This window comes from Grammomys surdaster, unplaced genomic scaffold (genome assembly GCF_004785775.1).
Source record: "Grammomys surdaster isolate TR1022 unplaced genomic scaffold, NIH_TR_1.0 187, whole genome shotgun sequence".
Lineage (NCBI taxonomy): Eukaryota > Metazoa > Chordata > Mammalia > Rodentia > Muridae > Grammomys > Grammomys surdaster.
Window position 1 is genome coordinate 8,441,071 of NW_021604632.1, and position 66,811 is coordinate 8,507,881.

General features: G+C 43.6%; 1 protein-coding gene and 1 pseudogene across 1 annotated transcript; one reads left to right on the forward strand and one right to left on the reverse strand.

Moving 5' to 3' along the window:
- Positions 1–25,700: 25,700 nt before the first annotated feature.
- LOC114622149 (cytochrome b5 type B) lies at positions 25,701–59,801 on the reverse strand. Its single transcript, XM_028768527.1, has 5 exons — positions 59,564–59,801; positions 42,796–42,924; positions 42,306–42,335; positions 34,074–34,102; positions 25,701–29,659 (listed from the first exon to the last, which is right to left on the reverse strand). The coding sequence occupies exons 1-5, from the start codon at positions 59,729–59,731 to the stop codon at positions 29,569–29,571; spliced, it is 447 nt and encodes a 148-aa protein (XP_028624360.1). The 5' UTR covers positions 59,732–59,801; the 3' UTR covers positions 25,701–29,568.
- Positions 54,313–54,973, forward strand: LOC114622150 (annotated as a pseudogene).
- Positions 59,802–66,811: the final 7,010 nt, after the last annotated feature.

Sequence of the window (66,811 nt, forward strand, 5' to 3'; positions counted from 1 at the left end):
GACATATGTCAACACTTTCTCAGATCCAGGCCAGTCCCACAGCCTTGGCTGCCTTGGAATTTGCTGTGTAGATCAGGCTGCCCTAGAACTCATAGAGATCCATTTGCTTCTGCCTCCTGAGTGGTGGAATTAAAGACCTGTTCCACCATTCTCAGTTATCTCTCTTTCTTAAATTTGTTTTGTGTGTGTGTGTGTGTGTGTGTGTGTGTGTGTTCCACGTACCCATGGAAACCAAAAGAGGGCAAAAGATCTCCTGGAGTCGGAGTCACAGGCAGTTTTGAGCCATCTGATATTGCTGCTGGGAACTGAACTCTGGTCCTCTGAAAGGCTATAAACACTGAGCCCTCTCTCCAGCCCCGCCCCTGGCACCTTAATGACGTCATCCTGCTTTGTAACTGACCCAGCTCTTGACACAATGGTGAACATATCCCATGTTGGGAAATAATTGTCTACAACATGCCAGTTGCGTATGATAGTTAACATCCTCAGAGCTAGACTCTGAGCAAATTCACAGCCTCCTTCTCCTCTTTTTTCTTCAGATAGAGCCGTGCTGCGGATGGCCCATACTGGCTTCCAACTCTATCATTTTGCCCCAGCCTTCACTAGGATAATTTCTTTTCTTCCTTCTCGTTTTAAATTTTATTTATTTTTCATGCGTGGGTGTTTTGCTTCGTGTGTGGCTACGAGAGCCCTGACTGTCTGGAAGAAGAGTTGTAGGCAGTTGTGAGTCACCATGTGGCTGCTGGGAATCAAACCCAGGTTCTTTGGAAGGGCAGCCGGTGCTCTTAACTGCTGAGCCATCTATCCGGTCCCCTAGGATAATTTCTATAAGTAGGTTAATTAGTAAGCACACCTACCAGGTTGGAGGAGGCATGGTCACAATGGCACGTATCCCTACCTTTCCTATGTCCCTCCACAACACGTGCGCATAGGAGAAAAGCCGGGCCATGTTCTTCTTTCCAGCAGGCACTAGCTGAGCGTGACTATGTAAAGTTAAAGTTAATTTCAAAGAAATACTTGATCCAGAGCCTCAGTTGCAACAGGTACATTGCAAGCTCGGTGAGCACACATCGCTAGTGCTTACAAGAACAGGTGGCAGAGAGAAGACTCCCGTTACCTCAGAAACGGGTCCAGAATGTTCACTTGATGTCAATCATCACGCGAAATTTGAGGTCGTTTCTGGATTCCTCCCTGAGCGTTTATGGGCTGTGGCTTAAAAACTGCTTGGAAAAGCTCAACTCTTATGCCTCCCGCCATCTGTGGACAAGCTTGACTGTGCGATTCCTTTAGCGCCTTTGCTGCGAGCCTTGCATCTGAATCCGATTTCCTTCCCAAAGATAGAGCTCAATGAATGTGTATTAAAAATATCTCTAAATAGGGCTGGAGAGGACTGGGGAGAAGACTTAGCAGCTAAGAGTGCTTGCTACGCAAGCATGGAAACCAGAGTTCAGACCCAGCACCAGTACAAAAAGCCAGATGTGGTCCTGCACCTGCAGGTAACCCTGGTACTGATGCAGGTAGAGAGTGGGTTGCTGGGCTTCTTGGCTGCCAGCCTAGGGGCTTAGGGAGAGACCCTGCCATAGGATCAAGGGGAGAGGATAATAAAGGAGGACACAGGGTATTTTCTTGCTTCTGCACATGAGCATGCTTGAACACCACACAGTGTCCCCACACACACACACCTCTATAAAAGCCTGGCATGGTGGTCTCTGATACACCTCTATAATACTCATGGAATTCACAATCCAGTACTTGGACCAAACCCAGAAACCCCAGTTCAGACCTTGGTTGATGATGGATGGTAGGTAGTTGTGTTCAGACACTTTGAGGCCCAGAGGTGGGTCTAGCCTCAGAGTCTCTCCTCTTGGATCAGTGTTTGTAAGGGTGTTTTGTCCTCACTGTGATACAATGCCTAAGAGAAACAAGGGATAAAGATATACGCTGGCTCACAGTTCAGGATCCAGGACATCATGGTGGCAAAGGCTCGGTGGGAGCTTGAGGGTGGCTGGTTACCATAGCAGTTGGGAAGCAAGATGCTGGGCCTAAATCGTATTGATCTATAACCCTCAAGCCCTACCTTTATAATCTTGGTCATCCAGTCAAGCTCCAGATCTAAGACTTCTCTGCCTCCCCAAACAGCGCCACCAACTGGAGGTCCAGTGTTCAAATACACAGGGTGGGACATTTTATATTCAGATCTAACACAGGGGTAGTAATGTGGGGGTGAATTTTTCGATGTGTACAGTTCTTTTTTTGGAGCAATGGTTGTCTGGGATTAGTTGGCTATTCTGACGGTAGACTGAAAACTACTGAGCCGTCTGCTTTTAAATAGTGTTTGGAATCTGGCCAGAGAGCTCAGCAGTGTGTATACTGCTCTTACAGAGGACCTGGGTTTTTACCCCATATCCTGACTCCGATGGAAGTAGATGCCAGAATCTCATCCTTGAAAGCCAGATCTGAATGCTTCCACTTCTTCATAACAGACTTTATAAGTCCTACCAAAATGCATTGTGGGAGGTGCTGGATTTGTCAGTCCACCTGAGTTCACTGACTCACACAGCCAAGATCACACTCTAAGAAGGAAAGGAGGATGGAAGTTAAGAGCCTGCTGGATAGCAGTAGGTAAACTCACTCTCCAGACAGCTCCCGGCACCACAGGGGGAGCACACAGGTATGCCACGTTCTTTGCAACCCTAAATGGAGCTGCCATTGCTTGGGCCTGAGGGCCAGGCTCTTCCTGTGAACAGTCACTGGGATTGCTGTTCTAGTCCTTTCCTGACACAGTCCTGGCCAGCCAGGTCAGGCCTACCTTGCAAATGCTACTTGGTTATAGAGTGCTCTCAAGGTCTGTGAAGCCTGAGAGATCCCTGAGTGGCACACGCAGTTCTGGCTGCTAAAATGATGGGCCAGCAGGCCTTGCTGCAATCATGGGTACCCCTGCCCCAATTCCTTTGTAGGGAGTAATTGTCACCAAGATGCAGGGCCAGGATTTCACTATTTCTTAGAATGTCTGGAGCTGGAGAAATGGCTCAGCAGTCAGGGGACACACTGTTCTTGTAAAGGACTCGAGTTCAGTTCCCAAAACCCATGTTGGGCAGCTTACAACCTGCTATAACTCCAAACCTAGGGCACCCAACACCTCTGGCCTCTGTGGACACTGCACTCATATGCACACACAAACAAGGCACACACAATTAAAAATAATGGAAATAAATCTTGTTTTGTTTTTGCTTTTCGAGACAGGGTTTCTCTGTGTATCTTTGGCTGTTCTGGAACTCACTCTGTAGACCAGGCTGGCCTCCAACTCAGAGATCCGCCTGCCTCTGTCTCCCAAGTGCTGGGATTAAAGGCGTGCGCCACTACCACCCTCCCATGGAATTAAATCTTAACAAAAATAATTTCTATGTCACCAGGATCTTGGTTCCTGGGTGCTCCTCCATGAAACACCCATAGCCACCATCAGTTTCTCATGTCAAGAGAGCCCAGACAGATGGCATCAGCTCTGCCCTCCAGTCCAAACTAATTGCTCTCACCCTAGTTTGCTTATTGCTACATAACGAGTCTATTTCTCTCAAGACCCACACTCCCTCTTTCTCCTTTAGATTCATGGGCATTGTTAAATGTTGTCTTACGGGGAAACATTACAGAGACACACTCGGCTCTGACTATGCTCAGAATACCTTCACAGTGTCAGCAAATCAGAAGACACCCTCCCAACCCCACCACCAAAGAAAACCATAGTAGCTAAAACCCAGGGAGCCTTGGTGTTCTTAGGGCCTCCCTGATGTGCAGAACTGGTCTCACCGGCCTCAGCTGAATGTTGCAAGAATCAGACAGATGTGAGTCCCAGCTCTGTCATTTGTTAGCTATGTGACTTTGGGCAATGCATCCACCCTTTCTGGCTGTCAACGCTCTTATCTAGAAACCAAAAACCAAACAAAAGATACAAACCGCAAGAAATGGATCCAAGGCTGGCGGTCGGAGTTTTGTGTGGTTTATTGTAGAATTAAAGGGGGGATCAAAGGTGTGCAGCTGGCACTTAATACACACACACACAGACACCACTGCTGCTACCTGCTATGGATATTGGCACTCTGCAGAGACAAGATCAGCCATGCATTTGCTCCTCCTGAGGATTCCTGTCGTTATTTCAATTTCCTGCAGAAGAGCAGGAGCACACAGCCTGGACAAGAGAGCCATAGGGTGGCCACAGAAGGCACAGTATGCAGGCTAGGGATGTAGCTCGGTTGGTAGACTGCTTCCTTGGTGTGCACAAAGCCCTTCAACCAATCCCCAGCATGCTATGACTAGATATGGGGACATGCATTAGCCGTCCCAGAATTCGGGAGGTAGAGGTAGGAGGATCTGAAGTTTAAGATTGTCTTTGGCTACATAGAGAGTTTGAGGCCATCCTGGGCTACATGAGACCCTGTCTCAAAAGAAATCATGTGTCAGATGTGGTGGTGTATGCCTATAATTCAGCAATTGGATGGCAAAGCAGATACATCTCTGTGAGTTCAAGGCCAGTGTGTTCTACATAAAGAGTTCAGGGATGCCAGGGTTGCAGAACGAGACCCTATTTTAAAGTTATGAAAGGAAGGAAGGAAGGGAGGGAGGGAGGGAGGGAGGGAGGGAGGGAGGAAGAAAGGGAGAGAGAAAGAGATTAAGAGAAAGTCTCAGCCGGGCGGTGGTGGCGCACGCCTTTAATCCCAGCACTTGGGAGACAGAGGCAGGCGGATTTCTGAGTTCGAGGCCAGCCTGGTCTACAGAGTGAGTTCCAGGACAGCCAGGGCTACACAGAGAAACTCTGTTTCCAAAAACCAAAAAACAAAAAAGTCTCTATGAAATTTTACTTTTGAGATAGGGTCTCTCTATGTAGTCCTGGTCGTACTGGGGTTTATTATGTAGACAAGGCTGGCCTCAAACATGCAGAGATCCTACAGCCTCTGCCTCCCAAGTGCTGGGATTAAAAGCATGTGCCACCATGCCCTGAACTTTACGGGTTTTAATCACCATGAGTTTGTAATAAATTAGGTACAGGAGGGAAGAGAAACTCTTTTGCACTATGTATGCCCACGTGAAAAAGTGTCCAACAGGCCTTTGCTTGTCTTGCTACCAAAAAGGAGCAAGCTACAATCACCCCTCTCACCTGGGCCATGCACCCACCCCCACTCTAATATATCCTCCTCTCTCTGAATGCACAAACAGCATCCTCCTGTCTACTGTCCCCTGTCGCGTTGTAATAAAAATCCAACTTCCGCTTCCTTGAGTTACAGGCGACGTGGCCCTAGCTTACATCCCATCTCCTGTCTCCCTTTCCTCACTTGCCCATCTCTAATGTTTCTCTGTTCTTTAAGCAAGTCGAACCATTCAAATCTCAGGGCCTTTGCAATAGCTGTCCCCTCACTCAGCCTGGAGTCCTCTGAGTGACGACTGTCGTTTGAATACCATAGTTCCGGCTCACCCATGGAGGATATGTTGCAGAGGAAGTCTAAAGTGTCAGATAGCACCAAATCCTGTGTGGTTTTCCTATCTGTCCATAAGGAATAATTTACAAAGAGACTGGTAATAACCACTAATGAGACCGAAGGATCGTCACACTGTACTATGATCAAAGCTGCAGAACTGTGTCCTCCCTCAGAGCATCTGCCAAGGGACCAGCAGGTAGGTAGCATATCCATACAGCATGGGCACACTGTGCAGAATCGTGGGTCATGAGCTGGGTGGACAGAGTGGCATTGCGTGACAGTTTATCATGTTCCTCAGAATAATATGCAATGTAAACATTATAAATCATCTATTTCTAGAATGTTCCGTTTCATTTCTTTCATGGCTGACCTTTAACTGGCTACAGAAAGTGAGACGGAGAGTGGGCAGATAAGTGAGCCTCTGTCCCAGTTGTGAATTCTCAGAGACTTTTCTCATCACGTCCCTCCGTGACGGCCCCGTCCCTCCACACTACATTGCTTTCATCTTTGTATTTTCTACTTCCTACAATTACCGGCACTTGCGTGTCTCATCACCACATGCCTCCAGGTGCCAAGAACACAGCCTGGTGCACAGCAGGTACACAACCCTGTCTGTCAATTGACCTACGCCTTCATCTTGCCGTGGGAGCAAAACCTGATGACGTCAAGGTCAAAGTCTCTCTTCATATTAGGGCTTCTAATATGTGAATGTCTAGACAGTCCTTTTTATTTTTGGCATTTTTGGCAAAGTGACTTTCTGCTGGAATTTAACAAAACCAGACAACGCCTGTCTCCCTAGAACCTCCTCCTCGGAAGCTGGGCCACCTCTCCTTGAATCTACAGAGACTCTGGTCACCCAGCTTCTGTGTAATAGAGACAGAGATAAGACAAAGGGTTTAAAAATCCCTCTGGAATATCCTGATGCTTCAAAGAGAGGCGTGGTGGTGGCCTGGAGCCTTTACCTAGAGGCAGCCTTAGCTAGAAGCCTAGACACACGACCTGATTCAGACAGGAGCCAAGCATGACGCTCTGCCCCAACCTGTGCTAAGAATCTTAAAAACCAGACTGAAGCAGGGCAGTGGTGGCGCATGCCTTTAATCCCAGCACTTGGGACACAGAGGCAGGCAGATTTCTGAGTTTGAGGCCAGCCTGGTCTATAGAGTGAGTTCCAGGACAGCCAGAGATATACAGAGAAACCCTGTCTAGAAAAACCAAAAAAGAAAAAACAAAACAAAACAAAACAAACAAAAAAACAACCGAGACTGAAGGAAATCTAGGGTAGAGTATAGAGCCTTTCCTCATTTTCCTTAACAGCTTCTCGTTTTTTGTCCCCAAATTGAGACAGAATTCAGGGCCCTGTGCCTGTTGAGCTACACACTCCTGGCCTATCACAAAGGGTCCTAACCCGCTAGAAGTTAAATGCTGTTTGAGGCATAGAGGGGGAGAGAAGAGAGGACCCCTCTTCTCAATCAAGGTTGTAATAACAACCCAAAAGGTTAAGAACGGTGGCTATGGAAGGCATATAATTAGGCTAGCCAGTCGCCATCCTAAACATGACCCAAAACTGCCACAATCACGAGAAAGGAAAAGTGTTTCATGCTCCAAAGAAAACAAAGCCACTTCCAACAGGAATTGGCTGTCATAGTCTCTGTACTCGGAAAAAAAAAAAGAAAGAAAGAAAGATCAACAGAGCATCCGCCCAGCCTGCCCAAGGCCCATCCCTTAAGCCCAGGTCTCCAGGGAAGGCTGTGTGCCTTTGTTTTCCAGTCTGTGGGCAACTGGCTGGGCATGGAGCCAGAAGTGAGGGACCTGTGTGGAAGGGAATCCTGCGGGGTGCTGAGCCTTGCAGGCTAGAAGCTGCTCATGGGTGGGCTCGGGCTTTGCCCGGACAGAGATACCCAGAGCCTACAGACAGGGGAACAATGCGCCTGCTGCAGAGGCAGCACCCTGGCCTGCTTTCTTCACGCATCTCCTGCCAGGGATCTGGGCAACTTTCCTGCCCCTGTGTTCCATCCAGCACCGCAGTCTTACTCATGGGCCTTGGTGCTTTTAGAAGTCGTTTGGGGACCTTTCAAAATTGGCACGGCCATGTTTTCTCCCTGGGGGCTCCCTCAGCTTTCAGAAGCTGCTTTGCTACATTGGTATACAGGGACACTCCCTTCCTCTGACCCTTCTGGCTTTGGAAGAGGAGGACCTAGGAGGTGGCAGATGTCCCAATAAATGCTGGAAGGAGCCCCATGAGTGCTCAGGCGGCCGAGCCAGAGAGCTGCGCCAGCACTCGGGGTAACCTCTGGGGAGGGCGCAGTCCACACATCCTGGCTGCTGAGAGCAGACCTTGGGTGTCTGCCCATTATCAGACTCTTCAGCTCAACCCTAGGCCTTGAGCCCCAGAGAGGTGTCCCTCAGCGTGGCGTTGTTCTTCTGTCTTCCATAAAGCTTCTTGTTAATACATCCCTAGGGATGCTTAGTCTCCAACTCCAAGCTTCCCCATGGTCATGAATGGCACCTTCATCACCAGGACTCTTTCTTGGAGCCCCAACTTACTGTGCACCGCTTAATTGGAAGGGCCTTTCTATCCAAAGTGCTTACATCCATTCCTTTCATTAAAGTCGGTCTCTTTCAGGATCATATTCTCTCTTCACAGTCAGTGTGAAGTCACGAGGGGCTGGGATGCTACATGGTCTCTTTCTTCTTCACAGGAGCTTGGCAGCCTTCTCTCCTCCACTGTGTGCCTCAGGGAGTGGATGAAAATGCCAATGGTCTCTGCAGAAGCCAGACTCACGCATGCGCAGTTTGCACTGACAGGCCCCATTGCCCAAGCTCCTGTCCCACTGGCTGATAGGTGGGTGCCCTGATGGGAGGCACACAGAGGAGAGGCAGAGCAGAGGACAGGATGCAGGAGGGAGCTTGATTCGACGTGGAAGCCCCTCTTGGGAGCACTCCCCCACAGTTCTTCCTGGAGATCACACCTTGTCCCAACACCCCTTTTCAGATCGGTATAGTATTGGCCGCCACCTGCCACCAACACTGAACTGCTTCCTTATGGCTTGAGACAAATTTTCTCTAGACACTTCCTACACTCTGCACTGGGCACCTTCATTAAACTGTCCATTGGGTGATCCAATTGTTACTTTCCAGGACCAATTCTGGGGCCGTGTCTGATTCAATGATCACTGTTAGCTCAACAACACACCTGGCTGGCCTGCCTTAGGTACTCAATCCACCTGCTTTGAATAGGTGACTTTATTTTTGTCTTAGTGCAGAATTGGGAGTTGAATCCAGGGTCCTGAGCATCCTAGGTAAGCTCATGTTGTCACTGAGCTGTATCCCAGTCTTGAATTATGAAGGAAAGGTAAGGAGGCTTGAGCCCGGAGAGGGCTTACTGTAACTCAGCACTCTCCTCCAGCCTCCTCGGGTATCCACACATGTGGGCACACCTGCACACAGACGACATACGCAAAAATTAGAATATCTTTGAAAAGAAAAATGCTAGCCCGGCATGGTGGCATACAACTTTAACCCCAGCACTCAGAAGACAGAGGCAATCGGAACTCTGTGAGTTCAAGGCCAGCCTGGTCTACAGAACAAGTTCCAGGATGGTCAGGGCTACATAGACAGACAAGGTCTAAGAATAGAGTGCTGTGTTTCTATTTATATTTTATAGACTACAAAATTCACCCTTTTAATAATACAATTTAGGGCTTTTGCTATACCTATAAACAGCCATGACCGTGGCCACTATCTGAAGACTTCACTACCCTATGTTCATCAACAGTCCCTAGCAGAGTGTCCCTTCCATCCTTGGCAAGCCCAATTTGCCCCAGTGTGTGTCTGAACTTGACTATTCTGGACATGTCATATAAGTCAGATCATATTGTTTGTGATTTTTTTTGTGTGTGTGTCTGTTTTTTTTCCTCTCACTTAATTTCATGCTTTCGAAGTTCATCCATATGTCAGTGTTTCCTTTATCTTTATTGCTGAATCATTTTCCATTATGTGCACACACACTATATTTCACCTCTGGATATTTGAAAGTGCTACTATGAATATTGTTGAATATTTTCTTTTTATTATTTTTATTCTATGTGTATGAGGTGGTTTTTTTTTCTGTATGTGTGTATGTGCATCATGATCAAGCCTGGTACCCACCAAGGTCAGAAGGGGTGTCTGATCCCCTGGAGCTGGAGTTCCATACAGTTGTGAGCCATCATGTAGGTGCTGGAAATTGAACCTGGGTTCTTTATACGAGCGACAAGTGCTTTAAAGTGCTGAAGCATCTCTCCGGCCTCCCACCCACCCTCCCCACACTGTTATATTGGCTGTGTAGTGGGAGCTGGCCTCTAACTCATGGTCCTCCTGAATCAGCCTCCTGAGCAATGAAGTTACAGGTATGTGCCACCAGGCCTTGCTGAACATGTGCTCAGTACTCATGGCATGTACAGAGGTGGGGAAATCACTGGGTCACATGATCACTCTTCGGTTGTTGTTTTCAGGGAGGACCCTGTGTTTTAGGTCTCTGTGTACCCCACAGCAAGCAGAGTGCTTTCTTTCCCAGGTGGCCACAGGCATTGACATCTGCATGGTGCAGTACCACACAGACCAGAGGAGGGAACGAAGAACATCTCGACCATCGCAGAGCTGCTTCTAGGTCCACATCAGCCGATCAGATTACACAAACGGAAGTGCTCACAGTACCGTTGCTGACTTAAAAAATGGAAACAATCCAATGTCCATTGAACATAGATTGCATAAATACCTTGTGGATTGTCCAGCAAAGAAAACTAAACAAACTATGGCTATTCGGAAGAGTCCAGGGGGACCTCACAGAGTGTTGAAAGATCCAAGTCCCAAAAGAATACGTAAGGGGTGATTTCCTTCATGTGAACTTCCAAAACAAAGGAAACAGAATCATGTGGCTTAAGGTTATATGTGTAGGTGGAAAAACTATTAAAATGAGTCTAACAAAAAAAAAAGATATCGGTTGTCCCTGGCAGCAAGAGGGAAACTCGTGTCAGGAAAAGGCACAGGAAACTTTCGCAGATCACAGCCGGTTCTCTCCAGATAATCACAGCTGGATAGCACTTGCCTATTTCTCTTCTATTTCGAAGTTTGATTTGATACTTTAAAGACTAGGCAGGCTGGGGCTGGGCAGTGGTGGCGCACGCCTTTAATCCCAGCTCTTGGGGGGCAGAGACAAGTGGATTTCTGAGTTCGAGGCCAGCCTGGTCTACAGAGTGAGTTCCAGGACAGCCAGGGCTATACAGAGAAACCCTGTCTCAAAAAACCAAAAAAAAAAAAAAAAAAAAAAGACTAGGCAGAACAGAGCCTAGGTCCAGGTGTCAGAGGCCTGGATTCCAAACCATGTTCACCACCCAAGAGCTATGTGATACCAGTCAAATGATTTAATCTCTGTCTAAGATTCCATATCTCTAAAACAAGGACAATAATGACAGTAGCCGCTAGCTCTCCCTAGGCTTCCTGTCTCTGGGTGCTATGCTATGGGGGTCTATTTGTGTTGTCAGTAGTCATTCTGTAGCTCCAAGGCTGACTGAAGCCACCTTCAGGAGAAAAACCAATGTTAGAAGCTAGAGTCTGCCTAAGGGAATGCACACACAGCTAGGAATGGACCCTTGGGACTCCACCTCTCAATGGGATCCTGCCAGTTCCAAAGGCAGCATCTCCTCCCTTCCCCCTCTGGGAATGGCTGTCTCCATATCCCAGTCAAGGTGAGAACAATAACCACAACTCTCAGATTTGTATCTCCTCCATTTAAGACATCAGACAACAGAACTCAGCACGCCTCAGTACAAACTACAAGAGTCACAGGGACTGGTATTGATCTAATGTAGATCAAGTGTCCACCCCTGAGCCACTCAATTGCGGTGAAGGAGCAGAAACATATGCAACATGGGACATGAACTGTGAAACTGAGCACACTGAAATCTCATCTGTAGAGGAACACACATGGCCCTAGAACGGGTAGGGAAGGGAATACAGAACAGACCAATGGACACCAACTCCTACTGAACCAAATCTCTGTGATACCCATCGAGGCAGTGCAAATCTGCCCATTTTACAGATGCACCCATGGTTCTTTTTTTTTTTTTTTTTTGGTTTTTCGAGACAGGGTTTCTCTGTGTAGCCCTGGCTGTCCTGGAACTCTGTAGACCAGGCTAGCCTCGAACTCTCGAACCCAGAAATCCGCCTGCCTCTGCCTCCCAAGTGCTGGGATTAAAGGCGTGCGCCACCACCGCCCGGCACACCCATGGTTCTTTAGGAGCAGCACTGCATATTTGGGATCAGCAATTATCTATAAATGGAGAAGCTCTCATTTCCACCATGACGTGGTCAGCAAAAGCCCTAGCCTCTCTTAACTAGATGCCGTTGGCCCTCCTCCAGATGTGACAGTAAAAATGTCTCTAGTGGGGGCTGTAGAGATACATCAGCAGTGAAGAACATTCTTGCTCTTGCAGAAGACCAGATTCAGTTCTCAGCACCCACATCAGACAGCCCACCGCCACCTTTAGCTCCAGTGCCAGGGACTCTGACGCCCTCTTCTGGCTTTCTAAGGTACCTGCTCATATAGTGCACATACAGAGAAGCAGACAGACACACATACATAAGGTGAAACTAAATAAATCTTTTAAAGAAATACTTCAGGGGGCTCGATGTGCTCTGTCCTTAGTGTGTGCAAAGCCCTGTGTTTGATCCACTCTAGATTATGTCAAATGTGCCACGGAGTTGGGAGCCATTGAAACAGGCCCTTGTGTTGTACAATGTCTTTCCACTACTAACACAGAACCAGGATCCAAATCCTGGCTCGTCTGATCCTAAAGCCTATTCTTAGTCGCGGCCTCCCTCATGGTAATGTCTAACTTGCCTCATACAGTTGTGATACTATCAGTGTGAACACACCTTGAAGAGTTAGGTAAAACACAGATTACCAAGTTTGCAAATTCTTCCTGCGTGTCTCATGTAGAGCTGCTCAACAGGACAGGACTCTCCACCACCAACCAACCACATTCCACGTTTGGCTTCCTAATATGGTGGCTTCCGGAGATGGCTGCTTCCTGGGTCCTTTTCTTCATGGGGATTGAGACTTTTTAAGAAAATTATTACAATCTATTAACTTCTCTATGTATGTCTCTGTGAATGGGTGCTCATGTATGTGGACATATGTGTACCGTGTTGAGTATGTACCAATCAAAAGGACACTTTGAGGAGTCATTTCTCAACATCTATCAAGTGTGTTAGCATTCTGTCTAAGCTCCACCCGACAGTTACCTGTCAGCAGCCAGCTATGCTCCTCCCCACAGTTACCTGGCAACAGACAGGTAGGCCTGACCAGCTATAAAAGGGGCTGCTTGCCCCCTCCCTTCTCTCTTGTTCTCTTGCTCTATCCCCTTGTCCCTTCCCCATCCCCTTCTCCCCCCCCAACCCCCGCCTCCACAAGCTCATGGCTGGCCTCTTCTACTTCTCTACTCTCTCTCCCTGCCTCTACTACCCTCTTAACTCCCCTCCGCATGCCCTGAATAAACTCTATTCTATGCTATACTGTTGTGTGGCTGGTCTCTCAGGGGGAAGGAATGCCTTGACATGGGCCCGCTGAGCCATCCCCTTTCCCCATACCTCACCTCCATAGAACATATATCCCTTCTCTTTATCTTTTCATAAACACATCAAAGTGGGTCCCAGGAACTGAGCTCAGACTGTCAGTATTGGCTGTAGGCTCCTTTGCAGTGAGCCATCCTGCCAGCCCCTTTCATGAGGATTGCTATTTCAGGTTCTTGTCTTTCTGTGTCTAATTCCAACTCTCTGTGCTCTGCCTTACCACCACTGCCCTTGCTAGAACTATCTCCAGGTAACCAGTCCCTGTATCAGTTCCTTACTATTACTGTGATGAGACACCATTACCAAGGCAAATTATAAAAGAAAGGAGTTTCACTGGGCATATGGTTCTACAGAATTAGTATCCATGATGGCAGGGTGAAGGCATGGTGACAGGTGTCTGGGGCAGCTGCTGAGAGCCCACATCTTCATCTACAAGCTGGACATGACACAACAGAAATGTACAAGTCTGGAAACCTCAAAACCCACACTCAGTGACATGCCTCCTCCCAGGCCACACCTCCTAATCCTTCCCAAACCAGTCCACTAACTGAAGAGAGAGTATTCAAATATGGCTGCTTCCTAGGTCCTTTCCTTCTATGTCTTATGGGGGCTGTTCTCATTCAAACAACAGTCCTGAAAGACCACTGACAAAACAAATTCCACATCTTCCTTCATGAAAGAGGGCTGCTTTCCTCTAAACCCATGTTTCCTTGGAGTGAATTCATCATAACTAAAACCCCTCCCTGGGACTCTGGTTGGGGGGGGTGCTGGGGAAGCCCTTCATGAAGTCTTTCATCTGTTGGGTTTTATTCAGGTTTTTAATTAGTTGTGTGGCTCAATTCTACAAACCATGGAGTTCTTCCTGAGGCTTTCCCATCCAAGCCAGAAGGGGAAGCTTCTAGGTTGAGAGAAGGGAGTTGGCCCTACATGATTCACAGGGAAACTGCACCAAGAGCTTCTGGGAGTTTTTAGAAAACATATCCTGGGCTGTCAAGATGGCTGACAGCTAAAGGTGTTTGCTGCTAAGCATGACAACCTGAGTTCCATCCCTGGGTCCATGTTGGAAGGAGAGAACCAATCCCTAAGAGTTGTCCTCTGACCTCCACATGAGTACTATTACACACACACACACACACACACACACACACACTTCCCTACCCCCTATTCATAGATAAATACATGCAATAAAATTAAAAATTTTATTTTATTTATTTCTAGTTACTGTTCATTCATGTTAGTTATTATTTTTCATGTTAATTATATTTAATTTTTAAAATTTAATTCTTTTTAATTTTAATTGTGTGGGTATGTGCATATGAGCTTTGGTGCCCTTGGAAGCCAGAGGCATTGGATCCACCTGTAAATGTAATAAGTATTTTTTAAACTAAAAAAAAAAAAAAGAAAACAAAAACATATTCCTATAGGTCGTGTGGCTATCTGGTAAAACGACAATGATTCCCCATCCATAGCCTTCCAGTCAAGATCTGAAAATTGAGACAGACAAGTACATAGCCCTTGAGTACACAGCTCAATGAATTTGCCCAAAATAAAACAAAACGCCACCCCAGTCAAGAAATGTCTAGCATTCCAGAAGCCCCTCTCAGGCCCCCTCCCAGTCACTCCCTACCCTTTCCCCAAAGGCAGCCACTATAATTTTAATCCTCTGACCTCCATATTTTTATATATCTGATGGCCCAGATAGTTATCTCTAGAGGCCAGAGTTAATCAGAAGCTGGGAGCATTATTTTCCCGTGAGTCATTTCTCCTCGGCATAGTTTATCAGCGAGGATGCTTCCAGCTGTAAGCAATGGAACCCTCAAACAAACAGTCTCAACAATAGGAAAATTTATGCCCTCTCCAGAAATGCGAGACTCACCACACAGCAAGCTTGGGGGTAAGTTGCATGAAGCCTACTCGGTCAGACCCAGCTTTGGTGAATTTCACAAGATGTTCGCCTTAGTTCTTTCTTGGGGCTCTCTCTTTTGGACAGGAGTCACCTCCCAGATGTCCCCTCACATCCCAAGAGAAAGAACTGGGTCACATGGGCAGCCCACCAGACTGGTGGATGGATTTATTTATTCCAGCTGTCTTTGACTTAGCTCTTGGCGTGGACAGTGAGAGGTCTACTCCATCGCGCTGTGTGAGGAAGAACCACGTCATGAAACTGAAGATGTCTGCTTTATATTTATCAACGTGCTTCCTCTTGCTAAATGGTAACAAGGGCTATAAAGAGTGGATTTGTGGCTGAACAGACTGTTGGAGAGTCAAGGTTAGGGTGAGTGACTGTGGGGGAAAAACAAATTGACCATGACAAAGTAAACACAGCAGCCCTTGCTCTCTCTCCTCGGAATGCTAATGATCCTGCCTCTCGGAGCTGCCTGTTTGGGCACTGAGTCATGAAGATATTTTCTGAAACTTATTGGAATGGCGTCTGTTACCAGTTATGCTAAACACGGGACAGAATGTCTCAGTCTACGCTTAGGACAAATTCTACCTCTTTCAAGTCACATGCTGGCCTGCAGCACACAAGAGGTGTGCCATTTAAATGCTACAAGGTACACCAATCGCAGTCATGGGTTCCCCAAAAGAGTCATCAATATGTTCTAGAATATTCTGTCGTGCTAACAACAACAACAACAACAACAAAACCCAAAATCCTATTCCTTTAAAAAATTATTAGTAGGAGTCATATATATGACTGCATTTATATTTATTTTTAAAAGAATTATTTATGTTCTGTGTCCGGGTGTTTGCCTGTATGTATGTATGTGCATGCAGTGCCCTCCTGGGTCAGAATGGGGCATCCCTGGAGACTAGAGTTACTGATGCTTGGGAGCTGCCATGTTGGTACAAGGGACTGAACTTGGGTCAGCCACAAGAGCAGCAAGCATTTTCAACTGCCGAGCCATCTTCCCAGCACCGCCAATCCTTCTTTTACAGAGGTGACTGAGAATGGATTACGTTTTTTCAATTTGGGAGTCATAATCTTATTAAAACAGTGACTGAAACCAGGTGTGGTGACAGATGCCTTTAATCCCGGCACTGGAGGCAGAGGCAGGTGGATCTCTGTGAGTTCAAGAGCAGCCTGGTCTACAGAAGGAGTTCCAGGATAACTAGGGCTACAGAGAGAAACTCTGTCTTGAAGAAAAACAAAACAAAGAACTATAAGTAAATAAATACATAAATAAAATGGCGAACAAAACCTAACCGGAAGACTCTGCACCGGAGATGTGAATGACTGGCGTGCCCTCATCAGTAACTGGTAATCAAACTAATGGTAACTACAATAGTGATATTTTTCTATTAAATGGCAAAGTTTGCGTATCTGTGAATGAGAGTATAAACAGCATATAACTTTTAATGGTGAGGTACTGTTTTATATACATATGTAACAGTTTATACAGACATGTGCTGCATCAGGGTTCTCTAGAGGAGCAGAATTGACATGATGAATATACATATGTATACACACATGTATGTATATATATACATACATATATATACACATACACACATATACACATACACATACACACACACACACATATATATACACACACACAGATATATATATATACACACACACACACACACACATATATATATATATATACATGGACACACACACATACATATACACAAACACGTATATGAACAGTCTAAGAATCCAGTAGTTGTTCAGTCCATGAGGCTGGATGTCTCCGCTGGTCTTCACTACACCCCAGAATCCCAAAGAAGTGGGCTCCGATGCCAGTGAAGAAATGGACTTGCCCAAGAGAGTGAGGACAAGCAGGCCAGGAGTAGAAGCTTTCTTCTTCCATGTCCTTTACAAAGGAGGCCAGCAGACGGTGTGGCCCACATTAAAGGTGACTCTTCCCATTTCAGATGATTTAATACAGAAAAACTCCTCACAGACGTATCCAGTTGACTGGGTTTTGGTTAATTGTACATGTAGTCAGACTGACCCCAAGAAAAGCCACTGGAATACGTATGTACCAATATTGTTACATTTTGGTTTAAAAAGTTCTAAGGGGCTGGGGAGACAGCAAACTCTTTATAGACTGAGTCATCTCAGATGAGTCCCAGGTCCATCGCAAATGTTTTTAATATTTTAATTGTAGCACATTTATAAGGTACCATCAGCACATGTAGCCATTCTGTTCTGTAATATGACCATTATAAGAAAGTACATCAATTGCATGCTTTATTTAAAAGTGACTATTATTTCTACTAAAGTAAAGAGGAGAACACTGTGGACCTGGAGCGATGCCTCTATGGTTAACAGTACTGCCTGCTCTTCCAAAGGACCGGAGTCTAATTCCCAGAACCCGATGACAGCACCACATGACTCCAGTCCTAGGGGATCCAACACCCTCTTCTGACCTCCTTGGGCACCAGGCATGTACTGTGGTGCACAGACATACATGCAGGAAAAACATCTGTGCATAAAAATAAATAATAAATAAAATTTAAAGACAAAAAGCATATACATATAACGCCATGTGATGGCCTTCCTTGTACTGTCATGATAGCTGCCATTTGAGAGGCCCCGGGTGTTTGAATTTGCATTCTTGTTAGGATTCAACTTTCCCTCCCCAGTGAACTGAGTCATGTGGTCTTCAATCATGTGTCTGTTGGGAATGTGTTTTTTATTCAGACCTCCAGTCCACCTCCACTTTGCAGTCTGAGGTAAGCCTTTGTGAAGGAAGTGAACTATTTCAAGATGCCCCGCCCCCTTCCAGGAACTGGAGTGATGGTTCAGTGATTAAGAATATTGGCTGCTCTTGCACAAGTCCCAGCAGCCACAGGGTGGCTCACATCCACCTGTCACTCCAGTACTCTCTTCTGACCTCCACAACACACACACATGATGCCTACCTAGATATTTGCACACAAAACCACTCATACACATAAAATAAAATACCCCAGTGTGGTCAAGTTTGCTTCTTAAGGACAATCAGGATCCTCTTGACAGTTAAGTAAATGTCACTTGAAAACTCCACAAGGTCAGGTCAATGTTGTAGACTTCAACAGGAGTGCTCGTCCCCAACCTGCCAGGACAGAGCGCATCCTCTGTTTCCAAGTTTTTTTGTCTTGTTTTGTTTTGTTTTGTTTTGTTTTGCAGTAACTACCTCAAGCAAGCAACACAACACAATTCTATATTGCCGCTAGGGCAGGCACTGGCCTGGGTACAAGGGAACTCAAAAAAGGAACCCCAGCCAACTTCTGCCCTCGGTTAAACAACACTCTAGAGGGGAAAACAAACAAATGCCAAACAACGAAAAGCACAGAGATGAAAAATGGAGAATTCAGTCAACCTGGACCAGAGTCATTTGAGGGTTCCTGAAGATTGAGAGACTCTGACGCCAGGGCATAGTCACATGGGAGAGGGACTGTGTGTCTCCTTCTCTTTTCCTGCCTCTGGCAGGCATTCCTAATCAATGCCCATGTAGTAAATCTATTGGTCCATCAGACCCAATACAGTGCTCCAGGTATCCTATTGACTGGAGCCAGAACTAGCGACAAAACCCTTCCGGAGGCAGGGGTAGGGTTCTCCCTATTGGCTTGCCAGAGAGATCTCTCAAGGAGAAAAAACAATAGAAGTAGCTGGTGCAACCTGAGAGGAATTTTCCAACATTCCGCTAATGAACAGCTAGATTTACCCCTAATGACAGGATGAGAAGATTCTGGTCTCCTGAAGTGGCTTCTTGTCCCCACTCAGCTTCTGCACAGACAGGCAGCTGGGACAGAGCAAAGTTACTTCCATTACCCAGAATTCAGGTCAAACTCAAACCAGAGAACTCATTTCTGCCAGGGTTTCACGTGGCAGCTTACAGAATGGGAAAGTACCAGTCGGCCCTGGCCAAAGACTTGTAGCACCTTTTGAATTACATACATGTGCTGTCTGTCAAAGAAAAACCAAGGTTAGAGAGATGGTTCGGGGATTACAGCACTTGTTGCTCTTGGCAGAGGACATGGGTTCAGTTCCCAGTACCCACATCGGATCCCCTGGCACTGGGGTTACTAATGACCTCTTTTGACCCCTGTGGGCACCAGGCATGCCTACACGTACATAATGCAGAAAAAACACTCATACAGATAAACAAATCTTTAAAAATTAAAAATAACATCTTAGAAAAAATTGAAATGAAATAATAATAATAATTATTATTATATTATTATTAGTAGCAGTAGTGACAGGATTTCTTCGTCTAGGTAGGGTTTCTTTCCCTGGCTGTTCTGGAATTTGCTATGTAGACCAGGCTAGCCTCAAACTCAGAGATCTGACTGCCTCTCTGCCTCTCAAGTGCTAGGATTAAAGGGTGCACCACCAACACCTGGCTTTAAATGATTTTAGGAAGGGAATGAAAAGCTTTTAGGAAGGCTCTAAGCGCTCTTCTGTTAACTTTTGTCTGGTGTGAAGCATGCTGAGTGAGGTCACAGAGAATGCAGATGGTGTTCTCAGATAAAGAATGTGCTCAATAAACAATGCTTTTCCAGGGGCTCAGCAGTTAAGACCATGTCCTGCTCTTCCAAAAGATTCTTGGTTCTCAGTACTCATGTTGAGTGGCTCACAATCCCTGTAATTCAAGCTCCATGGGGATCTGACACTGTTACAGTAAATATTAATTGGGGGTTTCTACCCCACCTGGATCATTTAATTTCCAAATAAAACCCACAATGCCTCTATATTTATAATGCACCTTAAAGCACTAGAGCTGGGCAGATATTAACCCTCTATGCTGTTTTATCTACTGCCCTGTCAATAATCCAGAGATATCCTTGCCGGGTTTGGTCTAGGCCTCTCCCACTCGATCAGGCAGGCCCTCATGGCCATTCGCTCCTTGTCCACCTACCCCTGGGGACTTCTTCTCCTGCTCTTTCCCTTCTAGTCTCAGACTCTGACCCTAAGCTAGGGAACAGAAGCTCCACCTACCTCTCTTCTGCCAAGCTACAGGCTGTGGGCATTGTTATTCAACCAATCGTTTAAAATTTAGGAGCAAGGTTTGCACAACAAAAGTAGGCATGCGTGAGAATTCGCTCTGGCTTGCACAATCCGCCTGCCACATATATACATAGTTATGTGCATACATAATTTAAAACAATAAAAATAAATCTTAAAGAAAAAATAGTTTTCTTATCCAGCACCTATAGGGCCCTGTGTTCAATCCTAGTACCACTTTATAAATGTTTTTTTTTTTTTAGTAATCCAAGTAATTAATACATAAGTAATAAAATTAAATAAAAATAGACTGGAAGGCACATGTCTCGAAAATGCAAACAATTATATAAGTGTATTTACTTTTATTACACTTATATGCTATGTGTAGCGGGGGCATGTGTGTGCCCCAGCACACACGTGGAGATTAGATTCCATCCTTCTACCTTGTGAGTTCCAGGGGTCAATCTCAGGGTGACAGGAGCCTTTACCTACCAAGCCATTCAAAACTTTCATTAATGGTTGGGGACACAGATCAGTTGGTAGACTGCTTGGCTAGCATACATGAACCCATGGGTTCAGTCCTTAGCACCACATAAATTGGGTGTGGTGGTGCACACCTGGAATCCCCCAACTCAGATGACACAGGCAGGAGGGCCTTCATTCAACCTCTCTGGATACATAGGGAGTTTGAAGGCAGCCCAGGCTATATGAAATCCTGTCTCCAAAAAGAAACAAAACAGAGCAAAAAGTCACACATCTGAATAGATGTGCGTATATGTGTGTGTGTGTGTGTGTGTGTATTTCCCTTTGAACCACAGTCTCATTACGTAGCCCAGACTAGCCTTGAACTTGTGATTCCCATTCTCCTGAGTGGTATGACTTTTGCTATATGACACCATTCCTTCCTGGCTGCCCTAACTGGTAATTCTTGCAAATAAAGGATTTTTAAAGTTTTATTTATTATATTAATCAATTAGGTCTTCAAATAAAGGTTCCATCCATAGCTCTGACAGACCAGAACTTGTTATATAGGAAAGAGAGCCCCTGGACTTGTTGTGATCTTCCGGCCTCTGCCTTCCAGTACCAAGGTTATAGAATTGCCACGGCACCCTGCTAGCACAAAGCGTTCCTTGATAAACTTAGACTGAAATTCATTTGAAAACAGTGATGCTACCAAACGATTTTTGCACAGTGGAGTCACAAACGTGTGTTCTCAGTACACACCCTCTAAGCTTGGAGTAGCAGCATCTGCCCCCTAAGGTTTGTCAATAATGATATTCAGATGCATATAAAGCACTTAGCATAAACGAGACAACACCGGATGTGGTACAAGTTGCAGTGCCAGAACAAGACAATCTGGGTGCAGATTCTGACCCATAATTCACCTTGTAAATGTAAGTCATGTAACCTTTATACCTTAGTTTATCTTTCTATAAACAGGGGATGATAAAAGTACTTTAGTAGGATTGTTAAAGAGAACCAAATGAGGTAAAGTGTAGGGGTGTCTCATAAGCACTGTGTAAGTGTGAACTCGTTTTTTAACAGAGAATTATCACAGCTAATTGTCAATTCAGACGTAGGCCTGTGTGCTGTATACTAAGACAGAGAAGTGGCAAACTGAACTTGACAGATTTTTTTTTGTATTATTTTCACTAATTGTGTGTGTGTGTGTGTGTGTGTGTGTGTGCACATGTGTGTGTGATTTTGAGATTCTATCTCATATAGCTCAGGCTGGGCTCAAACTCACTATGTAACTCAGAATGTCTTGAACTTCTCATTTGCCTCTCTCGACCTCTCCAATGATACGATTACAGGTGTAACCCACTGATTACAGGTGTACCCCACCACCATGTCCGAGTCATAGTCAGGGTCACTATGGCTGTGAGGAAACACCATGGCCAAAAGAACATGGGGGAGGAAAGAGTTTATTTGGCTTATGCTTCTACACTACAGTTCATCATCAAAGGAAGTCAGGGCGGAAACTCAAGCAGGGTAGGAACCTGGAGGCAGGGCCTGATGCAGAGGCTGTGGAAGGGGGCTTCTTCTTACTGTCTGAGTCCTTAAGGCTTGCGCTACCTTCTTTCTTATAGAACGCAGGGCCGCCAGCGCAGAGGTGGCCCCATCCACAATGGGCTGGGACCTCCCTCATCAATCACTAATTAAGAAAATGCCCGGGCCATGCGGTGGTGGCACACACCTTTAATCCCAGCACTTGGGAGGCAGAGGCAGGTGGATCTCTGTAAACTAGAGGCCAGCCTAGTCTACATAGCGAGTTTCAGGACAGCCAGGGCTACACAAAGAAACCCTGTCTTGAGAAAAAACAAACAGAAAAAAATTTTATTATGATCATATATATGTGTGTGTGTGTGTGTGTGTGTGTGTGCGCGCGCGTGCGCGCGTGTGCGTGTACGTGTATGTATGGGCATGCACAGGCATGGGAATTGGAACAAATATCCAGAGTCCTTTTTCTCTCTTCCCACCTTGACATGGGTTTGGGGAATTGAACACATCCTGTGAGACTTGTGTAGCATGGACTTCTGCCCACTAAGCCATTTCTAAAAAGTATTATTATTATATGTGTATGGGTGTTTTGCTTACATGCATGTCTGTGCAGCGTGTGTGCACCTGGTGCCCTATTTTTTCCTTTTTTTTTTTTTTTTTTTTTAAATGATGCATCGTATAGACCAGGCTGATCTCTTAACTTGTTACAATGATCTACTTTTTATCCTCCACCTCCTAAATACTGTAACAGAGTGTTATCACTCCCAAGTTACCTCATAAAGAAATGTGATTTTTGTATCAAGTTGACAAGGGTCTGACTTGTGGTGGCTATTGTTGGTGTCAATCAATCTGACTTCATCTAGAATTAACTAAAGCTCAAGCAACTGGGTTCATCTGTGAGACATTTTTTTTTTAATTAAATAATTTGAAGTGGGAAGACCCACGTTTAATCTGGGCCACACTGCCTGCTGGCGGCCTATATAAAGGACATGGAAGAAGGAAACTCTGGCAAGTTTATTCCTTCACTGGCATCAGAGCCTACTTCTTCAGGATTCTGGTGTACTGAAACCAACTGAGACATCTAGCCTCATGGACTCAACTACTGGACTCTTAGACTTTCTGTTGGTAGAAAGCCACTGTGGGAAGAGCTGGACCACAGCCTGTAAGCCATTCTAATAAACCCTTGTTATAGACGTAGAATATATACTCATTCTATCAGTTCTGTTCCTCTAGAGAAACTTGACTACTAATACACTACCCATTTTTTCTTTTCTTTTTTTCTTTTTTCTTTTTTCTTAAGACGGGGTCTGGCTGGGCGATGGTGGCACATGCCTTTAATCCCAGCACTTGGGAGGCAGAAGCAAGCGGACTTCTGAGTTCGAGTCCAGCCTGGTCTACAGAGTGAGTTCCAGGACAGCCAGGACTACACAGAGAGACCCTGTCTCGAAAGAAAAAAAAAAAAAAAAAAAAAAAAAAAAGAAAAGCAGGGTCTGGTTGTAGCTCTGGTTGGCCTAGAACTTGCTATGTAGACCAGGCTAGTCTCAAACTCAGAGATCTGCCTGCTTCTGCCTCCCAGTGCAGGGATGAAGGGTACTGTGCCACCGTGCTCAGCTCTTCTTCCCGCACTTGTTGAGGTACAGGAAAGCTTCTTAACTGTTAGTTTCTTCTAATATTTAACTCCATCTTGAAAAGAATGTGGTTTTGTTGTTCTTGTCACCACTTCCTGACGTTCTCGTTCTAAATAATGAGACTTTAGTAATCATCAGTTTGCAGGTTCACATATAGTCATCCCACACGGGCTCCTATAGGTTTTCCTTCAGCATTTACATTAGGACTATTCTAAGTACAGTTCTAGAACATGTCTCCTTTTCTTTTTCCTTTTAAATTTCAGGGCTGGCCTCAAATTCAAGATCTACTTGCCTCAATCTCTCAAGCACTGAGATTACATCTTTCACTTGGATAGTCAGAATGCATTTCCCTGACAGCCGTATATCTGAATACCTTTTAGTCCTAAGCTTGTGACATTTGGAAGGCTGAGATAGGAGAGCTGGAGTTCTAAGTCAGCTTAGGTACATGGCAAGACTCTCTTAAATAATTAACAAATGTTGTGTGGTGCTACAAATGAAACTGAGTGCACAGTATTAGCTTAGCATGTATGAAAGCCCTGGATTGGATCCCCAGCACCCCTAAAAAAAAAATCTGTTTTGAAAGAAAATTGAGCCATTTCAAGCCTGTTATCACTACAGAGACATGTGGTAGCATCAATTTATAACCTAGCACCAGGGAGGCTGAAGCAGACCGATGTTGAACTCAGAGGCTATCCTGGTTTACATGGTTAGGCCTTGTTGCAAGAAGCAAAACACACAAACAAAAATATCCAGGCAGGTTCAAGTTCTGCCCCTCCTTTTAGTGACTTTCTGAGTCAGTAGGAAAATCTGAAAAATCTGGACATCCATTTCACCTGTGAGGCTACAGGACAAATAAAGATCAGTAATACCTGGAGCTATCCATTACTTCATAACACTTAGCAGGTGTCACAGAAGTGACAAACAGTTTTACACCTGCATTCTCAGACTCCATCAGAAAAGCAACTGTCTCTTCAATGCTTCATAAAAAAATTGAGTTGTTTTTCAATTCTTATATGTCTGGGCGTTTTGCCTGCATGTATGTACACACCACATATGAACAGTGACTACAGAAGGCAGAAGAGGACACCAGATTGTTGGTTGTCATGTGGGTACTGAGACTTGAACCCAGGTCCTTTAGAAGAGCAGCCAGTGCTCTTAGCTTCTAAGCCATCTCTCTAGCCTCAAGATTTAATTTTTCAAAATGCATATAAGTGACTCAGCTGAGCAAGCTTTGAACTACACAGATCAGACATCTATCTAGCTAAATGCTGTCAGATGTATGCTGCCCATTATCAGATTTTAATAAATTATGTGGGGTCGTCTTAAACTTTTGTAAATGGAGTCACAGGCTTCTCAGATTATTCTGAATCAAGCAAGACTTGTCACGCAACTACCATCAGCAGGAAGAGTGCCTTGATAATGAATTCCTATTAGCATCAGAGATTGAACATTACATTCAAATGCTGGCATTAAGAATGGGGCTATCCCTTCCTGTGACTAATCCTCGATTCCTGTGGTCGTGGAATTGCTGGAGCCTAATGAGTGATCTACTCTGACCTAACGCTGGTCATGCTAAAAGGCTATCAGTGTATGATGGAGGTAATTATAAAGTGGCCTATTTCCCTTGCTTCACACAATCACTAGAACCTCAACCTCTGTGTATAAATTTCCCCAACAGTTTAGCTAGTTCCAAGAAAAACAATCAGTTGAGGCCCAGCACTGCAGACAATAAAACATTACCTCATGCTGGCTTTTCTTTACTGGGAGAAATAGAACTCCAAACTGTTTTCTGGTTCCTACTTCATATTTAGTAACATGGCCAAACTTGGATGGCTGTATCTCTCAACTATCAATCAAGAAATCTACTTCCAACAAAGAACCCTGAAGAGCTGCCATGCACCCTAACTTAGGTCGTATGAAATGTTAGTGGTGGCACTGAAGAACGTTGTGCACCCCAACAGTCTTCATCCAGAATACCTAAGCAGCACGGCACCAACATTTCCTTAAAAACAAGTTTTTTGTTTTTTAAAGCAACCGCAGTCAGGACAAGAAAAGGAAAACAGTATCTTTATTGTGTAGTTCTAACAAACATTCACTGTGTGCACATTCCAGTAGAAAGAGACAAAGATCTTTGTTCAAAATAAGCTGAAACCAAATAGGTAAACAAACTCCATCGTTGAATTCACAAAAGGAATGTAGTATTAGCCACTCAGCAGAGGGTACAGGAAAAGGTGAGTTAAATAACCGAAACGATGCTCTACCCAAGCAGCTGATCTAGACGATGCAGGCGTGGGCAAGGAGCGGCCCCTGCAATTCATGAGTAAGACACTGGACGTAAGGCAGGTGACTGGCCTATCCCTGCTTCTTCAGCCTCCCTCCTAGACCACTCCCACAAATCCCAAAGCTGGCCAAATGTGACGGGGCTCCCCGTTACTTTTGAGACATTTGGCAACGGAACCTCACAGCTTCAACACTTCAGTTTCTTGTCGAGACAGGACAAGTCTGAGTCCACTTTCCCTGGGGTAGGAGGCAAAGAATATTTAATGCTGTGTGCTTCAGTTATCTCAGGTCGACTTCAGCCAGAGGGGTATCACCTGAGACAGAAGCATGAGTGTCGTGTGTGATGACACACCTGGCTGGTAAATCACTTCACTGCTCGCCATCAGCACCAAATGAGCACAAACCCAACACCATGAGCCCCGATGGCAACCGCCGCAAGAGCCAGCCAGCTCAAGTGATGGCTTTGGACAGACTTGTCTCTGCTTAAGTAATCACACAAGGAGATATAAAGTCCATACAGCGTCCTGTTGCTTTCTTTACAAATAGATATATCACTCAGTGATGATTGAGAATGGGCATTAACACCCTGTATCTGGGTAGCACAAAATTCTCTTTCATGTTCACCTGTCATTACCTGTATATGTGCCAGCAGCTGGTCACCTCAAGAATAAACAACCAAATCCGCCTCTGCCCCCAGGTCAGGAGGGGCTGTCAGTGACAGGAAATGGCTCCTCTTGGTCTTAATAATGGTTTTCATGACCCTCAAATGTTAAGGCTTCTTTGACAAGTTCAGACTTTTAAAAATACACTTGTGCACATGTTGTATTGCTTTGTTGTTTACGAAAAGCCTTGACAAACTCTCACTTAAAACCTACCTTTTGCCTAGCTGTTTATCTAGGCAACAGAATTACAGCAAATGGACCTGAAAGGTTTGGGAGTTTTGTTTTGAGACAGTCTTATTATGTAGCCTTGGCTGGCCTGGAACTTGGTCTGTAAACCAGGCTGGCCTACAACTCAAGAGAACTGTCTGCTTCTGCCTCCCAAGTCCCGGGATTAAAGATTAAAAAAAAAAAAGCAGTATCATTTTTTTATAATATAAAATGATATCACATTATCAGTAGTTCAAAAGAAGCCCTGGGTACTGATGTATTTCATGGATAGCAAAGACAAAGTATGAAACTCTTTTCCTTCTGGCTCTCAGGGGAGGAAGAGCTCAGCTGTAACAAGCGGTAAAGACACAGATGTAAAATAGAAAAAAATGTTTTTGTATTAATGTTTACTGGAGAAATATCAAAACACCAATTTCACTTAAAAATACAGTTCTTTTATTAGGTGGAGTGGTTCTGACATGGTCTCTCTATGTAGCCCTGACTGTCCTGGGACTTACTAACGTGGACCAGACTGGCCTCAAGAGATTTTCCAGTCTCTGCCTCTCCCACACTGGGATTAAAGGTGTGTGCCACCATGCCCAGCCAAAAATGCAGTTCTTTAATATTTCCTATAAGCTGTTTTTCACTACGTGTACCATCAGGTTTGGTGTTAGCTGGAATGCTCCCGTCCTGCACACAGTGTGCCTTTGTCCTTTCCTTCTACCCAGCATACTCCATGTGACTTCCCTATCCCAGCAAGTGGGTCCCGGCCTCCCTGCACACAAGCCTTCCCAGCCTTCCTCCCCGGCCTTCCCAGCCTTCCCAGCCTTCCCAGCCTTCCCAGCCTTTAGGTGGAGGTGCGCTCAGTGTGCCACTTTTGTTACAGAATAAGTATGCTGTCAATCTATGACACAATATTACAGACGTTTCTAAAGATTAAAGGTTGATTAAGTCTTCATCTCTGACATATAAAAGTCACCTAGAAATCACTCTAAAATATCATATCCAAATGTGCAAGGAAAAACCTAATGTTATTTTGATGAATTCTGAATTCATTCAACTGCTAAATCACAGGATACGAGTCCTGGGCTGAACTTTTTTAAAAATAGTTTGCATGAGCAGACTGGTTTACTGTGCAGGTTCCTGTCCTGTCAAGCCCCTAGCAAGCTGGAAGGAAGGCAGGAGGACACTTCCCAACAGCTCTGGTCCTTCTGGAATTCCATGGTTTCCTGCTGGATATGACACCAGCCCAGAAGCTGACTGGTAATGAACAAAGATGTGAAGAAAAATCATAGAAACTAAGAAACAGCTGGGTACTGTCAGGCACCGCCACAGGGAGAAAGAATACAGCCAGAGGTGCCAGGAAAATGCCTGGACCAATGAGAAAAGGAATTTTAAACAACTACCTACTTTCCAATGAAATTCATATCCAAGGGGGAAAAAAGCTTCCAGATTTATCATTATCCTCAATAGAAAAGTAGGACAAAATCACCAAGTTGGAGCCATGGAGGTAAAACCCAGATGAAAACAGAAGTCCCTTGGTACGGTCTCCAATCTGAAAGGGCATGCCTGACAGTGACATTTACATATAAGTTATTTTACCGAGATAAATATAAGATCAAACTTGAGGCTCTTACTTTAAGACAGGGAATCAGAAATTTGCAAATCAGTAAACAAAAAAGCAGAACGCCTTTTGTGAAACCCGATGTACCGTAGAGAAGTTCCATGGATAACCACACACTCATCTTTCACTGGTAAAGACAGCCAGGGCGAAGATGGTTAGAAACCGGTGTCAGATCGGAGAGCACACGTTGGTCACTTTTTAAACTGCTATCCTATAAGTAGTGTTTCGTTCTCTTTGCAAAAGAGATGATTCTGTAGTTGGCCCTTCTTCAGCTCTTATATCCCTAAGAAATCAAAGGGATGTACAGTTTTGTGAAGTACTCTTGGGAAAAAAGCGGCTGGACTGAGGGACAGGAGGAGCATCAGCTACACTATCTGGGGGTAGACAGCCACTGTTGCTGTACTTCTATTTTTAAAATTTACATCTGGTGTGTGTCTGTGTGTGTGCATGCGCGCGTGCGTGTACAAAGACCACAGCACACATGTGGAAGTCAGAGGACAACTTTTGGGAATTGGTTCTCTCCCACCCCTGTGGGTAGAGGAACTCAGACACAGGTCACCAGGCTTTGCCGCAACTGCTTTTATCCAATGAGCCATCTTGCTGGCCCCTTACTTCCAACAATCATAAATAAGATCATTTGGCAGCTGTGTTTGAAATAAGAGATACACAACTTCATGAATCAAATCCCTTATGATGAATGACAAAATTAAATCAGAATTTAAAAAAAATAAATTTACTTAAAAGAAAAATGGGGAAAGATTCATAACTAGACTGCTGTTTCCTTAACTACGTCTACTGTGAATTCATAGTAGGAGAAATCATGTAGTGTCCCCCAAAGGCCACACCACTACAGCATAAGAACTCTAAGTCATTGGCATCAACTCTTGAAATGAAGGGAAGGAGTGGGAACCAGTGAGAAGAACCTGGCAAGGACACAGCGTGAGCAGGTGCTTTGGGAGTCAGGCTCTGGCTGATGAAAGACTCTGGTCCTACAGTGAAGGAGGATAGATATCTGGTCAACCATCTTGGCTCCAAGGGGAAAGAAAACAACTGGCAGGATTCAAGGAGGGAGCACCCTGCGCCTCCAAACAAGTCTCCACCTCTCACTCCCGGGAGTATGTGCTCCAGCTTCCACATGGCCTCCTCAGGAGGATTTGCTGTCAGCCCAGAAGTGACGATACACGAAACCTATGAGAATGGCGCCCACAATGGGGACAATCCAATAAGCCCAGGAGCTAGAAAAGGAGGAAGAAAAAGCAATATGTTAAGAATATTTTATTCAAATAATTGAATGTTTTTCAGTGCTCATGATTAATACACATGAGACAGGGATCTTGATTTATCTTGAGTCTTCACTTAATTAAATTGCTTTTACCATACAGCATTTGAAAGAAAAACAAACAAACAAAGGCAACTCTACATTTATTTGTGTATGTGAACACATGTGCCCAGGCATGGCATGATGTACATTTGGAGGGCAGAGGACAACATGTGAGAGTTGGTTCTCTCCTTCTACCACATGAGAACTTGAATCATCAGACTTGGAAGATGTCTTTTCTTGTTAAGCTAACTTGCAGGGCCCTAAAGACCCCCCCCCCCCTTTTAAAAGGATGTTAAAAATAAAGAGGATATGACCTGCAAGGGATGGTTGTATGTGCCTTTAATACCAGCACTCTGGGGGCAAAACAAGCAAATCTTTGAGAGTTCAAGGCCACACAGTGACATGTCTCAAAAGAGAGGAGGTAGCTTAGTGGTGGTGTGCTTACCTACCATGCATAAGGCTCTGACTTTGAACCCAAGCACTACAACATATCAGAGACAGAATGCACAGTAAACTGTCAAAACATGCATACAAGCTGGACACAGTGGTACATGCCTACAAACCCAGCACTCTGGAAGCTGAGGCAGAATTATTGCAACCTAAAGACTATCCTGGGCTACACTGTAAGTGCCAGCCCAGCCTCAGCTACACATCAAGATGCTGTCAAACAAGCAAACAAAAAGAACAAAAAAGGAAACAGACGTAGACTTTCCAACAGGCTAGAAAGTAAAGATGGGCAGATCCCATGCATCTGCCAGTCAAGCTGAGCTAGAGCACCACAGGACAGTGAAAAGCCATGTCCCAAAGGAGACAGCATTCCTGAGGATGAAATACACACCCCAGCCATACACATGCAGGCAAAGACACACACATTTTAAAAAAAAGTTTATACATACATGCCATTCTAGGTGTTTTTATATAGATATATTGTTATTTCTGGGTTATGGGGTTATAGCTATTAAAATTTGCTTTTGTGATTTTTTTTTAAAAAATTATTACACTACAATGTTAATTTTTATGTGTATGGTGCTAGGAGCAGGACCCCTTGAAGAAAATAATCATTCCATATAGATTTTTGTATTATCTATCCTATTACAAGTTTAGAGGCAATGCTATCCATCCATAACCAATATTTCTCTTTCCCACCAAGGAAACATAACATAATCCTTGCATCCCAAGTGAGAAGCTGGTAATGGGAGTCGGGTGGCCAGACTCCCAATGTCTAGTTTTGTTTTATTTAGGATTTATTATTTATGACTATGAGTGTTTGCCTACATGCATGTATGTGTACCATGTACATTTGTGGTGCCCTCAGAGGTCAAAAGAGGGCATGAGATAACCCTGGAACTGGAGTTGTAGATGGCTGTGAGCTACCATGTCAGTGCTGGGAACTGAACCCAGGTCTTCTGTAAGAGCAGCAGTGCTCTAACCACTGAGCTGTCTCTCCAGCCCCTTACTGCAGGAGGGTTCCCTTAGGAGTTTCAGAGGCAGACACCACTCTCCTTAAACAATATTGTGTGTGTACGTGTGTGTGTGTGTACAAGTGTGCGTGCACGTGCATGCGTGTCTTGTGTCTGACCCCCTTAAAACACTTCTTTATCAGAGCTTATTAGCTCTGCCTGTCTTGGACTATGAGAGTTTTTATGACTCAAATGTCCTGGCTGCCCCTCAACTTAAGACATACTCAGTTTCAGTATGAAAAAGTTCCAAGCCAATAAAACCAGTTGAGGCCGGGCAGTGGTGGCACATGCCTTTAATCCCAACACTTGGGAGGCAGAGGCAGGCAAATTTCTGAGTTCGAGGCCAGCCTGGTCTACAGAATGAGTTCCAGGACAGCCAAGGCTATACAGAGAAACCCTGTCTCACAAAACAAAACCAAAACCAAAATAAAACCAGTTGAGATTGTTAACAAAAATTATTTTCTTTGCCTAAACATGCTTATCATAATGTACATACAAGTACAGTGGCAAGCTCCTCCCAACAAGAGACAATGGCAAGCAGGCAGCTTTGCTTTAAAAGCTAATACAACATGCATAGCACAAACTATGGAACACGGAAACTTCTAAGTAATTGAGGCTTCCTGAAGAGCAACCATGAAAGAGTTGAGTCCAAAGATAGGACCCTCAAAAAACACTGAAGAAAAACTCTTCCATAAGAATGGTTGCCACCATCTTTACTTCTGCTGTTTGTCACTGTGAAGACAAATAGGAATTGCATTTCCAGTGCACTCGAGGGAACTGAGCACCAAAAACTTTGTGCCAGAGACACCATTTTCTTCTTGGAGACATATCCAGGTTATTGCATGTAACTGTTGTTAGTATTCTGTCTAAACTCTACCTCCACAGTTACCTGGCAACAGCCAAGTAGGCCTGCCCACTATAAAAGGGGCTGCTTGCCCCCTCCTCCCTCTCTTGCTCTCTCTTGATCCCTCTGTCCCTCGCCCCTCCCCCTTCCCTTCCCCCTCTTTCCACATGGTCATGGCTGGCCTCCACTTATCTCTGTCTCTCTCTGTCTCTCTCTCTCTGTCTCTCTCTCTCCCTCTCTCTGCCTCTACTACCCTCCTGGCTCCCCTCCCCATACCCTGAATAAAGTCTATTATATGCTATACCTTCGTGTGACTGGTCCCTCAGGGGATAGAGATGCCTCGGCATGGGCCCGCTGAGACATCCCTTTCCATCATTGGTTTCATTCCATCATTTCAACTGTGATTTGTTAAATTTTTATTGCTTAGTAATATTTTATTATATGACTGTACTAGAACTCATTGAATATTTGAAATTTCCTCAATGTTTGAATGTCTTGAATAATGTTGCTATAAGCATTCTTTTTGTCCTTGTTTTGAGACAGGGTCTCACTATGTAGTGTCGAGTGGCCTGTAACTCACTATGTAGACCAGGCCGATCTTGAACTGATATACATCCACTTGCCTCTGCCTCCCACGTTCTGGAATTAAAGGTGTGTGTCACTACACTTGAGGAAAAACTTAAAACTTTTTACAATTTATTTAGTTTATGTGAGTGGGGGTTTTGCCTGAATGTATGTATGTGTACCACATGAGTGCCTGGTGCTCTCAAAGGTCAGAAGGTGTTGGGTCCCCTAGAAATGGAATTACAGCTGGTTGTGAGTTGCCACGTGGATGCCAGAACTAAATCTGGGTCCTCTGCAGGAGCAGCCCACGTTCTCACCACTGAGCTGTAGACCCAGCCCCAGCTGTAGACACTCACATATCTGTTTCCTTCTGCTTTCTTTTGGGCAGTAGTCTTACTATGTTGCCAAGGTTGGTCTCAAAACTCCTGGGTCAAACAATCCTTACAGCAACTGCAACCACAAGGCAGGCACACTATGCCCTGGTTTGTGACATGCTTCTATTACAGGTCCCATAGAAATGGAATTGTTAGGTCAAAAGTTATTCTTATTGTTAATTTTACTAGACACTGCCAAAATGTCCTCAAAGCAAATGCTCTCAGTAACACCCCTGTGGAAGGGTAAGAGTCTCGGTAACTCACTTCTTAATAAGCAAGTCTTAGGTGTACGACTTGTAGTTTTGCCTACCCAGGTGTGAAACAGACCCATGATTTTAATGATAAAGACATTAAACCTTTTTCCATATGCTTATATTTGTGTAAAGCATTTAAATGCAAATCTTTGTGCATATTCTATTGAGATATTTTTAATTCTTTATGTATTTTGGATAATAATTCTTCTAAAAACAACACTGATTCTTTGAAAATTTCATACACTCATATAATATATTTGATGACACCCTCCCATCACTACCCTCCGGCTCTGTCCAGGGGTTCTACCCTGTCTCCATCTCAGCTTCACGTCCTCTGTTTAAAAATAACTTTCCTCCCCAAAACCAATTAGTGCTGCCCATATCTGCATAGAAATTCTTTGCTTTGGTTTTCCTTCTTAAAACTTTAGTTATATGGCAGACACCTTTAATCACAGCACTCTGGAGACAGAGGCAGGAGGATCTCTGAGTTTGAGGTCAGCCTGGTCTACAGAGCAAGTTCTAGGGCAGCCAGGGCTATACAGAGAAATCTTGTCTCAAAACAAACAAACAAACATTTATGTATATTTTGCCTACATGTCTGTCTGTCTACCACGTGCATACCTAGTAACCACAGAAGCTAGAAGAAGGCATAAGACACCTCCCACCCCACCCACCCACACACCCCATGCTGAAGTTACCAGGTCCTCTAAAAAACCAGCCAGTGTGCTTCACTGCTGAGCCATCTCTCCAGCCCCGAGACATGTAGTTTTAAAAAGAACCTTTTGCCAGGCATGATGTAGAACATAAGGAAGACCATTAGGGAGATACTAACCTTTGGCATGAATTGTTTTTTGAAGGATCCTGAAGAAGTCACATGTTCAAAAATGACAAAAAGAAAGCATTAGTACAGTGCACACAAGTCTTCTTGGATATCTAGAGAAACTGTACATAGTAACAGAATTTCTTTCATGCATTTTAATGCCTAGTACCTCGAGGCAATAGGCAGACTTGGAATCCTTTACTTCTTATAACACATTGATATTTCTTAGTGAAGAGTCACTAATGAGAACATAGAAATGATGTGCCAGGCAGTGGTGGCGCACACCTTTAATCCCAGCACTTGGGAGGCAGAGGCAGGCGGATTTCTGAGTTCGAGGCCAGCCTGGTCTATAGAGTGGGTTCCAGGACAGCCAGGGATACACAGAGAAACCCTGTCTCAAAAAACCAAAAAAAAAAAAAAAAGATCCTTCTGTTTTAGCCTTCTAAGTGATGAGATTACAAGTATATTTCACCATAACTGCCTCCAAAATCTTTAAAATCAGATTTCGGGGATGGAGAGCTGACTCAGCAGGTAAGAGCACTGGCTGCTCTTCCGGAGGATCTGGGTTCAATTCCTAGCACCTAGATAGTAGCTCCAACTCTGTAACTGCAGTCCCATGGGAATATGCTGCCCTCTGCTGGCCTCCACAAGCACAGGCATGCACACAGTGCACTGATATAAAAGCAAATCAAATATCTAATTACATAAATGTAAGAACAACGCTGGAGATGAAAAGCAACGAATTACTGATCTATGTGACAAGATGGATGGACCCTCAAAACATTACCTAGGCTAGTGAGAAGGGGCAGACACAGAGACCACCTGTTCTGTAAGTCCCTCTACGCAGACAGAGGAGGAGTGGAACAGAAAGCTGGGCAACAGGGAACAGAATATGGCTGCTAAGAGGTCTGTGGTTTCTTTGTGGAGTGATCAGATTGATTATGATTGTTATCTTACATGAACTACAAACACTGTCATGCAGATGAATTCATATGTCACGCCTAAACACACACAGCTTGTACATTACAAATCTTTTATACTCCTCTACAACTGAAGTTCTGGATGTGTGGGAACTACAGTGAGCCTTGGGCTACATCATCAAGAGAAAGAGCAGAGAGCTAAGCCCCCAATATGCGGATGGTAATCAACTCTAACGTATGAGAAATCATGTAAATGTCATGGTTGGTTGGTTGTTTTTTAACTAAGTACCTGAAAGTACCCCTGTTTAAGAGCAATTCTTTCCTGGAAGGGGGAAAGAAGAAAAACTTGCATAGCACATCGGAGGAAGGAGAAGAGAAGTGTGCACTCCCCTCACGACACTGACAGTGCATGCTTAGCTGCGGCTCCCTTTTTAGTCAGACACAATGAGCAATACTTAAGGCACAGCCATTGACAGTCAAGTCCTTCAGTCAGTTCAGAAAGAAGCCACCTACATTAAGTTTAATTTTGTTGTTTGACTCTTTCTCAATTTTATAAAACTAAAAAGAAAAATAATCATTTTTCTGCCAGCTCACACGCTTCCCACAGTCCTCATGTCCATGTCAGAACGCTGATGAATCTACTGTGTACGTAAGTGACATTCCCACAGGCTATGAATGGACTTAGTTTACCCCTTGGTGTTCAGGCACATCTGGCTGAGAATGTCCACGCCAGATGTCAGTGCTCTTCACTAAGGCTTTAGTAATGAGAGGTCAGATCAGATCCCTCACTCCTCCGGTAGAAGCCCTACCACATAGTCAGTGTGCATGCTTCTTTATTTTCCAAGGAGTCCACTTGCAAACACAACTTCTGAGTCTGCTATGATTTTAGTCCAATGTTATCAATAATAAAAATCAACTGCTTAGCTGAGCATGGTGACCCAGGTCCTCTGAAAGAACAGCCAATGCTCTTAACCACTATGGCATTTCTCCAGCCCCACATCAACTTTTTCTAAAGCTACTCATAGTGAAATTATGTGTAGTACCTTCCAGTTCAGGCTAACTCAGCTTCCTCGTCTGTTGAACGACAACTCAGATAAGCCTGAATTCTAACATCACTATTCCAGCACAGCTTTCTAAGTTGAGGCATCTTAGCAAGACCTTCAAGATCAGTGTTCTGAAGGGCAGGAGAGGAAACACCATTCTCACATGCCCAGGGAGTCTGCAGGAGCTCACTCCCCATGTCATCTCTGTCTCTTTCACTAGCTCCACAAGAGACTGTTTCCCAGACATTTTCTCTAGAAGCACTGTACACTGAATACTGACTTAATCTGAAAATAAGAATAAGAAATTAATCTGGAAGTCATGGGCAGGGATGCTGTAGTCAATAAAGGAGAATTGCACAATGAACTTTTGTTTATAAGAAAACGTGAAAGAGAACACACACTTAAGGGATGTGGGAAACTTCATCACCAGAACATGAAGGTAGGAAAAAGAATGCCAAATTTATGATTATAAGGTATGACAGTAGAGACAGGGTACTCTATCTTTGGCTAATCAGAGATTATAATTAGGCATAAGTAACAGATAAATAAAATGTATAAGGAGCTTGCATTTAATTCCTAAGCTGGGAATTTGCTATTCCAAGAGAATTCCAAATATTTAAAACTTAAGCCTTAAGACATCTTCAACAAATCCAACAGTGTGGTTTCCCCAGCTTTTTACTCAATGGCATTTCTGTGGTCACTAACTTAAGAAAAATGAGTTGGAAACTTTTGACTTAAAATACTTCTGGAAAGGATTTTCTTTCCCTCGTCATATCATGGCTCTTGCATCATAAAGTACCACTGTATGAATTTTATTAGGGTATGGATTTTATTAGGGTATATTACTTAAAAAGTTAGAAGATAGAAGATTTAAGATGCAAACATTTTATTTATATATCCAGTTATATAGGGTCATACAATATATAACCTTAGGAGCAGCCTTCTCATGAATTTCCAGCATACTAAAATGTATCAGTTACTGCAAATTTTTTCAATAAGAACTTTATTTTTTACTGTTGATTTTGAGTACATTATGTCTATATGAGTATGCATCTATGAGTACAGAGCCCTGGGAGGCTAAAAGATGGTGTGGGGCCCTGGGAGCTACAGTTACAGGCTGTTGTGAGCTGCCTAATATGGATGCTGGAAATCAAACTTCAGTCCTCTGAAAGAACAGCACATACTCTTAACTTCAGAGCCATCTCTCCAGTCCCAAATAATTTTTCTGGATGAAAATACAGCTCAATAATTACTGTCTCATGAAGTATATGACCCTGTAGTTAGTGTAGTTGTATATAAAAATACTTCCCTGTTGGCAGGAAAAAATACAAAACAAGAAAAACTCCCTAATACAATTTTCTAAATTCCCTTAAGAACATAACTGTCAGATTCATATTGAGAAACTGTAGGAAGCCGCGCATGCGCTGGCTAAAGCCGCGTTTGCCTGACATCCAGGATTTTTCCTGGTGAATAGGTGAATTGCGCATGTGCCATGGAAAAGGCCTGCCAAAGTTAAAGCCCATCCCACGGCGTTTGGCACGTTACGAGTAAGCAGCCAATCAGAGGTGAATGCACCGCTCCAAGGGTATATTAAGCAGTGCTTTTCCTGGGCCTGGCGTCTTCTTCCACCATTTTGTATTTGGGAATAAACGTGTTTTTACGGAAGGATTCTGGTGTGTGTGTGTGGTGCATTCTTGCTGGCGAGACGATTACACGCGCGCCTCACAAGAAACTGTCTCAAAATAAGAACAAAAAGAACCCCATGCTAATACATATAACATGTCACTGGAAGAAAAGCCTGGGTGTAGTTCAGTTGGTAGAATGGTTGCTTGGCACATAGGAAGGCCTGGGTCTAATTACCACATTGACCATGTACGGCTACCACACAAGTGACCCCGTAGCTTCAGAGGTGCTGAAAGGAGGATCAAAAAGTCATCATCTGCTAAGTGGTGAGCCTGAGGCCAGCCTGAGCTACATGAGATTTTGTCTCAAGGAAAAGCCCTTCCAAGGTGAACATCCCTATTTGGACCTAAAGGAGAAATGCATGCCCAAGCAATTCTAGTTGGGAAGTATGGAAGAGCACTGTCTGGCTTCTCATGATCCATTTGTTTCTAGAACTTCCTAAGAGACATTAATGCCTGACGCTGTGCAGAAAACAGCATTTTGTTTTTCAAGAGCGACTGGGTCAGGACATTTTATGCTTAATTCCCCAAGACCATAGTTGTCTGGCAAACCACATCGCCTTGGTCAGTGGCAGTTACTGTTGATCCTATGAGGCCTCACTGCAAACTCCAGTAAGTTGGGTAGTTAAGACAGGAACAGCGAAGAACTGTTTTTTATTTTTCTGAGACAGGTTCTCACGTAGACAGGGTATGGTTAAGGGGGTCATGAAGTACTTACTCTCTTATCCCCACCTATCAAGTACAACTCTCTTTTTATTATGTTTTATTTTTCAAGACAACAGTCTTACTCTATGGCATCAGCATACCCTAAAGAGTGAAATTATTTTTAATTCTAATTAGTTATTACCAACTAAAGCAGGCGCCATGGCACACCTTTTATCTCAGCACTTGGGAGGAAGAGGCTGGCAGATCTTAGTTCCAAGCCAGCCAAGGCTACAGTGAGACCCTGTCTCAACGAGAAAAATAACTTGTCAGATTTATAAATTAAAAATCTTTAAAATTTTTATATTGTAGTATGTCTGCCATCAACTGGGGTATTATCGATCTACAATGAAACAGTGGTGACCATTATCAGTAATTACCCAGACTGTAGTAAAAGGAACATGAAAACTGTTTCTAGAAGAACTGAGAAATGAAGACTGGGCACAGTGGCCTATGCCTGTGACCCAGAGCTCCAGAAGGGAAGACAGCAAGACTGGAAATTCAAGGTCATCCTCAGTAGATACAGCAGACCCCTGACTGGAAAGCTCACTTTCCCTGGGAAGAAGGCAGAGGCTGTCTGAGGGGAAGACAAAGGAAAAGGCGGGGGGGAGTGAAGATGAAAACTCTATCCCAGAAAGCTGAAGGCTGTGCTTTAAAAATCATTTTTTACTGATTCAGAAATCCTGAACTATAAGAAAGGAAACTAATTAATAAATGAGCTTCTCTCCCACTTCAGGAAGGAAAGAGATCTCTGCATCCTAGGATACAAGTGTCTGTTTCAGCCTCTGTGAGAAGCCAGATCACTCCTCAGCCTTTTGGCTAACATCAAGCACAGGGATAAACCTGAGGGATCAAGAATTTCTTCCTGGAAAAGAAATCAGTTTGGAATATAATTCTATGAAAACCTGGTAGGTAGTCTTGAAATTTTTCCAAAACGCTGTCTTTGCCTAATCTGCCTGGCGGGTAAGAGACAGCCTGACTGGAAACAAACAACAGCCAGAATCATCCTAATGGAGACAGGTCCCTTGGGGAAAGTAACTGGAGAAAAACAGGCTTGAAAGCACAGCTCTCGTTCCTTCCTAACCTGGGATGGGCTATACTACATTTCCAGATCTAAATTATCATACTGCTTGGTGCTCTGAGGAGACTTTTTCTATACTTCTTGCAGGGGAAAAAGAAAATCCAGGGCCAATCAGTTTATTTCAGCTGATCAATCTCTAATTAATTGTTTGCCTTACAGAAGGCAGGCAATGCTTGCACAGGAGCAAACTCAGAATCCCTGGGTTTTCATCTGCAGTGACAGGCAGACAGGCACATCATTCAGCAGAAAGTGTGGTGCTTGGCTTCCTTCCTATCAGCTAGGCTATTTAAAATGCAAACCCAGGAGGGCTGAAGAAGTGGCTCACTGGTTAAGAGCATGGGCTGTTCTTCCAGAGGACCAAGGTTCATTTCTCTGCACGCTCATGGCAGCCCTCAAGTGTCTGTAACTCATGTTCACACCAATGTACATAAAATAAAATTAAATAATTATCTAAAAAAACAAAAAGCAAAGCCAGCTCAACTCCAGAGACTCTAAGCAGGACTAGTGGCAGCCCAGAAAGAGAACAATGGTAAAAGGACCAGAGTTTCTGAAACACTGCAGTGGCTCCCTCACAGATGCTATGTAAACGCTGTGCCTCCTGTATTAGCAGTAAAACACCAACAAGAAATAACTGATAGACTTCTAGACACTGTAACTGCAAAATATCTTTCTATTGTTTCAACATAAAGAATGCTTTCCGGCGGGAGAGATGGCTCAGTGGTTAAGAGCACTGACTGTTCTTCCAGAGGTCCTGGGTTCAATTCCCAGCAACCACATGGTGGCTCACAACCATTTGCAAATCTGACACCCTCTTTTGGTGTGTCTGAAGACAACTACATTACATAAGATAAATAAATCTTTGCTGGGCAGTGGTGGCACACAACTTTAATCCCAGCACTTAGGAGGCAGAGGCAGGCAGATTTCTGGGTTTGAGGCCAGCCTGGTCTACAGAGTGAGTTCCAGGACAGCCAGGGCTATACAGAGAATCCCTGTCTCGAATAAAAAAAAAAAAGAATGCCTTCATGATTGTCTTGGAGAGCTGGGTGAAGACTACTAGATTCAAGGTGAGTTGCCTATGAAATGTTGAACTTGGGTGGCATTCTCTAGAAATGGCCAACTACAATCATATTAGCTCAAATTTTACCTTAATGTCACAAGATGATTCAAGACAGGGTAAGATGTGAAGAGGGAAAGGGAAAACCAACTTCGTAACTTAACAGTTCGAGCAGTAGAGGAGATAGAAGAGTTAATTATATACACACCCTGGATTTCAAGGCAACAGAAGGTACACACTGCCAAGCAAGCAACCTCTTGAATTGAAAGAATTCTTGTGGCCAGGCCAAACTGAATTGCTGTGTCAAACCTGCTCATTCTTTCCTGGCTCAATGAAGACTGAGAATCTAGAAGGAAGAAGGGGAGACTACCGTGTCCCCGACGAGCTAGGAACACCTAGACTGCCATCCCTTTCCTAGAGGGCATGTAACAACCTCTAACAGAAAGAAGTCAAGGGAACTAGCAAAGAACTCAGGAGGTGACACTGCCCTGCTTGTAGGAAGCAAAAAAGGCTTCTGCACTTTCCTCATGGTCTGTAAGTCAGGCAAAGCACACTGAGGGTTTCAAATATTTAAATACTAAACCCTTTGTGTTAGCTGAACCAGTGAGTAAACTGGGAAGGGTGTGAAACAATTTGAACATACAGGATTTTAAAAATTAATTTGAGGGAATAAAGACAGAAAGAAAGGCCTTTATATTATAAAGAAGGTATTTTGTAGAAAAAAATTAATCAGAGTATCCATCATCTGTTTTACATAGGTAAGAGTAAGATGTCTTCCCAAAGTGAACCCAAAACTAATTTCTTTCAAATCCACTGTAAACATACTTTAGAGTCTCGATTTAAAAAGCTTAGGTGCATTAATACAATGTTTCTCAGTCATCAAAGGCTGGGCTCACACAGAAATGTTAAAATCATTTCTTCTGTTTAACATTTAGCTTTTCCTTTTTCCTGACAGGTATAAAGTCCAAATTCCTTAAAAATAGAGTTTTGGGAGCCAAGCAGGATAACACAAAACTTTAATCCCAGCACTCAGGAGCCAGAGGCAGATGAATCTCTGTGAGTTTAAGGCCAGCCTGGTCTATAAAGCACAGGATAGTCAAGATGAAACTCTATCATGAAAAACAAAAACAAACAAACAATAACAACAAATACTCAGAATTTTTGTTTGGATAAAAGTGAAGATGAACTCAGAGAGATCCATCTGCCTTTCCCTCCCAAGTGCTGGAACTGAAAGCATGGACCACATTCTCTGGCTCTTTTGTATTTTATGTGAATGAGTGTTCTGCCTATAGGAATGTCACTTGTGCGCCAGTGTCAGCAGAAGCCAGAAGAGGATGTTGGATCCCTGAGACTGGAGTTATAAATAGTACTGAGCTACCATGAGGTACTAGGAATCAAACCCTGGTCTTCTGGAAGAGCAAACTGTGTTCTTAACCACTGAGCCATCTCTCCAGAGAAGTTTTTGTTGTTGCCATTTTGGTTTTTTGTTTGTTTGTTCTTGGTTTTTTTTTTTTTTTTTTTTTTTTAGAAAAGGTTTCTCTGTGTAGCTCTGGCTATCCTGGAACTCACCCTATAGACCAGGCTGGCCTCAAACTCAGAGATCTGTCTGCTGCTGCCTCCTGAATGCTGAGATTAAAGATATGTGGCACCACCACTTCTCCAGCTAATTTTAACTTCTCTTATTAAAATTATTTTTAAAAGCAATTTTACTCAAGTTAATAGAAATACTAGAAGCACACAAGACAAAGTAGTGACTTCTTACCTTGTCACCACCTTTAGGTTTAAGGTCACTCTGTTGAAAAAGAGAGAGAGAGAAAGAGAGAACAATGTTCTAAATGCATCTAAATGAGGTCTAGCAATGTGTTAGTTCCTTCAGAGACTTCAGGGTCTGAAAAAGGAGCCCAGGTCCACCCTTTAGCACATCAAGATCCCCCATTAGAATGCTAAGGCCAAAGGACTCACAGGTACATAATAAATAACTTTAGTAGGAAACTTGCAAGAATAACCAAACCACTATTTTGGGAACGGGTGTTATTAATTACAAGAATCAATCAATAAAAGAAGAAAACCAGTTTCCTTGGCTTTCCAGATACTATGTACAACACAGGATGGTTTAATGATTCTGGAGAAAACCTGGCCTGAGAGCTAGGCTGAATGAATTTTTACACTAAATAATTCATTCTCTCATCCTGTTAGTGGCTGTCAAGTAGTTTTCTCTGCATAAGCATCTGAGTGCTACCAACAGTTCTTACCGGATGGACATCACCAATGTAGTACTGCTTTAGCATCTCCCTGGCATCAGGGGAGTGGCCGACATCTTCAAAGCTTTCAGTTGCATCAGCACCAGCTTGTTCCAGGAGAACCTCTTCCCCACCAGGATGCTAGAAGAAATAGCATTTGCTGAATAGAGGGCTCTCTGTAAAGCACACTGAAGTTTTTTCTTTCCATCCCCTTTCTCCCTTTAGTGAACAAACTGTGTGCCACTTGTAAGGGCGTATCAGGAGGACTACAGCAGCATTTTCTACAATATTCTGGCCCAGACTGCGTAATATACATATTAACTGATTTCCTTTGTCAACATTAAAACTGCAACAAAACCCAAAGTGAGAACTCCAGAATTTCTGGAACTCTTTATTCTACTCTTGAAATTTTTCTTTCCTTCTCCTCCCTCCCCAGACTCCTTTTTGGAGACGGGGTCTTATGTGGTACAGCTGACCTGGAATGTATAGCCCAACAAGTGCTCAAACGCCAAATCTTCCTCATCCCTTGGACTGCGGGTGTGGATGACCACGTACATGTTAATGAGGTGCTGGGGACCAAACCCAGGGCCTCATGCATGGTAGGCAGGGACTCTCCCAACTGAGCTATGTTCTTGCCCATTTCCTTTCTTTCTTCTTTCTTTTTAAAATACTTATCTATTCTCTTGTGTGTATGTGTACACCTGCATTAATTCTTCCTGCCTCAGCGTCCTGGATGGTTAATCTCAAAACTTTTTGTAAATTTAAAATTCTTTTCTTTCTTTCTTTTCTTTTTCTTTTTTGGTCTTGAGACAAGGTTTTTCTGTGTATCCTTGACTGTCCTGGAAGTGGCTCTGTACACCAGGCTGAACTCAAATTCAGACATCCACCTGCCTCTGCCTCCTCTAGTGTTAAGATTAAAGGCATGCACCACTTTCACTCAGCTTAAAATTGTTTTCAAATTTAAAAAAGAAGAAGAAGAAGAAGTAGGTGGGGGCGGGGAAGTATGTTCTGTAGTTAAACATCGCTAAACACCAAGATGACTTGTGCCCGGATCTGTAAACTACAAATCACAAGAGCATCTATCCTTACAGCTAGAGCTATTACATGGAATAGGCTATCAACACTTGGCACTGGGGGATGGCTCAGTAGGAGAGAGCCCAACAACCTGACTTTGATCCCTGAAACCTATGAAGAGAACCAGCTTCCAAAAGTTGTCCTGACTTCCCTCTACTCTCTGGAACAGCTTGCACACACATGTGAACACAGAAAAACTAATAAATAAAGTTAATTTTTAAAAACTTGGCACCTGCCAGACATGATAACAGATACCTTTTATCCCAGTATGTGGGAGGCAGAAGCAAGCAGATCTCTGAGTTCCAGGCCAGCCTGGCAAACAGAGTGAGTTCTAAGGCCATCCAGGGCTGCAGAAAGGCCCTGCCTCCAAACAGACAGACAGACAAAACGTAGATACATGAAAATGCCAGCAGGGACTCTGGTGGCTGCACAAAGTGAACACTGTGTCTTTTGAAACTGTATTCACCAGTGTTATACTGGTTATAGGTTATCTATTTAAAAATTTTATTTTCTAAACTATCACACAGCAGTCCCTGACTTCAATACTCAGCAAACATTTGCTTATTAGCATATTTAGAATTTTCATTAACTCACTCAAATCTGTGTTTTTGAAATACTCGTGTCTTTTTAGTTAGTTACTTTTTATAACAACCACTTAAACTGCGCTAATATTTTAAAGATTAATTCAATAGAAATACAAAGCCTTTCCAAGTCACCTACCAGCCATGGTCACTCACTCGTCAGCTCCCTGAGGATCAGGACAGCTGTTATTTTGGTCTCCTAAAAGGTCTCCACCCAGGAGAGCCCTGCGTTTAACCATGCTATTTTAGTGCAGGAGAGAGAGCCACCATTCAGTTGTTCCGTCTTGAGAGAAAATAAAGTCACTGCATAGGGAACTACATCTCAATTTGCTCTACATTTAAACTATGGAAAATATTTTCCCTTTATCCTATTCCAACAAACAGGCTTTCATAGTCAGAGGGTATGTCAAGGCTGGTGGCCCAGGCCCCATAATCCCAGCATCTCAAGAGGTTGAGGCAGGGCATCCAAACTCAAACCAGCTGGGGCAACTCTGTCAGCTCCTGTATCAAATGGAGAGCAAGCTGGATGTGGTGGTGCACTCCTTTAGTTCCCAGCACTCAGGAGACAGAGGTAGAGGCAGGTGGATTTCTGTGAGGACCTAAGAGCTGTCCTTACAACCGAGTAAAACTAGAAGTGAGACAGGTGGTCCTCCCAAGGGAAGAGCACACCAGTTGGCTATCTACTGCCAAATGGTCAGCCCTGAAAACATATACGTGTATACATACATACATACATACAAACATAGAGACATACAGGAAACATCACACAGATTCGACAGGTTGTTTTTAAAAATATATATGTATATACAAATACATATGTGCCTATAATAACAATTGATTTAAAACAAAAAAGGGCCACAAATATGAAGGAGAGCAGGAGAGGGTTTGGAGAGAGAACTACTGTACTTAAAATACAATCTCAAAAATTAACAACAACAAACTTTTGAAAAATAAAATGATTTTTTTTTAAGTTGCCCTTAACCTGGCATCTACTGTTTGAAAGAGTCACTCTAAATAAAGGGGAGGCTGTATAGTCTATGGACATGCAACAGGAGCATTCTTTCCTGAGCCTTAAAACCAGAAAGTAGAGGAGATAGTAAACGTGTGGCTAGTGATTCACAAGGAAAAAGCCAACTTAAAAATGTTTTAGTGGGCTCAGCAGTTTAGGGGGCTCTTGCAGAGGACCCAGCTTCCGTTCCTAGCACCTACATGGTGAGTCACAACCATCTGTAACTCCAATTCCAGGGAATCTGATACTGTCTTCTGACCTCTACAAGCACCACAGCACACACGCATGAAGGTAAAACACTGATGTTTCATTTATATAAAATAAATGAATAAATAACAGCAAAAAATAATATCATGTAAAGAAATCTTTTTTGAGAGGGTGGGAGTTGAGACAGGGTCTCACTATGTAGCCTGGCTGTCTAGGAACTCACTATTTAGTCCTTGAACTCACAGAGATACACCTGCTTCTGACTCCCAAGTGCTGCAATTAAAAGTAATTTTAAAAAATGTTTAAAAATTTAAAAATGAAATGTTTTAGGGCAGAGAGATGGCTCAGTGAATACATGCATGAAAACCAGAAGTCATGCAAATGCCAGGCGGACACAGCAGCCCCTGTAACTGCAGAGCTGGGAAAATAGAAATAAGGGATCACTGGAGCACGTTGGCTAGCTAGACCAGCCATATCGATGAGCTCTGAATTCAGCTTAGAGATCCTGCCTCAAATTAAAGACTCTCAATGTCAACGTCAGCCTCCACACTCACACAAAGAGCACACACAAACATAAAACCCACATCGCACACATAGATACATAAAAATGTTTTAACTTTTTTCTTCTGTTAACTCTAGAAATAATAGGCAGAGAAATGGGAAACAAGCTACTGATAGAATACTTTTAAAACCTTTGGAAAACTATTATCAATTATAGCTAAATATGATATGCAGTCAGTCCTAACTTTAAGCATAATAAATTATTTTTATGGAAAAACATCTTACCTATTTATATTTGTGTTGGTTTATTATCATTTTCTTTACAAAGTTCCTAATTTTCCTTAAAGATTTATTAACTATAGATGAGCAAACAAAATGCCCCTGTTCATTTCAATTGATATGAAGAAAAACTCAGTCAAAGTTTTAATCACAAAAATCCTGCTCAGCATGAATACCCAGTGCCAGAACACTCAGTAAATCTCTTTGAATACTGTGTAAGGAAAATAAATAACTCTAAATAATAATAATTCTGAAGTGTTCTCAGGATCAAAGAGGGGTTATAGTACAAAGGTTCTTGCCTTGCAGTTAAGAATCTATCAACCTGGGGCTGAAAAGATGGCCAAGTACTTAACAACACTGGCTGCTATTCTAGAGGATCCAGATTCTGTCCCCAGCACTCACATGGGGGCTCACAACTGTGTGCAATTTCAGTTCCACATCTGATACCTTCTTCTGGCCTTCTCAGGCACCAAGCATACACATGGTGCAGAGACATACAAGCATGCAAACACCCATATACATAAAATAAATTTTTAAAAATGATATAGAACATATCAAATCCATAGAAAGATCACTGCTCCCACACAGTGAGCAAATCACTCAGCTGAACTAAAGGCCTCGTTATTCTGCTTAAGCTGGTTTACACAATGTTGTAAAATGAAGGGAAATGTCTGCAGACAAAGCTATGAGCTGCCCTGGGATACTCTACCTGGATTAAATGTCCCAGAGAAGTGACAGAGTGACATTTCTGTCAAGAAGTAGATGTAGGGCCGGTGAGAAGGTTTATACAGGAAAGCATTTGATGTGCAAACCTGACAAACTGAGTTTAATCCTCAGAACTCAGGATGAAAAGAGTAAACCAACCAGAAATGTATATGCATAAATATCTTAAAATACATGCAGATGTGTTACAGATCAAACTAGAAAAGTAGTGCAAATTATGAAACAGAATTAAGAATGATAGTTATTTTGAAGTAGGGCAAAAGATAAGAGGGGAAAAAAAGAGTGACAGCTTATTTTGTTTTTGTTGTGTTTTGAGATAGGATCTCACTATGTAGCTCTGGCTGTTCTGGAATTCACAATGTAGACTAGGCTGGCCTCAAACTCACAAGAGATCCACCCATCTCTGCCTCTCCAGTGCTGAGATTACCTGTGGGGCACCATGTTTCACATGAAAAAGCTTATTTGACTGATGGTTAAAGTTCTAATTCTTGGTTTTGGTAGTCATTACTATACTAGCTACTTTTGTATCAGTGGATCAAAGAAAAGTAACAGAAATATCAGGGAGGAGGAGAAACTTCTTTTGGGTCAGTTTCAGAGGATTTCTGGTCCAAGCAGGAAGGCATGGTGGCAGGAATACGAGACACAGGGACTAGAACTAGAACCCACAGTTGGTGTCATTTTCTTTTTCTTTTCTTTTTTTTCTTTCTTTCTTTTTTTTCTTTTTTTTTTTTTTTTGTGTGTGTGTTTCGAGACAGGGTTTCTCTGTGTAGCCCTGGCTGTCCTGGAGCTCACTCTGTAGACCAGGCTGGCCTCAAACCCAGAAATCCGCCTGCCTCTACCTCCCAAGTGCTGGGATTAAAGTTGTGTGCCACCACTGCCCGGCACTGGTGTCATTTTCAAAAGGCCAGCTCCAAAGTGACCTATTTTTTGTCAGCTTATAAAGCCCCACCTCCTAAAAGTTCCACAGCCTCCCAAAACAGTGTCAGCATTTGGCAGACAAGTGGTAGTAAGCCTGTAGGGGCATTTCTAAGTCAATGCATAAGAACTATGATTGACATATGAGCCCATAAAAGGAGTGCTTAATAGCAAGCAGTATATTATGCAAAAGCGAGACATCAGCACAGCGGTCACTTTGGGGAACAGGAGGGGTACTAATTAGGAAGAAACACCAGAACTTGGAAAGCAATTTCACAGATGTACAAACTTAGGAAACACTCACTAAGCATGCTTTTAGGCTTTGTGCATTCTTGTGTTACAGTTTTTAAAATATGTCTTCAGAACTATGCAGCTGCCATCAGAGAAGAGGAAACACCTGGATATGTTTACTGATTAGACACAGGCAGAGAGCTCTAAATGTTTTTCACTGCAGAGCACTTTCTTCAAGCAGCATTTTAGATGGAAGCCCAGTATACACAATCGAGTACAAGTGAAGAGTGTTTCAGCAACCTTCAAGAATCAATCTAAAAACCATCCACAAGTACAATGGACAAATGACAAATGGAGCAACAGCAGTAGCAGGCACAAGGCGGTCCCTAATTTCAGGGTCACAGGACTTGGAGAGCTGCTTGTAGACTGCCAGTACTTAAAACTGCACTGCTGTACTATCTTCAGAGGTCAGATGAGGAAAAAAGAATTGAGAATAATTCACAAGGCGCTCTACTCCACCCGGCTTAAAGTCCTATGGTAGATGAGAACACATTCTAGATCTAGCCCAAAAGTTAGGAGAGATGGGACCAAGTTCAATTTTAGCCCAAACACCTCTTGTCTGCCAGTGTTTGTTAATGTTCACTATCAATTTAACAAGATTTAGACTCACCTAGAAAACACAGCTATTAAAAAAAAAAAAAAAAGCCGGGCGGTGGTGGCGCATGCCTTTAATCCCAGCACTTGAGAGGCAGAGGCAGGTGGATTTCTGAGTTTGAGGCCAGCCTGGTCTACAGAGTGAGTTCCAGGACAGCCAGGGCTACACAGAGAAACCCTGTCTTGAAAAAACAAAACAAAAAACAAAAAATGTCTTCTTTGGCCTAGGGTGCAGCTCAGTGGCAGTGGGCTCATCAAACATGCAGAAGACCAGAGTTTGATTCTTAGCATGGCAAAACACAACACAGTAATAATAAAACTCTCAAGAAGCTGGAGAGCTATCTCTGCAGTTAAGAGTACTCCAATTTGGTTCCAGTACCACACTGGGCACTATCCCAGCCTCCACAGGCTTCTGTACTTAGGAACAGAGATACACATACATACATAAAATTAAAATAAATCTGAACAAAACAAATCACACAATCAGGAGCTAGAGATACGGTTCATTCATAGAGTGTTTGCCTAGAAAGTCAAAGGTCCCCAGTCCAACCTCTACACCAAAATAAACAAAATTCTCACCTAGTTTAAGTAAAACATTGTACCCTCGTTCCTTAGCACCTACTTTGCATACAAATCTCTTGTGTGTTTGCTTTGGGGTTTTTGTTGTAGTTCAGACAGTTCCCAATGCAAGATCTTCCCAACTGAGCTTAATAGATACAGGGATTTCAGCTAAGAGACACTACAGTCGGGGCTGGAGAGATGGCTCAGTGGTTAAGAGTATTGACTGCTCTTCCAGAGCTCCTGAGTTCAATTTCCAGCAACCAAATGGTGGCTCACAATCATCTGTAATATGTTCTGATGCCCTCTTCTGGTGTGTCTGAAGACAGCTGCAGTGTAGTCATATAAAAAATAAAAATAAAATGGACTGGAGAGATGCCTCAGTGGTTAAGAGCACTAAGGGCTCTTCCAGAGGTCCTGAGTTCAATTCCCAGCAACCACATGGTGGCTCACAACCATCTGTAGTGGGATCTGATGCCCTCTTCTGGTGTGTCTGAAGGCAGATACAGTGTACTCATATACATAAAATAAATCTTTAGCTGGGAAGTGGTAGTGCACGCCTTTAATCCCAGCACTTGGGAGGCAGAGGCAAGTGGATTTCTGAGTTCGAGGCCAGCCTGGTCTACAGAGCGAGTTCCAGGACAGCCAAGGCTACACAGAGAAACCCTGTCTCAAAAAAAAACAAAAAAAAGAAAAAGAGAGAGAGAGACCACAGCTGGCGCCAGCTTGCATTTAAACCTCAAGTAAGCTACCACATAAACTAGTAAAAAAGAAAAAACAACTGACTGTGTGGTCTATTTATTTCTAACTCAAGCAAAAATAACCAAGTAAAACACTACAGCTATTAGGAAACTTTGTCCTCTTGTGAAGGATCTCAGTCAATTCAGCCATCCAAAGGATACATGATAGGGAGCAGAAACAGTCTTAAATTCAATCACTGTACTAACTACTACTGACAGAGGACACAGAAATCTATGCTTTAATAAAGAAATGAAAGGACAAACTGCTAATGGGAATTGTTCCCGATTACTAAGTCTATGGAAAGAACAGAGGACTGGGGGGCTGACAAGAGAATGTGAGGAATGACAATTACAGTGTAACATTCTAGCTGGAAAAAAATGATTCAAGTTCTCTGTGGATGGAAATTCCATACTGATGCGGTAAAAATGTGACAATGGAGCCCTACTGAAACCCACCTGACTTGGAAAATAGAATGAGAGTTATCAGCTTGAGGAAGCTGCAGAAATAGGCTGGAAGATAAAGAGCAATTGCTAGCCAAGTACACTCTAACTCCAAAGCCAATACGGAGATTAAAATACGGCAAGGCAGAGAAAGATAACAGAACTAGTGGGTCACAGGAGGAAATGATGCCATTTGCTTGGGGATCAGAGTGAAACTGGGAAGACAGGGGTGTTGCCTAGGAAACTAGCATGATGCCAAAGGGTGTAACCTGGCAAGGTCACCAAACTACCCACGTCAAAATTCAGGTCTGGGAATTCCAATATAACTTGATAACCTTAACTACCCCAGGCCCCACTACTACAGATTCTCACAAGTTTATGTATCTTCATAGACTACCACAATTTTAATTAGCTAATTATGGTGGGTGAGGCACACACATGCCAAAGCACTTATGTGGAGGTCAGAGAACAACACTGTGAAGTAGGTTCACCTTCTCTCTTAAATAGGTCCTGAGAATCAAATTCAGGTAGTCAGACTTGAACAAATGCTCTACCAGCTAACCCATCTAGAACCTACAACTGTTATTTTTACTTGATGTCTTCTTTCCCATTAGACTAAAAACTCTTAGAAACAGGGACCACAGTTGTCTTCTATGTGACTGAGAACAAAGAGAGCATGATACCTTAGACATAGGAAGACTGGGAGCTCACTCCATTCTCATAGGTGCATATATGCATACATGAGCAGGCACACATGCCTATGACCACACATAAAATGAATAAACAAATGAAGAAAAAAAATATTGACTGGGTCACCCTGCCTGTGCAAGGCCAGGGATTAACCTTGCCCTCATCTTACTTCAAGTCTTCTTTAGATCAACCTGCATGAATACTAAGGGAATACTGAATGCCTTCGGTATATAAGCCTACCACCTCGGTAACAATTGGACTGTGGGTTTGGGAGGTGTTTGGTTTTTGCTTTGTTGTTGTTTTATCATCCTTGGGAAAGCAAGGATGATAAATGATTAGTCAAATTCAAGATTTCAGGAATCCCTGGGGACTGACGGTACGACGCCTTCCTTCAGGCAAAGCCACTGTCTTCTAATATGACAGTAACTACTGCCAGCTCCTCCCTGCTACTCCTAGGCATCGAATTCACCTTTAATTATTTCAAAGCATCTGTCACTCAGCATTCCAAAGACGTAGCTGGAATATGTGAATTCCTGGGTTTGATCTCCACCACTAATAAATAAATGTTGCCGGAAACAACATAGTCCTTGAGATATTGTGGTGGTTTAAATGAGAACGCTGTCTCTACACACCCCACCCCCCCAAATATCTGCATGCTTGGGCTCCAGTTAGTCGAACCGTTTGGGAAGGATTGGGAGGTGTGGCCTTGTTGGAATGGGTGTGGCCTTGTTGAAGGAGATGTGTGACTGGGAGTGGGTTTTGAGATCTTAAAAGCACACATCAGGCCCTAGTCTTCTTCTCAGTCTCCCTCTCCCTCTTTCTGATAGCAACTTGTGGATCAGCTACTGATCCTATTCCTGCCTATCATTATATTTATATATTGACCCTCTGAAACGCTTATATAAGCAAATCCCCAATTAAACACTTCCTTTTATAGTTGCCTTGATCATAGTATATTGTCACAACAATAGAACAGTAACTAAAACAGATACTAGGTTTAAAAAAGAAGAAGGAGGAGGAGGAGGAGGAGGAGGAGGAGGAGGAGGAGGAGGAGGAGAAGAGGAAGAAGAAGAAGAAGAAGAGGAAGAGGAAGAGGAAGAGGAAGAGGAAGAGGAAGAAGAAGAAGAAGAAGAAGAAGAAGAAGAAGAAGAAGAAGAAGAAGAAGAAATAATAATAATAATACAGGGCTAGGGAGATGGCTCAGTGGTTGAGAGCACTGCCTGCTTTTCTAGAGGATCCTGGTTCAATTCCCAGCACCCATATGGCAACTCACATGGTAATTCCAATTCCAGGGGATCTGACACCCTCAAACAGACACAAATACAGGCAGAACACCTATGAATTTGAAATTGAAAGGAAGGGAGGGAGGGAGGGAGGGAGGCAGGGAGGGAGGGAGGAAGAAAGAAAGAAAGAAAGAAAGAAAGAAAGAAAGAAAGAGGAAAGAAAGAAAGAAAGAAAGAAAGAAGGAAAGAAAGAAAGAAAGAAAGAAAGAAATGCAGGAGCCAGGCTGGTGATTCATACATACCTTTAATCCCAGCATTAGGGAGGCAGAGAATGGGGGATTTCTGTGAGTTTAAGGCCAGCCTGGTCTACGTAATGGGTTCCAGTTTGAAAAAAAAAAAAAAAAGAAAGAAAAAGAGACAAAAACAAACATAACAAAAAGCAATGCAGGAGGCTGAAGAGATGGTTCAGTGATTAAAAATGCTTACAGAGGATTCAAGTTTGGCTCCCAGCACCTACATCAGGTAGCTCATGACTGCCTGTAACTCTAGTTTAAGAGTCGCTAACACCTAGCCTCCACAGGCACCTAGCACGAGTTATCTACCAAGCCAGACATCCTGGCCTCTACATAGTCCTCTGGCCAAAGAAATCATCTTCTCAAGAAGGCTCCTCCAGAGCAGTTTGTTGTCCAGTACTGGAGGCTGAATTCAAGGCCTTTGGCACACTGTTAAGTGCTTTCCCAACAAGACCAATATGCCTGGCCTGGCTTCTTGCATCTTTCCTTCAAAGAAAGAGACAGAATTTAAAATCCTTTCATTTGATTGTTTTCTTTTGTCTTCCCTAGAATAGAAACTTCAAGAGGGCAGGAAGCAGACTGCAGTGAGTCACTGCCCAGCTTAAACCACTCTTTTGAGAAAGCCACTCACACACAGGCCACTCACACGTAGGCCACTCACACACAAGAGACTCACACACAGGCCACTCACACACAAGCCAGTGGCTCTAATTTTTTCACTTCATTTTTTAAAAATTACTTTACTTATTCTGTGGGGTTCGTGTGTGGTGGGGGTACATGTATGTGCCACAGTGTGCATGTAGAGATGAGGCTACAGCCTTGTTCTCCCCTTCGGTGGGCTCTGGGGATGGAGCCCAGACCACCAGGCTTACACAGCAAACACATTTATCACTGACTATCTCCCTGCCCAAGTGCTTTCACTTAGGACACACAGGAGGAAAATAATTACACATTATAATCTAATAAACACCATGTATATAAACACTATATGTAATATTACATATAATTAGCTGAATATAGCTTCAGAAAAACCAGACACTGGATAATAGAGATATACTTTGATATTTTAAGCCAATGTTATAAAATATTTTTACTATTTTTTTTCTATGATTATTTTTCTAAACTACTAAATAGTGAAAAAGGGGGAAAACATTGATATGGGGTAAGGATGTAGTTTGGTAGTAGAGGGTTTGCCTAGCATGCACAAAGCCCTGGGTCAGTGCCTAGCATACCCACAAACCATGTGGAGAAGTACACAACCTCCCTCCCAGCTACTCCACCAGGAAACTACCAGATTCCAGATCCCAGCTGCGGCCTGACCCGGCTCCACTCTAGCCAGGAGGATGAAAGGCCTCAGCTGGGAGCTCCCTGCCACCAGCACTGGGTCCTAAGAGCTGCCATCCAGGCTGGGAGCTAGAAGCGATCAAAGCTCGAGTCAGGGAGATGGAAGAAGAGGCTGAGAAGCTAAAGGAGCTACAAAACGAGGTAGAGAAGCAAATAAATACGAGTCCACCCCCAGGCAATGCTGGCCCAGTGACCATGTCTCTTGAGGATAAGATGGAGGCTGATGCTCGTTCTATCTACGATGGCAATGTGGACTATGGTGCAACAGCAGAAGAGCTGGAAGCCCATTTTCATGGCTGTGGTTCAGTCAACCGTGTTACTATACTCTGTGACAAATTTAGTGGCCATCCCAAGGGGTTTGCATATATAGAGTTCTCAGACAAAGAGTCAGTGAGGACGTCCCTGGCCTTAGATGAGTCCCTGTTTAGAGGAAGACAAATCAAGGTGATTCCCAAACGAACCAACAGACCAGGCATCAGCACAAGAGACCGGGGCTTCCCTCGTGCCCGATACCGTACCCGGACTACCAATTACAACAGCTCCCGATCTCGATTCTACAGTGGTTTTAACAGCAGGCCCCGGGGTCGAATCTACAGGGGCCGGGCTAGAGCGACATCATGGTATTCCCCTTACTAAAAAAAGTGTGTATTAGGAGGAGAGAGAGGAAAAAAAGAGGAAAGAAGGAAAAAAAAAGAATTAAAAAGAAAAAAGAAAAACAGAAGATGACCTTGATGGAAAAAAAATTAAAATATATATATATACTGTGGAAGGGGGGAGAATCCCATAACTAACTGTGAGGAGGGACCTGCTGTGGGAGTAAGGGAAGGCCCAGGGCGTGGGGCAGGGGCTACATATTCCCTCTGGGGATTCGCCATGGGCACATCTCAACTGTGCAAGCTGCTCCCTGTTTCCCTGCTCCCCTTCATCCTCTCTGGGCCTGCTCAAGGGTAGGTGGGCTCGGGTGGTAGGAGGACTTTTTTTTTTTTTTTTTTTTTTTTAACCCAGGGCTCTGGAAGGACACCAAACTGTTCAGCTTGTTTCCTTCCCTGCTGCTCCTGTCCTACCAGGTCTCCGCCCACCCTCCCCTTCTTCTCTAGTTTGCCTGGTGATCTATTTTGTTTCCTTTTGTGTTTCTTTTTCTGTTTTGAGTGTCTTTCTTTGCAGGTTTCTGTAGCCAGAAGATCTCGCTCCCAGCGGCTCCAGTGTAAATTCCCCTTACCCTTGGGGAAATGCACTACTTTGTTTTGGGGAGTTTGGGGTGTTTTGTTTTTCAGGTGTTTTTGTTTTGTTTTATTTTTTTCTTTACTTTTTTTTCCCTTTTATTTGGAGGGAATGGGAGGAAGTGGGAACAGGGTGAGGGGGGTGGCTTTTTTTTTTTAACTCATTTCCAGGGGATGGGAATTTTTTTTTAAATAATGTGTCATGAATAAAGTTGTTTTATGAAAAAAAAGAAGTACACAACCTTCAATCTCAACACTTAGGAGGTGAAGGCAAGAGGATCAGAAGTTCAGAGGTCATCTTCAACAAGGTAGGAATTTGAGGCCTGTCTAGTATACACGACACCTTGTTTCAAATTAAAATATATACACACACACAAAACCCACCAAGCAATGAAAGTACTATTTTCTTTTCTAAATTTTAATACATAAAACCAATAGCAGTGATTAATTGCAAAGAAATCTGGTAGGAGAAAGTTAATCTAACCACAGTCATTAACAAAAAAAAATGGCAAACCTATAAATTCAAGATAGTCAGATCAAGAAGCCCTCACTAATCCCCAAGTGACTTCAGACTGGAAGGAGACAGACACAGGTCTTTCCCATCTCATCTAACAGCAGCCTGCCTGCTAAGTCCTGAACCCCGGCTCTCCTCAGCAGTTTTCTTTCCCATCTAGAACCCAGTGCATCGTATACCATCAGAGCACACACAGGCAGCAGTTCTTATTGCCCACATTGATACCATTCTGGTCCAAACCACTCTTCCTTGCCTTACTTATATCTTCCTTAACTGTGCTCTTCAGTTCCACCTTAGTCCTTCATTATTGCTTTCTCAATGGTGCTGCCAGAACGACCCAATTAACCATTAAATCACAGTATGCCATGCTTTGCCTCCAATGATCTTCCCATCTGAGAACAAAAATTCATCCTAAAACACGATCATCCCTCTGATCATTCTGATCTCGTGCTACTATCCAACCACTGACTGTCTCCAAACATACCACGTTCCTACCTCAAGACCTCCTGTGCCCTTCCCCAGCAATGCCCTGTGTGGACATCCACATGCATCGCTCTCCCAATTTACTCCTGGCCTTCAGTCATCTTCATGACACTATCTCTGGCCTTCATACCAAAAAATGTCAATCCTCTTCTTCGTGGTCTCACCACACACACAGATTATACCATCTTCTCAGCACCTATCTACCATGGAATACAATTCATTCACTTACTGTTTACTGTCTGTTCCACTCTAGAGGGCACAGCTGTTTATTCACTACTGTATCCTTAGTACCTAAAACAGTAGCTGGCACCAAGCAAAGATTTGATATTGATGAAGCAGATGAAGAACCTTGGACGGGGTTAGAGATAATGGAACAAGTTAACTGGGAACAGCTAACTGCAAGTTCAGCATAGTAATTCAAGCGTATCCTCTCAGCATTGAGGAAGGTGACACAGGAGGACTCCCACAAATTCAAGGCTAGTATGGGCACCGTAAAACCAGCCTAGAATACAGGTAAGACCCCGTCTAAATAATAATAATGACAACAATAAAAGAAATAGCTAACTACAGATAAAGATCTATATCTCAAACTTAAGGAAAGCTTTGCCTACGAGATACCATCTCTAACTACATCAGTACATGGTGAAATAGCTGCCAGTGTTTCCGTATCTGGGTCCTTCCAAACTCACTAGCTATGCTCAATTAATCAAGAAATTCTGGGATGTGGACTGTCTGTATATTATATACTATGCTTTAACAGAAAATTATTAAAAGGCAAATACCAAAAGATAGAGTTGGGACTAGTATTTTGAAGTAATAATATATGAACAAAAGAAATCAAGAGATCTTTTAAGCCAGGCTCTGTCACGCATCAGACAATTACATATGATCAGAATTTCACAAAAACTGTTTCTGCTATCCATATTAATACAAAACTTACTTCAATCCATGTTCCTCTCAACCAGTTTTTTGTTTTTGTTTTTTAAATGAAGCTAGACCACATTTAGTCTCAGCAAGGGGCAGAGGCATATCTCTGTGAGTTTAAGGCCAGTCTGGTCTACACTGTGATTTCCAGAACAGCCAGGCCAATCTAGAAAGATCCTATGCCAAAAAAAAAAAAAAAAAAAATTTGGCCCCGGGAGTGATATTACACATGTATATTACACATGTATAATTCTAGTACTTGGGAGGGAGGGGAAGGAGAACCAGGAGTTCCAGGTTATATAAGATCCTAAAATAACAAGGGCTACAACAAACAGCTGGGCTGGGAGTATGAGGGTTTGGTTCAGTGTACAGTGTTTGCCCTGTACTCATCGAAGGCCCTGAGTTCCAGCCAAAGGACCATTTTTTTAAGAGGGAGAAAACAAACCTCCGAGTCAGATGTGGTGGCATAAACTTGAAATCCCAGTTCTAACAAGGCTAAACTAGGAGGCCTACTAAGAATTCAATGCCTAGCCTGGGCTACAGAGTAAAATCACATCTCAATGATGCTCAGGGGTAGAGTACTTTAGTTGCCTAGCATGTGTAAGGATCCTGGTTCATTTCCCAACCTTGGGTAGAGGAGAGAGTAGTCTACTATACAAATGTAAAAAATTACCAAATTCTTGAATTTTGCTCATTGTCTTCTAGAAAAAAAAAATGAGCATAATATCCTCTTTGCAAAACTTCACACTGAGACTCTGGAGGGAAGACGTGACTCTGGGAAACTAGTTCAAAAGTAGTGTTTGCCTGGCATGTGCAAGGCTTTCATATCCAACATCCAATACCACACACACACACACACACAAAATAAAGTAACTTTTTTTCAGAACAAAGCTGTGTTATAAGATGTCAGCCATAAGGGTAATATTCTATAACAAAATAAAATGTTCACATAAAGCCAACCTTCAAACTAATCTTTAGTGACTGTCTGTCATTGGTACCCTAGGTTAAGAATGACAGACAGCAAAGGAACAAGAGGGTCCATCTTAGGGACATGAAATGTTGTATTTCTTTACTGAGGTAATTACATAGCCAAATACATTTGTCAAACCCTAGCTAGAGATGTAATTCAGTTGACGGCGTTTGCCTAATAAGCATGAAGGATTGGATCCCTAGAAAGGCATGCACAGGAAGACTAAAGTTCAAGATCTACAGAGACTATGTAATCGAGCTGAAGAACAGCCTGGGGATACATCAGGCCCTGTCACAAGAAGAGGGAAAATTATCTGTTGCCCAACAGTCTCAAAGAGATCCTGGGTAAGGAGATTTGATTTGAAGAGCTAACAAAAGGGTTGAAAGCCAAGTGTTGGTAGCCCATGGTATTTAATCCCAGCATTCAGAAGGCAGTGACAGAGGATCTCTGAGTTCGAGGCCAGCCTGGTCTACATAAAAGTTCCAGCTCGTTCTCTTGTTCTCTCTTTCGTGTTCTCTCTCGTTCTCTCTCTCTCTCTCTCTCTCTCTCTCTCTCTCTCTCTCCCTCCCTCCCTCCCTCCATCCCTCCTTCCCTCCCTCCTCCCCCATCCATCCCCCCCTCTTGCCTAACCAGGAACAGGGGTGGGAGGAATCTCAGCTCACTCATTGGTTAAGAGCACATACTGTTCTCTCAGAAGATCCAAGCTCAATACCCAACACCCCACATCAGGAGGCTCACTACCTCCTCTTACTCCAGCTCCTAGGGTGCTGACCTCTGGCACCAAACGCAGATGCGTATGCCCCTACGCACCTACATAATTTGTTTTTACTTTTAAAAATATTCCTGCCTTCTCCACAAGAAAATAAAAGCCCCAAAAGCATTGCTTTCAAAGGCATAATTCCTAGAAAGTAAGGAGCAGTTCTGAAATGGGTTCGAGCGGATTAGGTCGTTAAGTGTGTGTCCTTGAGAGTTCTCGGCCTCTGTGGCGAGCCTCAGTTTCTCTTTATGCAAAATGGGTTGACGGTCTGGCGTGTGATCTAGCATACTGCAAGTGCTCCATTCATTAAGAAACGCACGTTGTCACCCGAGGCTGAGACTCCAGTCCCTCAGGGGGTCACGGTCCCTTCCGGGCGCCAGACGGCTACGCGTGGCCTCCTCCCCTCACCCCAGCAGCGCGCGGAGGCCTCCCGCCTCCCAGGCCCGCACCTCGCTGAGGAAGCGAGTGATATCGTAGACTCGCCCGTGGATCACCATCCACGTCTCCTCCGCAGTGTTTCGCTTCGCCACCTCCTCCAGCCGGTAGTAGGTGACGGAGGGGTCGGAGCCCTCGACATTCCCGCCGCTACCGCTGCCACTGGCCTCTGGGGTCGCCATTGGATCCGAGTCCCTTTCCGTCGGTATCTAGGATTCTGTGGCTAACTTCCTTCACGCTCGGCCCGCGTTCGGTCCTCGTCGGCTTCCGTAACCGGGTAAAGCCTGGTCCGACGTCCAACTGACCAATCAGCGTCGTCCACCCCCTCCAACCTTGCCAATCAGATACCGAGATTTTGGACCGGCGCCCAAACGTGGCCGGGTGACAGATACCACCTCAGGAGAGCGTTCTCTTTGCTCGGCCCATGGACAGGCAGGGTCCTCAAAGAAGAGAGCCTGTTTCCAGAGTCTCTTTTCCCCTCCTGCCACTCAGGATCCCCGAGTCTCCGGAAGCGAGTTTTCCCCTTCTGTCTTCCCAACCAGAATTGCAGCCCCCGGGGGTTACAAGCTTTGCTGTCCGCTAGACTCGGGTGACTGGTTCCCTTTAGGCACCAAAAGGCTCACCAATTAAAATGGGCATGGTGACCTCTACCTTCCTTGCCCAGAGGTTTGGCATGCTGCGTGAGAGTGTGTTAAGAGAAGTCTGAGCTCAGCAATCGCTGTGTAAATCGCAACTGGCGTTGGACTCCAGGGCTCTTAGGCCTTGCAACAGCAGTTGGGGCGAGGGTAGATGTCCCAAGTTTGCTACTCCACTACCGACAAAATAATTCTATAATCGAATCAGTCATCAGGGCCTACCTACACTGTTTTAGTTTCTAAATGGCCTAAACTAGGATTTACTTAAGATGACCCTTGCTAAAAGTCTAGGTAATTTGGAATTCTGAGTTAATGTGCAAAGTTGTGAGCCTTTATCTTTAATTGCCGTGAAAACTAGTATGCTGGTCATCCTAAAATGTTTTCATGGCGTTACTTCACAGCCTAGCACTCGTGACTCTGTGAACTATTTGGAACATCTTTCACTAATATTTTATTATTTATTTATTTATTTATTTATTTATTTAGAGACATGTGTTGGTATGTAAGTCTGGCAAGCCTGGAACTCACAGAGATCCATATACCTCTGCCTCCCAGGTAATGGGTTAAAAGCACACCACCATGTGCCGTGTCCACTTTCCATACCCTACATCCCTAACTATGCAAACTATGTGCTGCAGTTTGCTCTGATGGCTGTCATAAAATACTGACCAAAACTAGCTTGAGGAGGAGTAGAGGGTTTATTTGGCTTGCAGGTTATAAGCCGTCATCCAGGGAAGCCAAGACCAGAACTCAAGGAAGGAACTGAAGCAGAGACTACAGGGGAGCTGCTTACTGGTTCACTTTCAGACTTTTGTTGAGCTGCCTTTCCTATACAGCCCAGCCCCACATGCCCAGGGATGGTGCAGCCCACGGTGGCCTGGGCCCTCCTACAGCAATTAGCAATCAAGAAAATGGCCTATCGACATGCCCACAGGCCAATCTGTGGGAGGCAATTCTTTTGAGGTTCTGTCACTATGAAGGCAAACCCTCATGATTCTTAGTATTTTCCACAACCCCTAAATTCAACCATGTGTATTTATTTACAGAAAAGAAATTTTTCTGAAAACTTACTACATCACAAGTTTTATAATAGGATCTGGGGAAGAATGGCAATACAAGAAGCAAGCTCTTTGTTGTGTTTTGTTTTCATCGTTTTGTGGGCATATGAGGTTTACAAATCTGTGTGCTCAAACATGCTCAAGGACGCTAGAGGAGTGTGTCAGGTGTCTTCGTCTGTCATTCCTCTTCCAGTGCCTGAGAGGAGTCTCTCACTGACCCGAGAGCTTGCTGTTTTCAGCTATACCGGATGGCCAGCAAGCGCTCAGAATCTGCCTTTCTCCATCACCACCCCAGAACTAGAATTACAGGTGTATGAAGGCCTGCCTGCGGGCAGTAGTGGCGCACGCCTTTAATCCCAGCACTTGGGAGACAGAGGCAGGTGGATTTCCGAGTTCGAGGCCAGCCTGGTCTTCAGAGTGATTTCCAGGACAGCCAGAGATACACACTCTGTCTCAAAAAAATAAAAAATAAAAATAAAAGCCCTGCCTGGCTTTTAATGTGAGTGCTGGGGACTTGAACTTTTAAGTCAGCAAGTGCTATTACCCTCTGAGCCTCTATTGTGGTGCCTTTCCCCGCTACTTTTTAAAAAATACATTTATTTACTTATGGGGGGGGTTCCTATAGAGGTCAGAGGACAACTTGTAGTGATCAGTTCTCAGTTCTCTCCTTCTACCGTGCAGGTTCCAAAGAACAAACTCAAATCATCAAGCTTTGTGTAAGCATTTTTACAAGCTGAGCCATCTCTCTGGCCCCTAGTGTGTGTGTGTGTGTGTGTGTGTGTGTGTGTGTGTGTGTGTGCTGTATCCTGTGTGCTGTTTTTTGCCTCAGGGTCTTATGTAGCCTAGAGTGGCCTCAAACTGACCATGTAACCAAGCCAAGGGTGGCCCTACCTCCTGATCCACCTAGCTCCATCTTCCAAATCCTGGGATTAAATGTGTGTGCCAACATTTCCAGCAAGAAACAAACTCTGGAAGCTTCCTTTCCACTCTCATGGAGGAAAGTAAGTGCAAGGCTGTTTTTAAAGACCTTGAGGGGCTAGAATGGAAAAACCTCTTGGCAAAGGTAAAGGTTGAAGCAGCTTATTTGGAGTCCTTCCAAAGCAAAAGTAGCTATGCCTTTAGGGTCCTGGGACTGGAATTTCAAAGGCTGTCAAGAGAAGAGGGGTTAGGACTTTCTCTAGTAGCAGGGACCCTCACCATCTTTCTCAAAGGGATGTTGGTAAACCGTAGGACCTCAGAGAAGGAATATACCGCAAGCTGGGAGACTGAACCCTGTCTTTAGGGTAACAGATCAATAGACAGACTTGAGCCCCAACGTGGGAAACTGTCCTCTCTGCCACAGACCTCTCAGACAGCAACCAATGTGAACTGAGGGCAGAGGAAACTTCTAGAATGTGTTGCAATGTGAAAAACATTCAGTGGGAGATGAATATTCATAAGTGACAGGAGTGATCATTATTATGGTAAGTAAAATTATCAGATTAAAATATTTGGGGCACGATAACCCATTCCACCATTAATTCCTGCACTTGGGAAACAGATGGGAAGATATCTGTTAATTCAAGGCCAGCCTGGTCTACATAGTGAGTTCCAGGCCAATCAGAGTTACACAATGAGACTCTCCCTCCTAAATAGGTAAATAAAAGTTTTTGAATTATTATTTTAACGGTTTTTTTGGGGGGTGGGGGGTTTGTTTCAGTTTCTGTATTTATTTTGTTTTGCTTTGTAATTCCAGCAGGTAAGTTGCAAATAATATGCAATAAAATCCCATACTTTTCACTTGGGCTCATTGATTGTTAATTTTTTGTTTTTGTTTTTGTTTTTGTTTTTCGAGACAGGGTTTCTCTGTGTAGCCCTGGCTGTCCTGGAACTCACTCGGTAGACCAGGCTGGCCTCGAACTCAGAAATCTGCCTGCCTCTGCCTCCCAAGTGCTGGGATTAAAGGTGTGTGCCACCACTGCCCGTCGAGTGTTAATATTTTATTTTATTGTTTGTTTGTTTACTTAGACAGGGTTTCTCTTTGTGTAACCTTAGCTGTCCTGAGACTCATTCTGTAGACCAGGCTGGCCTCAGACTCACAGACCTACCTCTGCCTCCTGAACACCAGTACTGTCTGGCTAATATTTTTTAATGTTTCATTTCTCTCCCTTGTTTTTAATATTCTTGTTTATCGTACTGACTTAGTAAAGACATTATGATCTTTACTTCCAAGTAATTCTGCATTAACAATCATGCAAAATATTATTTAGACAGCTGTGGCGGCTCATGCCTTTAATACCAGCACTCAGGAGGCAAAGGCAGGTAGATTTTCATGAGTTCAAGGCCAGCCAGATCTACTACATACCAAGCTCTAGTCTAGCCAGGGTTACATAGAAAGGCCTTGTCTCAATATATATAGTATCTTAAATTTATCAGAAGGGTAAGGCAGGAGTCATTTGAGCCCAAGAATTCAAGTGTTCAAGGACACCCTGGGCGAGTCAGTGAGACCCAGTCTCAAAATATAAATATAGGACCACTGAGATGTCTCAGCACAGAGGTACTTCAAGCACAGTACACACATATAGAGACATAAAATGAATAATTATTAATGTTTTAAAGGCCAAAAAGATAAACACAATAATAGCAAATCCTATTATCTACTTCTGTACATCATTTTATAATATTTTTGAGGTAGAGTATGCTACAGACAGTAAGGGCCACCACATATGTAATTTAAAAAGGGTCTTGAATCTGTCAAATGTTTTTTGTTCTTCTATTGGGGTAATAATGTGATTTTTTTCTTATTCTGTTAATATTGTGAATTTTTTTAAAAAAAATTCCTGCATTTCTGAGATAAATCATACTTGATTATGTTAGTAATTAGTTATGTAATTCAAATTCAACTTGCTTTTCTCGTTTCTTTTTTCTTGCTTGCTTTCTTTTTCTTGGAGATAAGACATGGTGATTTTTAAATAAGAATGGCCCCCATAGGCTCATCTAAATTACCAGAGAGTAGCACTATTTGAAAGGATTAGAAGGATTAGGAGCTGTGGCCTTAAGGAAGGAAATGTGTAACCACTGTAATCATGCTCCCAGTTAAATGTTTTCTTTTGTAAGAGTCGCCTTGGTCATAGTGTCTCTTCCCAACCATAGATCAATGACCAAGGCTCAGGGTCTCTATTAAATAGTCCTAGCTGTCCTGGAACTTGCTATATAGACCAGGCTGGCCTCAGAGTCACAAAGCCACTCACCTCTGCCTCCTGAGTGCTGGGATTAAAGGCATCATGCCCAGCTCTTTTCTCCTTTTTTAGAAAACATTTGTTTCTTTCTTCTGTATTAGGGTAAGAATGAAGTGTCCAGGTGCACAGGCAGTTAGAGGACAACTTTCAAAAGGAGTAGGTCCTAGGAACAATACTCAGGTCCCCAGGCTTGGTGGTAAGCACCTACACTGGCTAAGCCATCTCACTGCCTGACTCCTTGGCTTTTTGAGACATAGTATCACTGTGTAGCCCAGGCTGGCTTTGAATTTTGAACTTTCTATTATCCTGCCCATTATAACCTCCAGATGCTGGCATTAAAAGCATATACCACCAACACCAGCCTCAATGTGCTAATTTTAAAATATTAAAAATACTACATTTATTTATTTACTGGGGTGGGGAAGATCACATTCATGCCACAACACATCTGTAGAGCTTTGAGGACAACCTGTAAGAATCGGTTCTCTCCTTCTACCCTGTAAATCCCAGGGGTCAAACTCAGGTCATCATGTCTGGTGGCAAGAGCCTTTACCGGCTGAGCCATCTTGAGTCCTGCTAATATTTCATAGAGTCTTTGCATTTGTGTTCATGAAAAGTATTAGTCTATAGTTTCCTTTCTTTGGCTGCTTTAACTTTTTTCAAGCTCTTCAAGAAGTATTTAGGGGAGCCACAGCAGCAGACTGTCAGTTAAAATTCTCAGAACAGTGCCTGCTGCAGAGTCTTCAGTTAGGGCTTGCTCATATCCCAGTAGACCAAGAAGCGGAATTATATGGGAGATCATACTTTCTAGATATTACAAGTGGGATCTGCTTCTTAAGTGATGTTAGGAGGAAGACAGAACCATTTAAAACACCTTTGACATCTATATTTTATACTGTTACTTTTATGTATTAGACAATTCTCTCCCCAGGCCGTTAAGTCAAAGAGATCTTCTGAACCCTCCATTCTGTCTACCGGGTCCTGACACATGTGCTCTGTAATTTACTTCAGAGTATATATTATGTGTGAGATCCTGCTCCAGGAGAATCATTGTTTATTTTGCAAGACTGTTTTATTGATTTTGTATTAAAAAAGAAAATAGAATTGAAACAGAAAGCCATTGTGGTGAAGCCCAGTCCATTCCTCAGGAAAGAGTAAGATGCAAAGAATCTGTTCCACATGGGCAATGAGATGCATTCTCCTTCCTGATAGAAAAAAGGCAGCAAGTGGGGTGCTTCTGGACAGGAGCTAACACAAAATTACCTTTCAGGAATGAACTTTTTAAAGAGAGAGGGCCTCTCAACCCTGAGAGTCATGACCTGGCTTTGATTGCTAAAGAGAATTAGAAAAGTAATCCAGGCAGCAGTGGGGCACTACTTTAATCCCAGCACTCAGGAAGCAGAGGCAGGTAGATCTCCGAGCTGAGCTGTAGGCTAGCCTGGTCTACAGAATGAGCTCCAGGACAGCCAGAGCTACATAGAGAAATCCTGTCAAAAACAAACAAACAAACAAATAAAAGTACATTCTATCAGAAGCAGCTGGTGGAACCTCAAAGAGAAGAGGAAGTTCTCCTTTAAAACCTTTCGAGGAATGACATTAAGAGAAACAGCTTAAAATAACAGTAAGACAGAGCCACCGTGGGCAGGAGGATGGGAGGAGGCCCAGGGCAGAGCCTCCACGAAGGAAAAGAATCTGACTTTTATATGCTTTCAAGGGGTTATAGTAAGTTCTACATCGTGTGACTCAGTATGAGACTGCATAGAGGAGCCAGGTATTGGATAAAACAATAAATTAAGACTGTAAAACCACAGCACAGGTGACTCCAACTTAAGAGAGCAGGCCAGTGGCCTAACACTTCCCTGACACTTGTCCTCAAAACCTCTTCTTTAAAGAAGCTATCGTATGCCAGGCGGTGGTGGCGCATGCCTTTAATCCCAGCACTTGGGAGGCAGAGGCAGGTGGATTTCTGAGTTCACGGCCAGCCTGGTCTACAGAGTGAGTTCCAGGACAGCCAGAGCTACACAGAGAAACCTTGTCTCGAAAAGCAAAACAAAACAAAACAAAACAAAACAAAAAAAAGAAGCTATCGTAGTCCATCATTCTCTTTTTCCCTTCCCAGGGTTAACCTTGAGTCACCCAGTAACTGATAAAAAAATGTCAACTAGGCATTGATAAAAATGTTTTCTTTCCTCTCTTGCTCTCTGATCCCTCTGTCCCCTCGCCCCTTCCCCCTCTCTCCACTTCTCTACTCTCTCCCTCTCTCTGCCTTTTTCTGCCTCTACTACCCCCTTAACCCCCCCCCCATGCCCTGAATAAACTCTATTCTATACTTTAAAAAAGAAAAAAGAAGC

Bases quoted from the DNA above. Each gene is read 5' to 3' on its own strand.
- LOC114622149 (XM_028768527.1), bottom strand. From the start codon at position 59,731: ATGGCGACCCCAGAGGCCAGTGGCAGCGGTAGCGGCGGGAATGTCGAG. The intron at 42,336-42,795 runs GTAAGAACTGTT...CTTTTTCAACAG, and splicing joins ACATTGGTGATGTCCATCCG to AGTGACCTTAAACCTAAAGG. The intron at 34,103-42,305 runs GTAAGAAGTCAC...TGACTTCTTCAG, and splicing joins AACCTAAAGGTGGTGACAAG to GATCCTTCAAAAAACAATTC.